At 45.6% G+C, this 72,089-nt stretch overlaps 1 protein-coding gene across 3 annotated transcripts; it reads right to left on the reverse strand.

Annotated features, from left to right (window-relative positions):
* Positions 1 to 1,614: 1,614 nt before the first annotated feature.
* Positions 1,615 to 59,154, reverse strand: LOC143984325 (polymeric immunoglobulin receptor-like). 3 transcript variants are annotated; one of them, XM_077484565.1, is made up of 6 exons: positions 58,927 to 59,154; positions 54,587 to 54,922; positions 27,453 to 27,770; positions 12,627 to 12,747; positions 2,011 to 2,111; positions 1,615 to 1,928 (listed from the first exon to the last, which is right to left on the reverse strand). In XM_077484565.1, the coding sequence occupies exons 1-6, from the start codon at positions 59,087 to 59,089 to the stop codon at positions 1,858 to 1,860; spliced, it is 1,110 nt and encodes a 369-aa protein (XP_077340691.1). In that variant the 5' UTR covers positions 59,090 to 59,154; the 3' UTR covers positions 1,615 to 1,857. The 3 variants fall into 3 exon arrangements, with proteins under 3 accessions (XP_077340691.1, XP_077340690.1, XP_077340692.1); XM_077484564.1 differs by having other exon boundaries at positions 1,615 to 1,931; XM_077484566.1 differs by lacking the exon at positions 58,927 to 59,154 and adding an exon at positions 55,396 to 55,566 and having other exon boundaries at positions 1,615 to 1,931.
* Between the last annotated feature and the right edge of the window lie 12,935 nt (positions 59,155 to 72,089).

Raw genomic sequence — 72,089 nt, forward strand, 5'->3', positions numbered from 1 at the left:
CTCAAATGATAGGAAATCTTATTCTCTACAATATGACATCAAAAAAAAAATTTTTTTTTTCAGGTTTACATCCACTACCCCTTCCCGCCGAGCTTACGCAGATGTGTGTACTCGGCTTCCGGGGGTTATACCGGGATGATGCCTGCACCTGCAGGCATCATCCCGGTACTGTTTTTCACAGCGGGCGATCGGCTATCCAGCCATAACAACCATTGCGGCTAAAAGCCGCTCGGCTGTTATGCCGGAGGAGCAGGAGGGGACGTCCCCCCCCCTCCCGCCGCTCTTACTGGGGCTCCCGTTTAATCGGGAGCACCGATCTCACATCCACCGCTTCCAGCTGCTAGGGAGGGACTGGAATGAAGCCGTAATCGGCTTCATTCCAGTCTCCTAATAGTAAACACGGAAGCAACGTCATGACGTCACTTCCCGTTTACTCGGCTGCCAATGGCGCCGGTTTTAAAAAAATATACAGTATTCGTTTTCGCCGATCTGAATACTTTGAAGTGTAAAGGAGGGATTGGAGGTCTTTTAGACGCCCGATCCCTCCATAAAGAGTAGCTGTCACCACCTATTACTGTCACAAGGGATGTTTACATTCCTTGTGACAGCAAAAAAAGTGATCAAATTTTTTTTTTTTAAAACAATTTATTATTTTAAAATAAAAAAAATCTTTAAAGCGCCCGCTGTCCCCACGAGCTCGCGAAGCAAAGAAAACGCGTACGGAAGTTGCGCCCGCATCTGTAAACTGTGTTTAAATCACACATGTGAGGTATCGCCGTGATCGTCAGAGCGAGAGCAATAATTCTAGCACTAGATCTCCTCTGTAACTCTAACCTGGTAACCGTAAAAAATAAATAAAGCGTCGCTTATTGAGATTTTTAGGTACCGTAGTTTGTCGTCATTCAACGAGTGCGTGCAATTATAAAGTGTGACATGTTTGGTATCTATTTACTCGGCGTAACATTATCTTTCACATTATGCAAAAAATGCATCATGAAAGTGTTCCTTTTCCCAAACAGTTGCGTTTAAAACACTGCTGCGCAAATATCGTGTGACATAAAATATTGCAGCAATCGCCGTTTTATTCTCTAGAGTCTCTGCTAAAAAAATATATATAATGTTTGGGGGTTCCAAGTCATTTTCTAGCAAAAAATATGGATTTTAACTTGTAAACGCCAAATGCCAAAAATAGGCTTAGTCATGAAAGGGTTAAACATGGAGTTGGGCTTTACGGTGAAGACTGTGGTTTGCCTATTATAACCATGTAAGGATGTGGTGAAAAAGATTTGATAACCACTGGTGTACTGAATGCTCGTAGAAATATATTTTTCTGTTTGGTTCACATCTTTAAAGCTTGCCCTAAGGTGCAGGTCACAGTAAAGGTGTCACTTGCTGAAGGGTTTCAGGTGCAATACATTTTTAGGAATATGTTTCAAGTTTATACAGTAAATATGTCCCCTTTGTGATGCCATATTCAAAATCCCAAATTAATGACCGGAAGTGAATAAAAATCTCTCCAATTACAAAAAAACATAAAATCGGTTTTAACATTTCTCCCCTCTATCCAAAATTTGAAAAATTTGAAAAAAAAAAAGTTTTAACCAGACTTCTAAATTCAATTATCTTAATCAAGTCTTTATCATATAGGTCCATGCTATGTCAGTTTATACACAATGGTGAAACACATTGCATAATACATAGGAAGGCAACAAAACAGCATTACATACACACTTCATATTTAGTGTGATGCTCTTTTCACATGAATAAACACTAGAAGAACAAATGTGTTCCTGTAACATTTTGATGATTGTAACAACTGTAAAATGAACAAAATCAGAAAAGTATGAAAATAGAGATTTAGACTTTGCTTATGTTCCGAATCTGGGATCTCCGTGATCGGTTGTAGATTTGCCGTACACCCGAGATGTCTTCTAGAAGAAAATAAATACAGTATAAATAGGTTTATAAATATCCATCGCTCTCCATGTATGTCTACCTTACAAAACTTACCAGATGACCTCTTATAGTGGCTAAAGAAGACAACGCACAACACCATGCTTAGAAAAAGGATCCACCGCATTATATTCCATGGTTTGTGCCTGTGACGACTCCTGCAAAAAAATAAATAGATGAAAAAAAACCTTATTGACAATTTAACCTACCAGCTAGTTCATACAAAATAGTAAAAAACAGAGATCAGAGAGTGAGGGGAAATCTCGAACACCCCTGGGCAGGGATAAAGTTGTGAAGTTAAAAGCAGGATTAGGTTTAAAAAAAAAAAAAAAATCCCACGCTTTGAACATCTCACAGAGCACTGTTTAATCCATCATCCGAAAACTGGAAAGAGTATGGCACAACCTGCCAAGAGACGGCTGCACACCAAAACTCACAGACCAGGCAAGGAGGGCATTAATCAGAGAGGCAGCACAGAGACCTAAGGTAACCCTGGATAGCTGCAGAGTTCTACATCAGAGACTGGAGTATCTGTACAAATGATGACAATAGGCCGTATGCGCCATAGAGTTGGACTTTATGGCAGAGTGGCCAGAAGAAAGCCATTACTTTCAGCAAAAAACTAAATGGCAAGTTTTAAGTTTGCAAAAAGGTATGTGGGAGACTCCCAAAATGTATGGAGGAAGGTGCTCTGGTCTGATGAGACTAAAATGTAACTTTTTGGCCATCAAAGAAAACACTATGTCTGGCGCAATCCCAACACATCACAGCACCTAAAGAACACCATCTCCACAGTGAAACATGGTGGTGGCAGCATCATGCTGTGGGGATGTTTTTCAGCAGTTGGGACTGGAAAACTGGTCGGAGTTGAGGGAAAGATGGATGGTGCTAAATACAGGGATATTCTTGAGCAAAACCTGTACCACTCTGTGTGTGATTTGAGGCTAGGACGGAGGTTCACCTTCCAGCAGGACAATGCCCCCAAACACACTGCTAAAGCAACGCTTGTGTGGTTTAAAGGGAAATATGTAAATGTGTTGGAATGGCCTAGTTAATGCCCAGACCTCAATCCAATAGAAAATCTGTGGTCAGACTTAAAGATTTCTGGCAAGCTCATAGAGACTTATTTTAGTTTGCCTCACCTGCCTGCAGCCCGTAGCCTGTGAGGAGAGTGGGGAATGCATACCCCCCCCCACACTTTACACACTGCCATTGTGGAGGGGAGGGGGTGGTGGGAGGACAGTTGGAGGGAAGTAAATGCACCTTCTCCTGAGTATACAAAAATCCTTGCACTGGCCCTTATCAGAAGTAAAGATGGACGGAGGTTCACTTTACAGCCACTTTAAGATCTGTGTAAAACATTTCCAAAGAGTAACTCAAGGGCGCTTTTAGGGCTCATGCACACTGAAGTTCAAAGGAGCTCAAAGAAGTGGCTCCTACAGGCTTTTGAGCTTTTATTTCTGCTTATAAAAGCTTGAAAAAGCTTGTTCTTATTTGTGCTCTCACGTTTTTAATGAGCTACTTCGAGCTTTTTTGAGCATAATGTTTTTTTTTTTTTCACAAACCCTCCTAGATAGGATTTTCTTAACCACTGTATAAACAAAGCAAAGGGCTGGAACAAAAGTTTTCGCACATTTTGAGCTCTATGGGGCACTATCTCCTCTTACAAAACACGATTTGGGGGGGGGGGGGGGGGTGTCTGTAGGAGGATATGCCTGAAACCGCCTGAAAAAGCCCTAGTGTGCATGGACATATCAGCTAACATGGAGGGGAGTTTCTAGGCAGAAAAAAAATAAGAGCTCAAAAAGCCTGTAAGAGCTGCTTCTTTGAGCTCTTTTGAGCTGCATTGTGCATGAGCCCTTAAGCTACTCAAAGCTTGCTGGAAGCTATACAAAAGCCTGCTGAAGTGTAGCACCCTCTACTTTAGATAGGTGCTAGTAGTAGGATTTTTTGTCAGTACAGGCAAATGTAATCAGGCCTAGCTGTAGTTTGTTTTGATCTATGTTGGCTGGGAGTGGCCTAGAGTAGCAGCAGATGACTCTCATGCTGCATCAATTCTCGGTTACCTCCCTCTGACTTCTAGATTTTAGAAGGAAGGAGGGAAAGAGGGGTGGAGCTGCCTGGGGTGTTCTAAGGTGCTCTGACTAATCCCCGACTTGGAATGGCAGGGGGCAGGCCTCGTTAAATACCTAGAATCAGCCCTGCTGGGGAGGAGTTGTCAGATGGAAGAACCGCAAGATGGAGTGCTAGCTATCATGGCCTTTGAGGAAGCTCCCTAGTCTGAGGGATGACCTTGGGCCTGGAGCTTGGGAGTGGGAGGGACCCTCCTACAAACCACAGGGGTGTTCTGACCAGGAGAGGACAGTGGAAGGTACTGCTGGGCAAAGTCTCCAGAAGGGATCCACCAGGTGTCACTGAGTGACAGGCACAGTCAGGAGAGCTGGGGAGGCATGCCAGAGTGGACTGGGAGTGTGCAGTCTGAGATGTATGTAGAGCCAGATGGAGATACTGATGTCATGGGCAGTGGAGAAGGGCAGCTGCAGCCAGAAGGTCTGGCAGAGCCTGAGGGCTGGCTGGGATCAGTAGTCCACCTAGGACAGCTAGCACCAGAACTTTCCATTCTCTTTGCTACACCAAAGGGGCCCTTGGTCCCTGCCTGCAAAGGGCTGTTGCAAGGGCCTGGCTGAAGCCAGTGTTAGGCCTAACCACATGCTAGCTGTGCCTGAAGAGTTGTGCTGGAGGAAGAGAAAGGAATAGTCTGCAGCAAGAGTTGTACTGGAGGAAGAGGAGAGTTTATAATTTGTCCCAAACAATGCAAAAAAAAATAAAAAATCTTTCTGGGCATCCCATGAATTCCTGAACCCCATCCAAGTTATAATCCCTCAATAAAAACACAAAAGAAAACAAACGGACTGTTCATTGTCTTGGAGTGTCTGGAAAGTGAACGCCGGGCTGGGTAGGGTGACAGGTGGACCACAATATCCAGCAGCCCCTACGTGGGTACCGATACAGAAGATTTCATGAAAGCTTGCTGTTCACACTGCCATTATACAAGCTGAAGCCCATGTGAAGCAGGCCAAATATTACTAACTTTGTCTTGGTCTCCATCTGGTGGCTAAACTGCACTACATTTTCTAAGTGGATAAATTTATTCAGCAGTATTTTGACCCTACTAAGTCCCTGTACATCCAATAATTCTTCACTCCCAGAAAGAAGAAGCCTCCCTCTGTGGCATGTGGTTGATGGAGCACAGAATATATATTCCCCTTTAGGCAGCATCATTGGTGAGATTTGAACTTAAACAGGGGTCAAGTCCTGGGGGAAAAAGTGTGGGAACTCCCACCCAAGATCCACTCCCGCACAAAAAAAGAAAAAAATAGGACATCGAGGCACATCAAGGCACGGGGCACATCAGGGCATGGGACACATCAGGCCACAGGGCACATTATGGCACATCAGAGCACATTATGGGGCACATCAGGGCACGGGGCACATTATGGGGCACATCAGGGCATGGGGCACATTATGTGGCACATCAGGGCACATTATGGCGCACATCAGGGCATGGGACACATCAGGCCACATGGCACATCAGGGCATGGGGAAACGTTGGCACATTATGGGTCACATAGCACATCAGGGCACATTATGGGGCACATAGCACATCAGGGCACATAGCACATCAGGGCACATAGCACATTAGGGCATGGGGCACATCAGGGCACAGTGGGGCACATAGGACATCAGGGCAGGGGCATATTACGGCATGGGGCACATCAGGGCAGGGGGCACATTTGGGCATGGGGCACATAGCACACCAGGGGGCACATTATAGGGTACATCGTCATCTTACTAGCCAGTTTGCAGGGTGGTCCCTCCTCTCTTCTCATCTATCCCCATTGGCTTGTGACATCATCTGGGATAGACCATAGATGAGAAGAGAGGAGGGGCCGCCGGGGAGCGAACAGCACTGTGTGAAGTGAGGGAGAACTTACTACAGCCAAACGCTTCCTGTGCTACTCTGCATACATCTCATTCGGGCGACTCTGGTCCTGCAAAGGGAATGGCGTTCCCGCAGGACTCGAGCCCTGAACTTAAACCAATAGCTAGTAACTGCTATACTCACTAACAACTAGGTTCACCTTTGAAAACTGAAATAAATAAAAGCACAAGTTTTGCTGGGTAAAAAAAATTTACATTTATAATTTTTTATGTTATTTATACAAACTTGCAAAGCTTTACACCCGTAATCTATGATTCATGGGTGCAATGTTGGGATCCTGCAAACTCTTCCTCCAGCTCTGCCTGTACCTATGTATGGGCTTTCAGTTGGAGAGCTGGAGGAGGATCCAATGGACTATGAGTGCCTGGGGTGGAAGACAGAACTTGTGAATGAATGATGCGGCTATGCGGACGGAGGCTTGGACAGCTGCGTTGAGTTTAAAAGTGACAGTATCTGGGGGGAGAAAAACAAAACCTCTCTTCTATCACGGGGGGGGGGGGGTGGGAGAGGCATTTACACCATGTTACACCCTAAATAGGGTGTAACGTGGTGCAAAAGATTAGTTTAGCCTTTAACACTGTTAATATGTATTTGATTGTATGCATTTCCCCCAGTTTCACCCTCCAGTTTCATCCCAGCATGTTCTTATAATAAAAAAAACTTCAAGTTTTTTTACACACAGTCAGGTTTTGTGAAGGATAGGAGGATTCAAGAAATAAAGCGGATGCGAGGGCCATTTAATTTTTCAGAAAATAAACTCTTTTATACACATTTCTCTGGTAAAGAGGCAGTTTTCAGGCCCAGGCTCTGAAGCAGTGCACCCAATCCAATTCCAATTCTATCATGGGCAGGAAGGACCTTATTAAAAGGCAGACTTGCCACTGCTTTCATCTTGAGTCTCTCCAGCTTGAATCCTGTAAAATTTTACCAATTCACCATGCTAAATTATCCCCACAGGCTAGGCCTCTCTAAGAGCCAAGCCCAATACTGTTCAAATACCACTTATCCCAGGATAGGGCAATTACCGGGAGACAGTTTTAACACTGCTCCTATACTGCTCATCCCAGGACAGGACATTACCAGGAGAAAGTCCTACCACTGCTCAATTAGCGCTCATCCCAGAACAGGGCATTGACTGGGGCAAGTCCTACCACTGCTCTAATATTGCTCATCCCAGGACAGGGCATTGGTAGAATAAAGTCCTCACAAAGCTCCTCATCTAAGTACTATTCATTACCAAGAGAAAGTCTTATCACTGCTCCAATATCGCTCACTCATGGACATGGCATTACCAAGAGAAAGTCCTACCACTGTTCCAATACCACTCACCTCAGGACAGTGCATTACAAGGAGAAACCCCTACCACTGCTCTAACACATGATTGGAGTATGTCCGATCGAACCAGTTGGTCGGGAAATATTTCCAACAAGTTGGAAAATTGGGTCCGACGGATATTCCGACGGAATCAGTCCGATGCATACCACACACAGTCGGATTATCCGACAACACGGTCCGATAGGACACATTCCGACGGATTCTCCGACCATGTGTACAAGGGCATAGAGAACCTGCATTACTTTATAGGCAATAAAGCTCACTTAAATGGCTGACAAGAGTGGCCTGAAGGGGTTAACTGATCAGTTTTACCTTTAGACAGGTACATGAGTAAAGGAGTTGCACGTATAAAAAATATAAACTTTTTTACTGACTGAATCAATTTCTTATTTAAAAGCAAATCATAACAGTTCTTTCAGATTTGTGTTCACAGTCACTGACCTTTACACTCTGATATTCAGACTCTCTCAATGTGGGTACTCTGTATCTCACCTTTCTCCATTAGGCTACTTTCACATGGAGGCGCTTTACAGGTGTTTTAGCGCTAAAAATATAGCGCCTGTAAAGTGCCTTTCCTGTCACTCCAGTGTGAAAGCCTGAGTGCTTTCACACTGGAGCAGTGCGCTTGCAGGACTTTAACGAAATTTTTTTTATGAAAGCAGCATTTTGGGGGCACTTTAGGAGCGGTGTATACACTGCTCCTAAAGCGCCCCTGCCCATTGAAATAAATGGGCAACGCCTTCAATGCGCTCCAGCAGCGGCGCTACACTGGGCGCTAGCAGGGGTCAAAAACACCCCGCTATCGGCCGAAAAAGCGCAACTAAAATGATGGTAAAGTGCCGCTAGAAATAGAGGCGCTTTACTGCCGACGCCCCCACTACCTCAGTGTGAAAGTGCCCTTAGGCTAATTATACGCAGGTGGCATTTTCTTTTTAAGCAGCAGTGGGACTTTGTTTCTAAATATTGTGCATACAAGTGTTTGGCTTACGTTTGTGGTGCAGTACCATTCACTACAGTGGGTAAATTTGGCAGTGAGACCTGTCAAATTCGACATGCCAAGTTAAAATTGTAGCTTATTTGCAGAGCTTTGCATTGTGCTCCAGCAGTGTGTAAGCACCAGAGCAGTCACCATATTAATTTGGAGGTGAGCAATCACAGGGAAGTAAAATTGCAGATCGATCCCCGATTCTTACAGCTCCTTTCCTCTCTGTGTTAAAGAGGCCTTAGGGGATAATCTTTTACCCTGGGGAAACATAGCTAACTGATACATGGTGGTACATAGCGATCTCCATCAGTTCTCGCCTCTCACAGCCACTACACATCTTCAGCTGACAAATCTCTCTCCCTCATGCTCCTTCTACCCGAATCAGGGTGTATTTGATCAAGTCAATTTAAATCACTATTTAAATCAACTCAATTTAAATCATATTTTTTAAAGAACAACTGTCACCTCTGTCTTGCAGCGGCTCCTCCTCTGACCTGCTGCTGACTCACCAACAGTCCCATTCACTTTAATGGGACAGCTGGTGATGCGGCAGTGACACTACAAGGTGAGGGACGTGACAGGAGCAGGTGAGTGGATGCCCGCTGCTATACACTGCTCAAGGGAGACAAATTCCACACCTTAAAGCGGAGGTCCACCCTAAAGTGGAGCTTCCTCTCATTGCAACCCTCCCCCCCTCCGGCGCCACAATTGGCACCTTTCAGGGGGGAGGAGGGTGCAGGTACCTGTACAGTACAGGTATCTGCACCCACTTCCGGCGTAGATTCTGCAGAAGCTACGCCCCTTTCCGCAGAATCTACGCCCCTTTCCGAAGGTCCCCTGCTGCCTGCTGGGAAACACATGGATCCTAGAGACAGCGGGGACCATCCTTATTGCGCAGCGCGACTTGCGCATGCGCAGTAGGGAACCGGGAAATGAAGCCGCAAGGCTCCACTTCCTGATTCCCATACCCAAGATGGCGGCGGCGGCAGCACCCGAGAGACGATCGAGAGATCGGCTTCGGGTGCCGACATTGCGGGCGCGCTGGGCAGGTAAGTGTCATTATTTTAAAAGTCAGCAGCTGCAGTATTTGTAGCTGCTGGCTTTAAAAAAAAAAAAAAAACGGCGGACTCCCGCTTTAAAGTAAGTGCCCTTTCACAAAAAAATTGAAAGATGCACTAACACCCTACAAACTCCCCCCGTTGACCACACAGGCGATACAGTGGTCCAGAGATTTGAAAGCCCTGCTGTTCTTCCCCTCCTTCCCTTGGGCTTCTGATATGGATCAGAGCAATTCCTAGTTAAAATGGTAACGGACCAGCATGGGACCAATCAGAATTGCTGTGATCCATCCTGGAAATATGTGAAAAGCACAATTTTTGTGTGTGGGAAAGATTAAAGTAAAATGACTGTTGAAGTGAACCTGTGCGTTTTGAGCATATAGATTACTATGTATATAGAACAGTAAACACTTAAACAAACAACCCAGCTACTACTCAGTCCAGCAGCCTAATGAAGTCAGCACAGACTCCACCCCAACATATTTAGTTTCAAAAGATGTTCTCAAGGGGCTGGCTAAAATGTTTGCTTTTTATATACAGTAAAACCTTGGATTGCAAGGATAATTAGTTACGGGAACATGTTTATAATCCAAAACACTCATATATCAAAGTGAATTTCCCCATAAGAAATAAGGGGAACTCAGATGATTAGTTCCACAACCATTTATTCATAGGTCTTTCAGTTTATAGTCCATATAAAAAAATTATAGCAATGTGACCAGGTTTTGTAACCATAAAATGTCCATTTACAAATGGCAGCCTCCACAAGGGGATTACAAGCAAAATCCAGCAGGAGCTACAGAGTGTAAAATAGAAGAGAGGCTCCTCTAAGTGTAGCAATATGGTTACATTTAATGAAGGTACAACATTTAGAAACTCACATGATAAAAACAGGAATATCTAAGCATGCGGGCACCTGGGGTAAAGCTGTCCACACCGCTGGCTCCCACCGCTGTCAGTCTGCAATCATGACCTGGAAGTACCTTACAGTAGAGAGATCTGAGAGCGAGGCTTTAAGCGCTTGTGGAGCAGAGTGTGGAAGGGATGATGTCAATGGCGGTGCAGAGGATGGTCTATGTGGACAGCTTTATCCCAGATACCTGCATACTTAGATGTGCTTGTTTTAATCATCAACCATGTGACTTGCTAAATGTTGTACTTTCATTAAATGTAACCACATTGCTACACTTAGCGGTGCCTCTCTCCTCTTTTATACTCAGTTGGGACATGACGCTACTTGTATATCAAGACATCACTTGTATATCAAGCCAAAATGTTCCATATATACGCGAGTATAAGCTGACTTTTTCAGCACATTTGTTATGCTGAAAAAGCCACACTTGGCTTATACTTGTGTGAAGATCTCGAGTGAGGGTGCAGCCTCACTGTGCCCATCCGCAGCTGTACCTTTGATAACCAAAACAGCGGGTGTTTCCCGCTGTGTCATGCAGTCTGTTCGGCGGCCGTCCACTATAACAAAGCTGATCTCCTCCTCACCTGTGATAGACGGAACACTGATTCAGTTTCCCAGCATTGTATCAGTGTTCTGTCTATCACGGACCAGGAGGAGGCGGGGCTTTGTTATAGTGGACAGCCGCTGAACAGACTGCATGACACAGCGGGAGACGCCCGCTGTTTTGGTTATCAAAGGTACAGCTGCGGATGGGCACAGTGAGGCTGCATATGTGCACTGATGATACAGGTGGGCACAGTGAGGCTGCAGATGGGCACTGATAATACAGATGGGCACTGATGATGCAGATAGGCACAGTGAAGCTGTAAATGGGCACAGGGTGGCTGCAAATAGGCATTGTTTACCCAATAGCTTCTGCATTTCCCATCCTAGGCTTATACTCAAGTCAATATGTTTTCCCAGTTTTTTTGTGGTAAAATTAGGTGCCTCGGCTTGTATTCGGGTCGACTTATACTGGAGTATATACAGTATTTAAAAATTCTGCTTGTCTTGCAAAATGTTCTCAAACCAAGATTTCACTGTATGTGTTTTGAGTGCTGCTGTACATATTTTTAGTTATCATTATTTAATGTTTTTTGCACCAAGCACAGTTTTCTCCTTTTTATATGTGTTTACCTGTTATACTGACCTGTTCTGTGCAATGATTTTGCACAAAGCAGCCCCAAACCTCCAGATTTTCAACACTCAGGTCCTCCACTTTAGTGTGTGCCCCCATATAAGCCACTTGCAATGGGGGCACATCAGCGAGATAGCTCTTGAGTTGGGCTGTGTACATCCATAGACACACACACAGCATGACTCATCGCTACTCATGGTATTTCATTTACTAATGCAAATGGCTAACAATATCTGCTTTGACATCATTGTTGGTAGGAGGAAGAGATTGGATGTTAAGCAAAAAAAAAAATGCAACAAAAAGTGCATCAAAAACAGATGTACATGTGGTTTTCATGCACTCCCATTGAAGTCTACATTGCATTGATGTGAACATGGACCTTAGAGAATAATTTGCTTTCTACTGTCATGCATTGCAGCATGACTGCAGACATACAACAAAACACACAAGGGTTAATGGAACCCTATTGCTGACTATAGACATTGAAATTGTTGGGTGGTGCCAGAATTGTTTTACCTTTCTCAAGCAGCCAAGAGAGTAACTTATCAGCTGTGAGCTGAAGTCAGAGACAGGTCATTCTCCATAGGAATTTACTATTTTACTGCCTGACAAGCTAACATTTTCTTTGATGGGATGAAAATACAGCTAAAACACAGCACACACCTATTTCTGACTGGTGAGGCAGCACTATGTGCGTGGTGGTGCATTGCGTTTTTTGAGTTGCACATTGGCATGCATTTTACATGCGTTGCAGATTTTTTTTCTGTACACTGCTTTGCCTTTATGGACGTTTGATTTGAATACCTTCCGCTGCACTGAAAAAAAAAAAAAATAGCATATGCCAAACTTTTTCTCAGCACTGGGCAAATGCAATATTATTTTGTGAACTGCATTCATGGGGAACCATTATTTTTTGATTGTCATGCATTGCGGTAATGCCCTCGCAAAGCACCTCAGCATATCTGGTGTAAATGAACCCCTAAGCCTGCTTATAATAATACGCTAGAAGTAAAAATTCTAGCCTTTGTTAAAATGCAAGATATGTGGCTTTGCTCAGTATGGTTTACACTTTCAGTCAGAGGAGTGGTAAGAAGGACACAGTAAAAACAAGAAATGGGAAGAAGAGGGTAAAATTCAATATAATGGAGAAAATGAAGAATACAAGCATAAAAAGTGTAATTAAAATGGTTATATTCACTTACGGAGGCTGTTGTGTAGCATAGCTGTTATTCAGAGTACTGGATTGGTGGAAAATCGAAGGATGATAGGTGTTCAGATCACTGGACTGGGTTATTCCATCAGTTGGACTGTGAGATTTGCTTTCTATTAAAAAATAGACCAATTACCGTAGTTAAATTTCGCACTTTGATTTATTGCTGCCTATAATCGGTATACTGTCTCTTTTTGTAGCTCACCTGAATTAACTGTTAATGATTGAGACAATAGTAGAGGAAAATACACTTCTAGGAGAAAAGGAAATGATGCTGCACACTCTGAATATTGGCAAAAAATGGGAAGTTTCCCCAGATGGGGTTTTCTTGGGCAGCAGAGTGAGACAATATCTTAGTATTTTTTCTAGAACAGTGGTCTCCAAACGGGGGCCTCGGGGGCCAGATGTGGCCCTTTGCTTGCTTCTATCTGGCCCTCGGGACACTATACCTCCAACTGACATTGAAGAGGCACCATTTCTCCCACTGATGCCATCAATGGTGCACCCTTCCTCCCACTGACACCATTGATGCGGCACAATTCCTCCTACTGAGACCAAAGTTGGGACACTATTCCTTCCACTGACACCATCAATGGGGAACTGCTGCTCCTACTAAGACCAATGATGGGGCACTATTCCTCCCACTGATACCATGTTACTTAGTTATTCAGATTGAAAAAGACACAAGTCCATCTAGTTCAACCAAAAAATAAATAAAAAATACAATCACATATACACAATTCTTCATCCACAGTTCCAGAGGAAGGCAAATAAACCCCAGCAAAGCATGCTCCAATTTGCTACAACAGGGGGAAAAATTCCTCCCTGATCCTCCTGAGAGGCAATTGGATTTTCCCTGGATCATCTTTAGCTATAAATGTTAAGGACGTTATTCTACTGCATAGCTTGGTGTCATCTGCAAAGACAGAAATTTTACTTTTAATCCCAGACCCTATATAATTTATAATGATATTAAAAAACAAGGGTCCCAACCCTGAACCTTGGGTTACACCTTAGACCATTCAGAGTAAAGCCTCATACACACGATTGGCCTTTGTACAAACTTTCCCGTGGACTTTTGTACAAAGGGCGTTGGCCATAAATTTGTATTGCATACACACGATCAGACTTTTTAGGCAACAAACACGAATGTAGTGGCGTGCCAACATACTGACAGCACGTCAAAAGAGGACGTTCAATTACTCCGGCGCCACCCTTTGGTCAACTTCTGTATTGTTGTCTGATCTTTTGCACAAAAGTAAGATGGTTTTGTGTACACACAATCGGACTTTGCTCCATCGGTCTTATGTTGTCAAAAATTTTGTCCGTTCGCACAGCCAACAAAAGTCTGATGAAAACCGAAAAAGTTTGTCCGATGGAGCGTACACATGGTAGGATGTTGCCTTAAAACAGCTAATTTGCATGTTTGTTGTCAAAAAGTCAGATTGTGTGTACGGGCCTTAAGAACCATTAAGCACTACTCTCTGAATTCGGTCTTTTAGCCAGTTTTCTATCCATTTACAAACTGATATTTCCAAGCCTGTAGACGTTACCTTATACATGAGCCATGTGTGGGGAACTGTGTCAAACACTTTTGCAAAATCCAAGTATACCACGTCCACCACCACCCCTCTGTCCAAGATTTTACTTACCTCCTCATAAAAAGAAATCAGGTTTGTTTGACAACTTCTGTCTTTCATGAGTCCATGCTGTCTGTTGCTTAACCGCTTGCCGACCAGCCGCCGTCATTATGCTGCAGCAGGTCGTGACTAGGGATGAGCTTCGTGTTCGACGAATTCCGAACGTTATGGGCCGTTCGCGCCAAATTCGTGTGGCGCTCAAGGCCCACAATGCACTGCGATGGCGCAGTGCATTGCTGGCTCATGATTGGCCAAGCATGCACTGTGACCCCGCATGCTTGGCCAATCACAGCGCAGGCAGCGAGGAGAGCCATGATTGGCCACAGGCAGGATGCCTGTGGCCAATCATAGCTCAGGCTGTGTAGTACACGCCCCATACTATATAAGGCCGCCAGCGCGGCGGCCTTGTGTAGTGTTTTGGCATCTGAAGCAGTTAGTGGGTGTTCTGTGTACCTTCAACACAGTATACACCGATCGTTATCGGACGATTTTTCGTTCTTGCTCTTCTGTAGTGGTTGTTGGCTGCATGCCCTGACCGCAGTATACACCGCTATATTCACCTATATAGCTAGCAATATATCTATCTTTTATAATAGAGCTTGCAGTCAGTGTTAGGAGCTTGTGCGTGCTGTCTGCGTGCTCTGAACCCAGTATACACCGCTATATCCACCTATATAGCAAACTATCTTGCTCGTTTTAAATAGAGCTTGCAGTCAGCGGTAGGAGCTTGCGCGTGCTGTCTGCGTGCTCTGAACCCAGTATACACCGCTATATCCACCTATTTAGAAAACAATCTTGCTCGTTTTAAATAGAGCTTGCAGTCAGCGGTAGGAGCTTGTGCGTGCTGTCTGCATGCTCTGAACCCAGTATACACCGCTATATCCACCTATATAGCAAACTATCTTGCTCGTTTTAAATAGAGCTTGCAGTCAGCGGTAGGAGCTTGTGCGTGCTGTCTGCGTGCTCTGAACCCAGTATACACCGCTATATCCACCTATATAGCAAACTATCTTGCTCGTTTTAAATAGAGCTTGCAGTCAGCGGTAGGAGCTTGTGCGTGCTGTCTGCGTGCTCTGAACCCAGTATACACCGCTATATCCACCTACATAGCTCTTTTCTATTTGAGCCATCTGCCATCTGCAGGAGTTAGTGGAATATACACTACCCAATTGCTGTTTTTCCCAACTCCCTTCAGGCCATTACCATGTCTGGAAGGCCAGCAAGGAGAGGCAGACAGGCACGAGCCTATAAAAGAGGGCAAGCAGGCTCTGTGTCTAGAGACAACAGTGCTGATCATGGACGCGGTGCATCGTCATCATCAGCACGTGGTCATGGGACACGCTTGTCCTTCTTTTTGGCAGCTGGACATGTTGAGTCGCAACATGCCAACGACTTGGTAGAGTGGATGACCAAGCCCTCTTCATCCTCCTCATCCTCTCTCACCCAGTCTCAGGGTACTAGCAAAGCAGCTGCCAACGCATCGCCTTCCCTCCTCTCAATGTCATCATCAGTGACTCCTTCCCTAGACCCACCACGTCCTCCTGAGGAGTCTCCTGAACTCTTTGAGCACAGTGTTGGGTACATGCTCCAGGAGGCTGCCCAGTGTTTTGTAGGCTCTGATGATGATACTCAGCTAGAGAAAGGCAGTAGCGTGAATGCAGAGAGAGGGGATGCTCAAGAAGGACAGCAATCTGGCAGTCATGTTCCACAAGCTGCAGCATACTGCCAGGTTTGCTCCAGCGATGAAGAGGGAGGGGATGATGAGGGCACTGACTCCACGTGGGTGCCTGGTAGGAGAGAGGAGGAGGAGGAGGAGGAGGAGGAGGCACATGTCCAACGAGGCAGGATGCCCTTCAGGAGCCAGCTTAGGGGCAGCACACCGACTGAATCACACCGCAGAGCTCTGCCTGTGCAGGGCGCTGCCTCTGCGCGTTATTCTAAAAGTTCTTTGGTGTGGGCCTTTTTTGAGACGAGTGCATCAGATCGCACCGCTGCTATTTGCAACATATGTCTCAAGCGTATCTCGCGTGGCCAAAACATCAGCCGCTTGGGCACCACATGCTTGACCAGACATATGTTGACCTGCCATGCAGCTAGTTGGCAAGCGTACCTCAAAGACCCACACCAAAGAACAAAGCGGACCTCTCCTTGCTCCTCATCAGCTGGGATCTCCAGCCCCACTAGACCTTCAGTCCTCTCTGAAACCTGCTCTGAGAGGAATGAAGGTGTAGAATTAGGTGTGTCACAGCCAAGTGCTTCCGGGCACTCTGCTAGCAGTACACCCACGTCCGATTATAGCAGGCAAATATCCTTTCCCCAGCTGCTGGACCGGCGAAAGAAGTTCCCTCCCAGCCATCCACATGCCCAGCGGTTGAATGCTAGCTTGGCTAAATTGCTAGCACTTCAACTGCTGCCTTTTCAGTTGGTAGACTCGGCCCCCTTCCGTGAGTTTGTACAATGTGCGGTTCCTCAGTGGCAGGTCCCCAAACGCCACTTTTTCTCATGGAAGCGATTCCGGGTCTCCACCGGCATGTGGAAGGCAATGTCCTTGCCTCGCTGGACAGGGTGGTCAGCGGTAAGGTGCATATTACCGCTGACTCATGGTCCAGCAGGCATGGACAGGGACGTTACCTGTCTTTCACGGCCCATTGGGTCACTCTTCTGGCAGCTGGGAAGGATGCAGGACAAGGTGCAGTAGTGTTGGAGGTTGTTCCGCCACCACGCCTCCAAAATGCTACTATTGGTTGTGACACACCTCTCTCCTCCACCCCCTCCTCTTCTTCTTCCTTCATGGCCTCTTCCAGTGCTCTGTCCTCAGAACCAGCGGTGCTCCGTAGGCGTTCCAGGGGCTACGCAAGTACGCAGGCAAAACGATGCCATGCCGTGCTTGCGCTGGTTTGTTTGGGGGACAGGAGCCACACTGGGGCGGATGTTTTGTCAGCTCTGCAGGGGCAGGCCGAGAGGTGTTTGACGCCACGCCAGCTTAAGCCAGGAATGGTATTTTGCGACAATGGCACCAACCTCCTCTCCGCCCTCCGACAGGGACAACTGACCCATGTGCCCTGTGTAGCTCACGTCCTTAACCTGGTGGTGCAGCAGTTCTTGGGCAGGTACCCGGGCTTACAGGATGTCCTGAAGCAGGCCAGGAAAGTCTGTGTGCATTTCCGCCGATCATTTAATGCCTGTGCTCGGCTGGCTGAGCTCCAAAAGGAGTTGAACCTGCCCAAGAACCGCCTTATATGTGACATGCCCACCAGGTGGAACTCAACGTTGACCATGCTGCAGCGGCTGCACACGCAGCAGAGGGCCATCAATGAGTACCTGTGCGACTACGGCACCAGGACAGGGTCAGGGGAGCTCGGGTTTTTTCTCACCACCCCTGTGAGGCATGATCAGGGATGCATGCACTGTCCTGTCACCGTTTGAGGAGGCCACAAGGATGGTGAGCAGTGACAGTGCATGCATCAGTGACACTGTACCTCTTGTCCACCTCTTGGAGCATACGCTGCGTGGAATAATGGACAGGGCACTTGAGGCAGAACAGAGGCAGGAAGAGGAGGACTTCCTTGCCTCTCAAGGCCCCCTTTATCCAGACAGTGTTCCTGCTGTGCCACCCATCACACAGGAAGAGGATGAGGAGGAGGAAGAGGAAGAGGAGGATGATTGTGTCAGCATGGAGGTGGAGGCTGGCACTCAGCATCAGCAGCAGCAGCAGTCTTGTAGGGATGATTTACAGTCCCAAGAAACCCGTGGACTTGTACGTGGCTGGGAGGAGGTAGCTGCGGATCATGTTGTCCTTAGTGACCCAGAGGACTCCGGACCGAATGCCTCAGCTAACCTACGCTGCATGGCCTCCCTGATCCTGCAAATCCTGCGGAAGGATCCTCGTATTCTTCGGATCAAGGAGAGGGACCATTACTGGCTGGCCACTCTCCTTGATCCACGGTACAAGGGTAAGGTTGCCGACCTTATCTTGCCATCGCAGAGGGAGCAGAGGATGAGACATCTCTGGGAGGCCTTGCAGAAAGGTCTGTGCAACGCGTTCCCAGAGACTGGGAGGTTACAAACTCCTGGTCCTGGACAACATGTTGCTGAGGCATCGGTCAGAAGGAGCGGTGGAGAAGGTGGCCGTCTGACTGATGCTTTCAGACAATTTTTTAGTCCGCAGCCCCAAGGTATGATCAGTTCCAGCAACCAGCGTCTGATTTACATGGCGCAGGAATAACTAGGGGTAAGGTCAGACTTGGACACCTTTCCCACCGAAAATCCTCTGGCTTACTAAGTCTTGAGGATGGATCACTGGCCAGAGCTTGCACAGTATGCAATTGAGCTACTGGCCTGTCCTGCATCCAGCGTTCTTTCGGAACGCACCTTCAGTGCTGCTGGTGGCTTTGTTACCGATCACAGGGTGCGCCTGTCCACCGAATCAGTTGATCGACTGACCTTCATCAAGATGAATCAGTCTTGGATCACCCACAGCTACCAAGCACCTGAAGCTGATGTAACCGAATAATTTTTTTTGAAATATCACATCCCTTCAAGACTGCCTATGCTGATGCTGAGTGGCTGTCCTGTTATGTTGATTGTCTATCCTCTTCCTCCTCCACTGATATGTTGGAAGAACATTTATGGTTCTGGGTGATGCCATCAGCCCAATTTTTCTGCCCCTGTTTAACAGGGGCGTTTAATTACAATTTTTGATGCAATGCTTTGCAGCAGGGCTAATTCCTGCACTACAACTAGAGTATATGGGAGAGGTTGCAGTGTGGTGGCACCAGCACCAGTGCCTAAGGCCCAATTTTTCTGCCCCTGTTTAACAGGGGCGTTAAATTACAATTTTTGATGCAATGCTTTGCAGCAGGGCTAATTCCTGTACTGAAACTAGAGTATATGGGAGAGGTTGCAGTGTCGTGGCACCAGCACCAGTGCCTAAGACCAAATTTTTCTGCCCCTGTTTAACAGGGACATGTAATTACAATTCTTGATATAATATTTCATAGGAGGGCCCGTTCCTGTGCCCACCCAGAGTAACTGTGAGGACTTATAGTGTTGTGGCACCAGCACCACAACCACCAAAGGTCAATTTTTCTACCACTGTTCAACAATGGCATGTAATTACAATTCTTGATATATTCGTTCACAGCAGGGCGCTCCAGCGCCCACCAAGAGTCACTTTGAGGGCTTACAATTTTGTGGCAAAACCAACACCTTGTTCCGCCATTTCTGCAGAGCATATAGGGCAGGCCTCTACTTTCAAACATCCAACTTACAAACATCTCCTACTTGCAAACGGAAGGAGATAACAGCAAGTGAGATGAAAAAAGATGGACGACAAAACAAATTATACAGGGGTGATAACCCTTTTCCAAAAGCTTAAAAATCATTTTTTTGACTGGAGCTACACTTTAAAAATGTACCAGTTGAAAATTACAAACAGATTCAACCTAACACAACAAACCTACACAGTCCCTGTCTTGTTTGCACCGCCTGTATACTGCTGATCTGAGTATATAGGGCCTGGGGGCCACACGCATTTCCTTTTTTTTAATATGGGTACGGGTTTCCCTTAATATGCGTACAAGACCCACAGGGGCTGGTAATGGGCAGGGAGGGCTACCCATGCCATTTTTCTCAATGATTTTCAACCATATTGCAGGAACCAGATATAACATTAAAACCGCAAGCAATTTTAAATGATGTTATTTCCGTTAAATGTCATTATGTGCAGGGACTGTTCTAAACACAGGAAACATGTGGCACTTCACAGGCATACTACAGACACCCCCCAGGCACGATATTTAAAGGAATATTTCACTTTTTTTTTCACTTTAATCGTCATCAAAATCAGTGCTCCCGCACAAAACGGCCAATTTTAAAAACATTTTAGGCATTGACCCATGTCCCCTGGGGCAGGAGCTAGGTCCCCAAACCCTTTTTAGGACAGCATCTTGCATATTAGCCGTTAAAATTAGCACTTTTAATTTCGAACGTTCGAGTCCCATAGACTTCAATGGGGTTCTAACGTTCGTACGAATTTGGGGTCCCTTCGAAAGTTCTGGTGCGAACCGAATCGGGGGGTGTTCGGCTCATCCCTAGTCGTGACATTCCTGCGAACTGTTGTAGCTGTACGTCGGCTCTTTACCACCAAAAGACGGCAATTTTGCTTGGGTACAGTTTCAGACAACAGAGGTGATCAAATACCACCAAAAGAAAGCTCTATTTGTGGGAAAAAAACACATCAATTTTGTTTGGGAGCCATGCCGCATGACCACACAATTGTCAGTTAAAGCGACGCAGTGCCGTATCACAAAAAATGGCCTTGTCATTGAGCAGCCAAATCTTCTGGGGCTGAAGAAGTTAAAATATTTTTTTCCAGCAAGAACTCATCTATGTGGTCTTTTATTAAATTCTCCAGCATCTTCCAGACTATGGAAGTTAAAAGAGAAGTAAGGTTTTTTGTTTTTTTCAGTTTTTTCAGTCCGATGCTGCATCTGTCCTCTGTCGCCTCTGCGCTGAGAACTGAGTGATCGAACACCACCGACGGCTCGGTTCTCACAGCTCCCCGAGCAAAGAGCTGCTGACTCTCAATCAGCAGCTCTCCGCTCTGCCCCCTGTGCACACTGGAGCGCTGAGCTGTGGAGGGGCAAGGAGCGGTGGTCTCAGGCTCTCAGCGGCTCACTTAGAAACTGAGACGGGTATCAGTCCAGGCACCTGGTGATCCAGACTGTCATGATGATGCTGTGCCTGGACTTATTCCTGTGATGTCCTCACAGGAGTGCAAAACAAATTGCATTTCTGTGACCCATAGGAGAAGCCCAGCCAAACGAGCTCAGACTGGGTTTCTCCTTTAAACTAACAGATCTATAGTTACTTAGTAAAAGACTTTTATCCCTTTTTTAAATATGGGCACTACATTCGCTCCTGCACCAGTCCAGTGGTACCCATTCAAGTCATTAACGAGTCCCTAAATATTAGAAACAATGGCCTTGTTTCCATGGGGGCCCTACCGCCATTTTTGCCATTTCTGCATACCAAGATCTTCTGGGCCACGCTGGGGCTACCAGAAACACTGACTTCTTTTCCTGCCTGATCCTGCGAAGAAGCTGTGGTAGTAGCAGAATAGGAGGGAATGCATAAATCAGTGAGAACTTATCCCACAGGGTCACCAACACATCTGTCTCGCATGCAAGTGAATCCCTTGTTCTTGACACAAAGTTGTCGATCTTGTCATTGAACGTGGACGCAAACAGATCTATGTCCGGGATCCCCCATCTTGGGCATATAGCCAGGAAGATGTCGGGGAGAAGAGACCATTTCCCTGGGAACAACTGCTGGCGACTTAAGTAGTGTGCCTGCCAGTTCTCTACCCCTGGAATGAAGATTGGCAAAATGCACGGCACATGCTTTTATGCCCAGGATAGGATCTTATTTACCTCTCCCTGGGCTGCACGACTTCTGGTGCCCCCTTTGGTGATTGATATAAGCCACTGCTATGGCATTTGCCGGATTGGACCCTGACAGGAAAACCCTGCAACCTGAATGTCCAGGCCTTTAGGGCTAGGTACGCTGCCCGAATGTCTAGAATGTTGATGGGTAAGGTCCTCTTGGTTCTGGACCATTTCCCTTGGACAGTCATCTCTTTCAGAACTGCTCCCCAACTGAAAGGCCGGCATCTGTTACTACTTTCCAGATAACTGGTAAGAAGGATTTCCCTTTCCACAGATTCTCAGGTATCAATCACCAACTGAGGCTCTGGCACACTATTGTGATAAACGCACTGGAAAATCTAGCGCCTGGACTTTCTTGTTCCGGGCAGACAGGATACTGTTTTGCAGCAGTCTCGAATGAAACTGAGCATAGGGAACTGCTTCAAATGAAGCCACCACCTTTCCGAACAACCTCATACAAAGGCTAATAGAAGGACCCTTCTTTGCCCTAACTACCTGAACCAGCTCATTTATGGCGCTTATTTTTGCCTGGGGTAAAAACACCCTCTTCTGGGCTATATCTATAACCAGACCAACGTACTCTAGTCTTCTTACTCATTTTAAAGAAGACTTCTCTATGTTGAGGACCCAACCTAGGTATTCCAGGTAGTTGACTGTGGTCACCAAGCTTTGGTCTAAGCAGGCTACCAACCAGTCTATTAAAAGCAGGCCTAGGTCGTCTAGGTAAGCTATAATCGTTATACTCTGGGCCCTTAATATGGCCAGAGGAGGGGCCAGTACCTTTCTAAACACCAGAGGTGCAGTAGTTAGACCGAAAGGTAGAGATACAAACTGAAGATTACGTTTTTCCACTTTGAAATGCAGATATTTCTGATGAGCGGGGAAAGTAGGTACATGCAGGTATGCATCCTTGATGTTGACTGATGCCAGAAGTTCTCCTCCTTGTAGGATGGAAACTACTGATCGCATTGATTCCATGCGAAAAGATTGAATTTTTAGGAACCGGTTTAGATCTTTGAGATCTAGACTAGGTCTGGCATCTCCATTTGGTTTTGGCACCGTGTAAAGGTTTGCATAAAACCCCAATTCCTGCTCTTCCATGGGAACCACCATTATTAATTTTTGTGACAAAAGTCACTCCAATGCTTGAAGGAGAGACTTCTTTTTCTCTGGGTCTTTGGAAACATTTGATCTAAGGAAACGAGGAGATGGGAATTCTCAGAACTCAAGTTTGTAACCTAGAGTTATTGTGCAGACCACCCATCTTGTTGTGAAAATCCTCCTGCCAGACCTGTGAGAACTGTAGTAGTCTTCCCCCCACCCAATCGAATGAGCATAAAGAGGCTTTAGCGTTATGTTTTATAGGTTCCCTCCCCCATTCTTTTTTCCCTGCGGTTGACTCTGAGTTTTACCTCTTGAACTCTCCAAATCATCCCCAAACAGCCTCAGACCACAAAAGGGAAAACCAGTCAGGAGCTTTTTGCATGGCGCTTCGGCTGACCAATTTATCAACCATAAGATTTTACGCATATGCACCAACCCAAGCGTAAGGCGAGAGGTCTGAAGGATAGAATCTCAGACTGCGTCAACTGCAAAACACAAAGCCGCTGGCAAGTTGGCTAACGCCTGGGCCTGCTGTTCAGGGAAAACCTTGAACACCTGTTTTAAGTGGTCTCTCAAGGATTGACATACCCCAATTGCTGCCACTGCAGGTTGAGCTCCTGAACCTGACAAGGAAAAAATGTTTTAATTACAGAGAATATAGCAGCGTCAATTGCTGGTATACCCCACATCTTTGTAAATCTTTCCTCCATAGGATAAAGTGTTGAAAACTTTTTAGGAGGGAAAAAATGTTTATCTAGGTGATCCCACTCAGAATAAATAAGCCTTTTTTCCAGCAAAGAACGAACAGGAAAAGCATGCACAGCTTGAGGAGGCTTCAGTGAACCCAAGAAGAAGTGGGATTTTCAACTGACTCAGTTATGGGTAACCGGTTCCCGACCGGCGCACGCCGATGTACGTCGGCAGAATGGCACGGCTGCGCAAATGGGCGTACCTGTATGTCACTTTGAATTTACTGCTGTGCCATCACGTGCGCGCTGGCTGGGAGCTCCATGAGTAGGATCGTGGGTCCCGCTGACTGAATGTCCACGGGAATAACCACGACTGTCTCACGGAGAGGAAGAATGGGGAGATGCTAATGTAAACAAGCATCTCCCCGTTCTGCCTAGTGACAGTGTCAGCTTTCTGTGATCGGGAGCTAGGATTAGTGATGTGTCACAGCTAGCCCATCCCCCCTACAGTTAGAACACATCCCTAGGACACACTTAACCCCTACAGTGCCACCTAGTGTTAACCCCTTCACTGCCAGTCACATTTTACACAGTAACCAATGCAATTTTAATCGCACTGATCGCTGTATAAATGTGAATTGTCCCAAAATCGCGCCAAAATTGTCTGACGTGTCTGCCATAATGTCGTAGTCATGATAAAAATCGCTGATCGCTGCCATTATTAGTAAAAAAAAAAAAAAATAATAAAAATGCCATAAAACTATCCCCTATTTTGTAGACGGTATAACTTTTGTGCAAATCAATCAATAAACGCTTATTGCGTTTTTTTTTTTTTTTTACCAAAAATTTATAGAAGAATATGTATCGGCCTAAACTGAGGGAAAAAAATGTTTCATATATTTTTGGGGGATATTTATTATAGCAAAAAATAATGCGTTTTTTTTCAAAATTGTCGCTTTTTTTGTTTAAAGTGCAAAAAATAAAAACCGCAGAGGTGATCAAATACCACCAAAAGAAAGCTCTATTTGTGGGAAAAAACACGTCAATTTTGTTTGGGAGCCACGTCGCATGACCACGCAATTGTCAGTTAAAGCGGCGCAGTGCCGAATCGCAAAAAGTGCTCTGGTCTTTGGCCAGCAAAATGGTCCGGGGCTTAAGTGGTTAAATGTGTAGCGGACCATTTCAGTAAGAGAATGCACCAGCAATTTCTCAGCCTGTGAAGCTGAAGAGGGGTCACTCCCCACTTGATTCTTCAGAAGAGGAGTCATCAGGGCTCTACCCAGTCCCCTGAGGGGGATTCGTCTCCCCTTCCCCAGAGTTCCTCTGTTTGAGGGTCTTGGGTGGTAGAAGGGGCCCTAATGCGTTTTCTTCCACTTTGTAAAGATGCGATTAAGGCCACTAATCTTTTCTCCAATCCACTCATGGCTGAGGAAAAAACCTCCCAAGTAATATATACAGGGGCTGAAATGCCAGAAGCAGTTGGAACCCCCTAAACCCAATCGCTCACTCTAACCAGCCTCTCTAGGTCTTTCACGGGGAGATGGCGTTGCAGAGGGGGGGCCCTCAGAGCCTGAGGGAGATCCCTTTGAGCCCCTATTTTTTCAGGGTATTTGTACCTCTCCTTCTTCCCATAGTGCCAAGCACAAATGCCGAGGTACTACCAGAAATGCACCCACTGCTGAGCAAAATAGTTCAGCAATTGCCACTGCTATCAAGGCTCAGTCTGATGCTAAGTAAATGTACCTGGGAATGCCTGTGTCACCCACACTCACATGCCATCCATCTGCTCTGTGTCCCTCCTTTAGCTGTGTGCACCTGAAAAAAGTGCACCTTTATAGCTAGGCATAGCCCGCGTTGTGGGTGATGAACCACTCTGACACTGTGTTGCTGCTCTGCCCCCTCCTCCGACCACCCCTTCCACCCCCCCTTTTTCCCCCCAACAAAGACCGTTTTCCCATGTGAGCGGGGGCTCCGATCCTACCGGATCGCACGTGGTGGGGGGGGGGGGGGGGTGCTGGGTCAGAGGAGAGAGGAGGCAGGTAGATGGAGAGCCACTGTAATAACGGCAGAGCGGTGCTGCTTACCGCCGACTGATCTGGAAAGAAGCTGTGGAGGGACATTCCTGAAAAGAATAAAAACCCTTCCCACATCCTATCTGGAGCTTGGGGGGGGGGGGGGGGGGGGGAGGAAGCGTGCAGCTTGTGACACTGAGCAAGACTGACAAGCATGGAACAGGTACGTGCTCTTGACAGCCCCCGGTGGCACCTTTAGGCATAGCAACATTTACTTAAAGGAGAAAACCCACAAGAATTAGAAAAAATCGTTAGGAATCTCCCTTACTTTATTCGGCTGCAGGGTTCTGTAGTAAACCAAACAGACCTAATCTTCACCACTCACAGTGGGCTCCATTAAAAAACCTTCAGGAACCCCTTCAGGAGCCCCCTTATATGGGGGGATCCACACTCCTGTGCCTGTAAAGGACCCCACCAGGAAAATATGGCTGACACAAGGCCCAGGTACTATTCAATTTGGCCTGGAAAAGACACTTTGAATGGATCCGGTTGCATGGCTTACCCTAGCAAAGATTTCTCCAGTGGAGCTCAGCACAGCAGGTCTTTCCTCGTGACTAACACTTTAGACACTGGAGAAAAAACTGAGGTACTCCCAGTAATGAGGAGTGAACTTCCTGTCTTGGTGTACCAGTGTCCATCACCTAAAGGTGGCCTATATAACCCACATAGTAACTACTATGGCTCTGTGTCCCGTTATGTACGATAAAGAACTTTTTTTTTTAATCCTGGTATAGAACCATCTTAAAGCAGAAGTTTAATTTAAAAAAATCCCCTTCATCTTTAGTTACACTACTTATTGGTAATGAAGTACTGTACTGTATGTCTCACAATATGCAGGATGCTGGATTCTATAGACTCTCCAGTTCACTGCTGGACTGCCTTGAACTTTTCCATCTGCTAAGCTTCTGGCCAACAGCTTTGCATCTCCGGGTGCAGCTGCACTAAAGATGATCTGATGGGAACATGCCCCTCCTCTCCTTCCATTGAGAAAAGTTCTTTCACTGATTGCACTGCCTGCAATATGCTCTGTGAATGGAGGAGAAAATCCTGTGACCGATCAGACTTTCTCCCTTTCGCAAATCATGTTACTGGCAGTGTAATCAAATTCTCAGTGGAGAAGAGGGCAGGAGGGATTGTGTCCCCTATCGAATGCTCTTTAATTCAGCTGAGCCCAGAAGTCGTTTGCCCCTGTAGTGCCAGGAGCTCAGCAGCAGGAAGAGGCAGGCAGCCCAGCAGTCAAGATTTATACAGAACACTGCAGCCTGAACATCATTGGCCATACTTCGTCACAGTAAGTTATGTAACTAAAGCTGTAAAGAAAAACAGGAAATTGTATCAAATACTTACCGTAATTTTCCTTACCTGAGACCAACCCATGGCAGCATTCATATGATATAGCTCCACCCCTATATCAACCCACAGGACCTGTCCAAATCTATAAAAGTTTGACTGAGAGCACCCTCCCCCATTCTCCATAAAAATATCAAGATCAAAAATCAAGATCAAAAAAAAGGGAGGGTTCCTATGCTGCCATAGATTGGCATCAGGAAAGAAAAATTACAGTAAGTATTTGATACAATTTTCCATTTTCCTGAAGCCAACATACATATGATATATCATATGTATGTTGCCATGTTGGCATCAGGAAAATTGCTAGCTAAACATGGAGGGGTAAAATGTATAATCAAACTTTACGGAGAATGGGGGAGGTTGTTCTCAGTAAAACTTTTATAGATTTGGACAGGTACTGTGGATGGATATAGGGGCGGAGCTATATCATATGTATGCTGCCACGTATTGGCTTCAGGAAAACATGTTTATCTAAACTTCAGCTTCAAACAATATCAGTATGCTGTTTAACTTACCATTATCCATGGTCACAATCAGTAAGATTTCAGTCAGTATGGTGTTACTAGTTAAGCACTGGTAGATACCACTATCCCAGAGTTCCACCTGTTGGAATTGAACTGTCAGTCTCTTCTTCTGTTCATCATTGATGACTATAACTCTTGATTTATAATCAGTGCCTTTGTTTCCACTTGAATGGGCCACCCATGTAGATCTCTTTTCATTAATCTTCTTATACCAGACTGTGGACTTCTTGATGTTCAACCCATATTCACAATGTAATTCTGTCATTTCATGAAGTCTAAATCTGACAACAGGAATATTGGGTGGCAAACCTGTACACACAAGCAGTCATATAAAATGTAACTATTAATGCACACATAACACAAATACATCAATATACTTGATAATCATAAAAGGAAAAAAAAAAGGGGTTTTGGGACTTTGAATGAGGTTAACACCAAAGGGATGCCTACCTCCATCCTTATCAATAATATGTAAAAGGAGAGAACAGAATTGGGACTTTGAATGAAGCAAACATCGGTAAGAGAGTAAGTCAAGTGACTATAATATTTATTTTGTATAGTACATGATATGTTATAAAAACATTTTGGGACACACAATAAATCATGGACTAATATTTCATAATAGTTTACAATCCAATAAACATTCACATAAAGCACAAAAAAACAGTAAAAGCATGTATATACGTTTCTTGCTGTGGTTGAACCCAAAATGGCCAAGATAACCATGGTAACTAAATGATAAATTAAAAAAATTGATTAAAAATGTCCTAAGTAATAAATTATCAATCAACGAGGATCATATGAATCTTGATATTCTATGATTGAGATAAAAGATAATGGCTAAAGGCTCTACGCGTTTTGCGGTATTCCAACCGCTCATCAGGAGCATACATCATGGAATAATTCTAAAAAATATATAGAAAGAAAAGGGATTTAAATAATTATTAAATAAAAATTGGCAGAGTAGTTTGATTATTATGGTTGATTTGAAGAGCATTTTAGAGGTTGATGACCAAAATGTTTTTATAACATATCATGGACTATACAAAATAAATATTATAGTCACTTGACTTACTCTCTTACTGATGTGTGCTTCATTCAAAGTTCCAATTCTGTTCTCTCCTTTTACACATCAATATACTTTTTTCACGCTTATTTTGAATGGCAACACATTAAGATGTCCACCCTAGATTTCTAAATAGACACAACCGCCAGCTTGTTTACCCCTGCAGCAGTCTTTCAATCTGCAGTGGATCTATTTTCAGATAGTGGTACAAGACCACCTAACAGGCCTTCAGGGGGCGATACTGCTGCCTCCTCAATGCCTGTTTTTTTGACGGCTGAATGGGGTCTTTGAATGGGAATACCACAGTGCAACTGCAAGGCTATCAATTGGCTTGTAATTATGGCTCTGCCCTATTAAATTGAATGGGTTTAATTCGGCAGAGATACTGCCTGCTAAATGTGTCAGATGGTATACTTTTTTATACTATACTTCACTGCATATTTTACTTTCAAAATATTTTATTTTATAGTAAAGGCACTTACATACGTATAACAGTACATAAACTAACTGCAGCAGGGAGGGCCTGCTGTCACAATGTAAGTAATAAAAACAGGAGACATTAGTGAAAGACAGACAATATCAAAAGGGTACAGTCGGCATGCCCTTCCTCAACGAGGGGCTACATGAAAAAGAGGTAAACGGAGGGTGACCCCCCCGGGAGAGCCCACCAAATAGAACTATTAGGGGTAGCTCCCAGGAGCCCCCATCCCGACACCCCTAATAGGGAGCTTGCTGTGCCAGGATGAGGGATTATCCTCCCAGGCCCCTCCCTCTCAGAGGGATAAAGCAGTTGGAGGACCGTCCGCAGTGGGTACCGCAACATTAAATTGGACTGTATGGTGAACCTGTCAATTACAGCTCTGTTGAGCAAACCAAAAACTTAGAACGACTAGAAGGACAGAGAAAAGAAAAGAGGAGGAGAAGAGGAGAACAGAGGGGTAAGGGGAGGTAAGCTATGTCCTGAAAGGGTGGAAGGTTATAGCGGGGGAATGTTTCGCATTCAATGAAAGAGAGGGCGCTTTAGGGGTGAGGTCTGGTCACTAGGGGAGAGCCTGGGGGTACCCCAGGCAGCAGAGAGATTCCCATGTAACGGGCCCAAGGGTCCCACACCTTTCGGAATTTAGGTGTGGTGTCTGACAGAATACCTGACAGTTTTTCTTGGGACATTATCCACGATATCTTCCTCTTAACTGCGAGGAAGGAGGGTTTGGGTTGCTTCCATGCGGAGGCAATCGCAATTTTGGCTCCTAATAGGATAAAATAAGTTAGTTTCTGAATGTTACCAGACATCAAAGGAACCGGGGTATTGAGTAACGCAACCTCTGGAGTTCTCGGAACCCGGCAGCCTGTGACTAAGTAAATCAAGTTGAAGATTTTAGTCCAGAACGAACGAAGTCTAGGGCATTCCCACCAGATGTGGATCATGGAGCCACGAAGTTGGCACCCCCTGAAACATAAGGGGTTAGCCGTGGGATACATTTTGGCTAGCCTGACTGGAGTGAGGTACCACCTTTCACTGCATATTTTTACTGTCCCCTAACCACAAGTGTAAATGATGCCTTCATTTTTTCTGTGCTTTCAGGACAGCACCTTGGAGAGTGGGCAGCTCCACCCCTTCGCAGGAAAAACAGTGCTGTGGCAATGCCCCTTTAAATGCCTAAATGCAGCTGCTTCTACAATGCCATCAGTCTTAGCGTTTCCTCTGCCATGGTGGAAGTGCTGCTGGGGAACTAGTGAGGGGACTGCGCTTTCTCTCCAAGGGAGAGGGGTTGGCAGTACCTTCAGGTTTGTCTTTTTTTCTGTTGCGACCAGCCCAGCACCCTCCCCCTTCAGAGGTGGGTTGGTCCAATGTCCTCTTCCCCCTCTGGCTCAAGGGAGTGATGGTCAGATGGAAGGATCCCACTCCAGGTGCTCAGAGGCTGCGGGTGTGCATGCAGGGAGGGAGCCTGAAGCTGGAGCTCTTGGCATGTCGGCTCTGAGTCCCGGACGGCACGTGACATCACTTCCAGGGGGACGGGACTTCTAGCAGGGCATAGCGGCGAGTAGATCTGGCAACTGGAATGCAGGGGAAGGGGTGGTTCTTCTGGCTGGGACTTCCTTCTGGCCCTCAAGTGTGGGGACGCTGGAAGTATTATTGCCTTAAAAAGGACCCACTTGTCGGCAGCCGCTGTGCTCGGCTATGGAGGAGACAGAGCTGTCAGCAGGGATGGCAGATACAGGCGCCTAAAACCCTAGCCAGACTCAGGTAAGAGAGGTACAGAGATGCCGCTTTTCTTACACTCTTTGGGGGTTATTTATGAAAGGAAAATCCACTTTGCACTACAAGTGCACTGCAAGTGAAGTCACTGTAAACCCGAGGGGGACATGCAAGGAAAATATAAAACAGCATTTTAGCTTGCACATAATTGGATGATAAAATCAGCTTCCCCTCATTTCAGATCTACCCCTTAGATTTACAGAGACTGCACTTCCAAGTGCATTTGCAGTGCACTTGGAGTGCAAGGTTGCTTTTCCTTTCATAAATAACCCCCCTTGTCTGATGGTTCATTCCCTGGGGAAGTCTGCAGCTGACTATTGAAAGTGGATGCCTTTTTTACAGTTCAGCAGGGAATGGCGGCTTCATTGGTATATGTAATGATGGGGGTTGCTCTCTCTGTCTTTTTCTCTGTCCCTCTTCAGGGTGTTTGTGGCGGCGGCAAGTGTCAAGGTCCTAAAGAACTCTTCTCCTCAGTAAGGAAGGAACTGGCAGAGACTTTGGGGATAGTTTTCTCAGTTTTGAAGAAGCAGGGCCAGGGGTCCGGCCAGAGCTCCAATTCCAATCTTCTGCCCTCTACTTCTAAACTGGTGGAAAGTGAGTCAGAGGAAGAGAGAGAGAGTATTCCCCCACAATATTGGATTCAGTTGGGGAGGAGGCGATAAGGGCCTCCCGTTACAAACTGACTTTGGAGGACGTGGATAACCTACTAAAATCGGTTTATACCACCTTTGACATACAAGGATAAAAAACGCAATTATCATTTCACTATAAGATGTACCAGGGGCTAGAGGAGACCAAACATAGGGTGTTCCCGGTCCATAAGGTACTACTGACTAAGACAGTGAAAGACTGGAAAGACCCGGATACGTGACAGTTTTTCTCCAAGTCTCTAAAAGGAGATTTTCTTTACAAGAAGATGAGGCTTTCGTTCGCAGAATCACTCCTGAGGAAGGCCTCCAATTGGAAAACGACAATGGCATCTACCATAGTAGCTAGAAACCTTGAATGCTGGGTAGAGCAGTTTAAGGGACAAGTGGTAGCAAGTACCTTTAGAAAGGATTTACTAGAATTCTTCCCTACAATCCTGAAGGCGGTCAAGTACATACCCGACAGTTATAACCTTCTGTACCACCTACCCCACCCTTTTAGATTGTAAGCTCTTCTGAGCAGGGCCCTCTTAATCCTCTTGTATTTAATTGTATTGTAACTGTATTGTCTCCCTTTTATATTGTAAAGCTCTGCGTAAATTGCTGGCGCTATATAAATCCTGAATAATAATAATAATAATAAAGTACATGGCTGACACTTCAGTGGAATACATTAGGATGTTGGCGAGGTCTTTAGCCCTTATTAATTCAGCCAGAGGGGCCCTATGGCTCAAGACCTGGTCAGGGGACTTGGCTTCAAAAGTGAAACTTTGCAGAATCCCTTTTACAGGGGATTTACTATTTGGGCCCGGAATTAGAAACCGTGTTGGACAGAACGGCGGACAAGATGGCCTTGCCGCCTAAGAAGGGAGTACCACCAAGGAAAGAAATGTCCTTTTCAGTAGCCCCAAAAAGAGGGAGAGCAGGGTCAGAAGAGATACAGGAAAACCCAGAGGGGGTGAGGTAGAGGGGGAGTGCTCTTCAGGCCCCCACAACAGGTTGCAAAAAAGCAATGATGATCACCTTCGGGTGGGTGGAAGGCTACAGACTTTCTTTCCTGTGTGGAAGAAAGCAACAAGTCCCTTTGTGTTGAACATCATCAGGCAAGGTTACGATCAGACTCCTCCAATTCGTTTTTATATAGCAGATCTCCCAAAGGATCAAGAAAAAGCCCCGGCCATGAGATCCCTTCTGAGGGAATTGATACAACAGGGAGTTGTCATCCAGGTTTCAAGGGAGCAGCAGGAGGAGGGTTTATATACCCTCATATTTTTGGTCAAGAAACCATCTGGAAAACCCCCCCTGATCTAGAGCTGCACGATTAATTGTTAAAAGATCATGATCTCAATTCAACCCTCCACACAATCTTAATCCAGCATTTCCATGATTTACGTAACAAGTGCAGAGCAGTTCCCCTGCTCACATCTGTAAAAAAAAAAAAACAAGCAGCTGGCAATGTTTGCTCAGCTCAACAACATTGCTCAGCTCAGCCCTGAAAGAGGGATAAAGAAACATTGTATCTTTCTGTTCATTTGTGGATCAAAGGGATGAACTTCGGTCTGTAAGGCTCCTTTCACACTGCCGCGACTTAAATGTTGTCACGATTTCAGGGAATGCCTGTGTAAACTTCACGTCTGTGGACCTCAACTCGCATGAAAGTTGGACCAAAGCAGTACTGAAGTCACACATCTATGAATGATTTTCATTGGAATTTATGGGGAACCACTTGTCATGCGACTTTGCAGTCACAAGTCGCAGGACAAGTCACACAAGTGTGAAAGGGACCTAAATTAAGTCAGTTTAACATCTTGCCAACTAGTGATGGCCGAACGGTTCGCCCGGCGGTCGTTTCGCGGCGAATTTCGGCTGTTCGCGGTCCGCCCGTTCGGCGGACTATTGGTGCCGTTCGCCCGGCGGACTTCCGTGTTTACTGTGTAAAAGAACTTTTACCTATGATGACACATCCATCATGGGGTAGAGGACAGCACATGGACACTTGGACATTCCCCCTAACTTATAAATACACCCGATCCGGCGGCCATTTTACATTCTTTCTTCTGCCACTATAGGGAGAGGTTGCTGTGTGGAGCAGGGAGAGATTGCAGTGACCCAAATCGCTAGCTATTTGGTACACAAAAGGTCTTTTCAGAACTGGTATAGGTGTTAGGTGTATATAGGTTTGCTGTGCTACTGATTGTTGCAGCAGCCTGAGTGTCTTTTGTCAGTTTAGAGAAAGGGACAGGACGGTGTGTGCTGCAGGGAAAGTCAGTTTAATCATTAACTGTTACTATCAGGTCCACAAAAGTGCTATTCCAGTAACCAGTTATTGTTCCAGCAGCCTCTGTTTTGTCATTTTATATAGGGACAGGCAGGAAGCAGTGTGTGAGGAAGTGAGGGTCAGTTTAATCAGTAGCTGTTACTATCAGGTCCACAAAAGTGCTATTCCAGTAACCAGTTATTGTTCCAGCAGCCTCTGTTTTGTCAGTTTATATAGGGACAGGCAGGAAGCAGTGTGTGAGGCAGTGAGGGTCAGTTTAATCAGTAGCTGTTACTATATTAGGTCCACAAAGGTTCTTTTCAGGACTGGTATCAGTGGTATAGTAATAGGCTTGTACACGTATAATATTCTTTCTTCCAAGTATAGAAAGAATATTATACTTGACTGCTGCCCTTCTGCTGCAGTCTGCTAATCATTCACAACCTACTTGTTCCACAAAGGTCCTTTATAAGGACTGGTAATAACCTGGTGTAGGGTGCTATAGTACATAGGGTTGAGTGAGGCACAGTCTGCTATTCTATAAGGACTGGTATAGGTCCACAATACATAGGGTTGAGGTACACTACTGCTGACCGCTGCCCTATACTGCAGCAGTCCTTCATCAGTATAGGGACTGACGTACAGTCTGCTAATCAGTCACACACAACCTACTTGTTCCACAAAGGTCCTTATAAGGACTGGTAAGGTATAGGGTACTACAGTACATAGGGTTGAGTGAAGTACAGTCTGCCATTCTATAAGGACTGGTGTAGGTCCACAATACATAGGGTTGAGGTGCACTACTGCTGACCGCTGCCCTATACTGCAGCAGTCCTTCATCGGTATAGGGACTGACGTACAGTCTGCTAATCAGTCACACACAACCTACTTGTTCCACAAAGGTCCTTATAAGGACTGGTAAGGTATAGGGTACTACAGTACATAGGGTTGAGTGAAGTACAGTCTGCCATTCTATAAGGACTGGTAACTTGGTCTGTCTAGGGTGCTACAGTACATAGGGTTGAGTGAGGTACAGTCTGCTATTCTATAAGGACTGGTATAGGTCCACAATACATAGGGTTGAGGTGCACTACTGCTGACCGCTGCCCTATACTGCAACAGTCCTTCATCAGTATAGGGACTGACGTACAGTCTGCTAATCAGTCACACACAACCTACTTGTTCCACAAAGGTCCTTATAAGGACTGGTAAGGTATAGGGTACTACAGTACATAGGGTTGAGTGAAGTACAGTCTGCCATTCTATAAGGACTGGTAACTTGGTCTGTCTAGGGTGCTACAGTACATAGGGTTGAGTGAGGTACAGTCTGCTATTCTATAAGGACTGGTATAGGTCCACAATACATAGGGTTGAGGTGCACTACTGCTGACCGCTGCCCTATACTGCAACAGTCCTTCATCAGTATAGGGACTGACGTACAGTCTGCTAATCAGTCACACACAACCTACTTGTTCCACAAAGGTCCTTATAAGGACTGGTAAGGTATAGGGTACTACAGTACATAGGGTTGAGTGAAGTACAGTCTGCCATTCTATAAGGACTGGTATAGGTCCACAATACATAGGGTTGAGGTGCACTACTGCTGACCGCTGCCCTATACTGCAGCAGTCCTTCATCGGTATAGGGACTGACGTACAGTCTGCTAATCAGTCACACACAACCTACTTGTTCCACAAAGGTCCTTATAAGGACTGGTAAGGTATAGGGTACTACAGTACATAGGGTTGAGTGAAGTACAGTCTGCCATTCTATAAGGACTGGTATAGGTCTACAATACATAGGGTTGAGGTGCACTACTGCTGACCGCTGCCCTATACTGCAGCAGTCCTTCATTGGTATAGGGACTGACGTACAGTCTGCTAATCAGTCACACACAACCTACTTGTTCCACAAAGGTCCTTATAAGGACTGGAAAGGTATAGGGTACTACAGTACATAGGGTTGAGTGAGGTACAGTCTGCCATTCTATAAGGACTGGTATAGGTCCACAATACATAGGGTTGAGGTGCACTACTGCTGACTGACCGCTGCCCTATACTGCAGCAGTCCTTCATCGGTATAGGGACTGAGTCTTGTCACAGGGTCATTTAAAAAATGACAGGCAGAGGAAGAGGCAGTCCCTTCCGCAGGGGTGGTAGGGGTAGGGCAGGAGCAACAGGCTTGAGCCAAAGTAGGAAGTTGCAGAAGGAGCGTTCAATTACTTTAAAGGACGCACCAGACTTGGTTGAGTGGCTCGCTCAGCCTTACTTTTCTGCACCCTCCTCATCCTCTCGATCTGCACCCTTTTCTTCACTCTCTGCTATGTGCACCCCCAAAGACACTACCACCAACAACACCACCACCACCACCACCACATACCTTCCGCTTGAGTCACAGGAATTATTTTACGATCAATATCGAGAGGACATTTCTGATGCGCAGCCACTCTTGGCATTGGATCAGGAAGAGGAGGTAGCAACAACCGCTACTCAGCAGTCTGACGACAGGTCCCCGGTGTTGCTGCCTACTCCGAGATCTCTACTTATAGCGGTGGGGAAGGTGTCATTGATGATGACGTGTCTAGTGATGTCACGTGGGTGCCCACAAGAGAGGAAGAGGAGGGGAGTTCAGAGGGAGATATGGACCAGCAGATAGGGAGGAGAAGCAGGAATAACTTACATTGCACAGGAAGGACAAAGCAGACTGCAAATGTATCAGGAGCGAGTCATCGACCATGTACGGTCACATCTGGCGCTCCCAGGACACCGGCACATGGCTCCGCAGTGTGGGCTTTTTTTTAACATGTCCGCTGCTGACAATAGTGTTGCCATCTGCAATCTTTGCAGTCAACGCATTAGTCGCGGTAAGCCCAAAACTCACCTAGGGACGACCGCCTTAAGAAGGCACATGAGCAGCCATCACCGAGCCGAGTGGGAGCAACGGAAAACACAGAGCCACACTGCAGGCTCTCACCGTCCAGCCTCGTCTTCTACTTCTCCTTCTCCTCTCTCCTCACAATTGTCCTCACAATTGTCCTTCACTCCACCTTCCATCACGCAAAGCTCACGTTTTTCTGCAAAAAGGCAGGCTTCCGTGGGCCTAATGTTCGAGCGTAAAAAAATGATGACGCCGGATAACCCTCTTGCCCAACGGTTGACGGCTGGCTTGAACTGATAGCCCACCAACTACTGCCATATAAACTGGTGGACTCGGAGGCCTTTCGCAAATTTGTGGCCATTGGAACACCACAATGGAATGTCCCAGGAAGGAAGTATTTCTCAGAGAAGGGCATCCCAGAGCTATATGGCCATGTTCAGCGGCAAGTGAATGTATCTCTGGCACACAGTGTCGGTGCCAAGATACATCTGACCACAGACACGTGGTCTAGCAAACACGGGCAGGGAAGGTATATCACTTTTACTGGCCACTGGGTGAACCTTCTGACGGCCGTCAAGCATGTAACCCGTGGCACCCGTGTAGATTTGGTTTTACCGCCACGGATTGCATGCAGGCCTGACTCTTCTTCTTCTCCTCCTCCTCCTACTCCATCCTCCTTCCTCTCCTCCTCGGCTGACTCCTCCTTTTCCGCTGCTAGCGTCTCTTCCGCTGCGCCGCCCAAGCTCCCCATAACCTATTCGACATGCCAGGTGAGACGTTGCCATGCCGTGCTGCGTCTGTTTTGCCTGGAAGCCAAGAGCCACACTGGCCCGGCACTCCTTTCAGCTTTGCGTTCACAGGCAGATCAGTGGCTAACACCGCTCAATTTGACAGTTGGTCAAGTGGTGTGTGACAACGGTGCCAATCTGCTTAGCGCATTGAAACAGGGCAAAATCACGCATGTGCCATGCATGGCACACGTCTTAAACTTGGTCGTGCAGCGATTCCTTGTCAAATACCCTGGGGTCCAGGACATCTTGCAGCAGGCAAGGAAAATCTTGGCCCATTTCAGAAGATCTTACACGGCCATGGCTCGCCTTGCTGACATTCAGCGGCGACACAATCTGCCGGTCAGACGTCTTATTTGCGATTGCCAGACGCGATGGAACTCAACCTTCTAAATGCTTGATAGGCTGCTCCAGCAGAAACGTGCAGTTAACGTCTACCTGTATGAACTCTGCGGCAGAACCGGTTCTGGTGAGCTGGGGTTTTTTTCACCACGCCAGTAGCTGCTCATGCGCGAAGCATGCAGACTTCTGCGCCCATTTGAGGAGATCACCAAAATGGTCAGTCGCAGCCATGGCGCCATCAGTGACATGGTACCTTATGCCTTCTTTATGGAGCGTGCATTGCGTCGTGTCATTGATCAAGCTGTGGAGGAGCAGGAGCGGGGAAATGAGGAAGTCGCAATGCTGGATGAATTCCCAGGGGGGGCTACTCTATCTGAGACAAGTCAACAACAGGAGTCTGAAGAGGAGTCAGAGGAGGATGGTGCCGGGGCGGATGAGGAGGAGCAAGAAGAGCATGTTTTAAACCTTTCTGGGATCCCTGTTGTGCGTGGATGGGGAGAGGAGAATGAAGAGGACGACATTATCCTGGATGATGAGCAGGAGCCAGGCCACCACACCGCTTCCACTTTAGTGCAAATGGGGGCCTTCATGCTCCAGTGTTTTAATAGGAACCCCCGTATAAAAAGCATAAGGGTCAAGGACCAGTACTGGGTGGCAACGTACTTAGACCCCCGGTACAAACACAAAATGGCGGAAATGTTACCGCCGTCACAGAGGGCTGGCAGAATGGAGCACTTCCAGGCCTTGCTTCGAGAAATGCTGCATTCTGCTTTTGCGTGCGCTGGCAGAGGAGCAATTCCCACTCCCAGAGAAGGAGTTGCGGGTACCAATCCAACAGCGCCTGCAAGAAGAGGCCGGTTTGAAGATGTGTTGGTGACTTCGCATATGAGGTCATTCTTTCAGCCGACCCATCGACAGGTGTCATCCGGATCCAGCATCAGGGAACGCCTAGACCGTCAGGTGTCAGACTACATCGGGGTAACGGCCGATGTGGACGCTCTAAGGAGTGATGAACCCCTGGACTACTGGGTGGGCAGGCTTGACCTCTGGCCAGAGCTTGCCCAATTTGCAATCGAACTGTTGGATTGCCCCTCATCCAGTGTCCTGTCCGAAAGGACGTTCAGCGCAGCAGGGGGGATCGTGACCGATAAGCGTACTCGCCTAGCTCACAACAGTGTTAACTACCTCACATTTCTAAAAATGAATGAGGCATGGATCTCGGAGGAATTCAACACATGTGACCAGTAGACCATGTATATGTCTATAAACAATTTTTTTAATCGAGCACAGAGACCTTCTTTCTTCATTTGGCTCACTTCCTTGTACAAAAAAAAGCACACCGTACTATATGCCCGTACCCTCCTGTTTGAAGAGGTTGAGCGGTGTCATATTTCTACTGGGGCTGCTTATTATGAGGGGCTCCCATCATCCCTGTGCTATGCTGACATCCTCCTGGGGCTGCTTATTATGAGGGGCTCCCACCATCCCTGTGCTATGCTCATTATGAGGGGCTCCCACCATCCCTATGCTATGCTCATTATGAGGGGCTCCCACGATCCCTGTGCTGTGCTCATTATGAGGGGCTCCCACCATCCCTGTGCTATGCTGACTTCCTCCTGGGGCTGCTTACGGTGCAGGTGCCAGTGCTGTATATCACGGTGCTGATGTCAGTACTCTTTATCACGGTGCTGCTGTCAGTGCTGTATATCACGGTGCTGGTGTTAGTGCTTTATGTCACGCTGCTGATGTCATCATCTCCTGCACCCTCTTCTTTGCCTACCCTGGTCCCTGACCTTCCCTCTCCTCCATTGCCTTCATGCGCTCCACAGTCCTGAATTGTCACAACAATTTCCCATATAAAAAAAGAATGCTTGTAGTTGTTGATCCCAGATTCACCTCATACATGTGTTATGTCATTGGCCATGTGGTGGGACTATGTTTGCACAGCTATTAATTATTTTGTGGCTGCAAATTTGACCTGTAGGTTTGGGAAGTTCGCCTCCCATTGAAGTCAATGGGGCACGCCGCGAACGTTCCGGTTCGCGAACTATCGACCGCGATAGTGTGTGATGTCCCATTCAAAGTTGTGACCAGAAGGCTGCCTAGTGTTGAGGTGAAATATCCAGTGTACCTCTCTCTTGCAGAGAAGAAAAGGAAAAGGTCTGGTGTCCCAAGTGACACATTTCCATCCCTGTAACATATAAAAACGAAGGATTCGCCCTGGGACTTTAAATGAAGCGTTCGCGAAACGTCCCGTCGGAAGTTCATCCATCACTATTGCCAACCAGCCGCCGACGTTTTACTGCGGCAGAATGGCACGGCTGGGTAAAATTATGTTACCTTAAGTCACCACAGTGTGTGCCAGGAGCCGATGCGAGTGCCGGCGGGCGCGTTGACCACGGGGCTCGTGACAGAGTGAGAACTGACACAGATTTGTTCTCTTAGGGGAGTAGAGACAGATGTATGAACACTGATCTGTCTCTCCTCCTAGACAGTCCCATCCCCCCTACAGTTAGAACACACCTAGGGAACACAGTTAACCCCTTGATCGCCCCCTAGTGTTAACTCCTTCCCTAACAGTGAGATTTATACAGTTATCAGTGCATTTTTATAACACTAATGGCTGTATAATTGTCAATGGTCCCAAAAATATGTAAAAAAGTTCCGATCTGTCCGCCGCAATATCGCAATCCTGATAAAAAAATGCATATCGCCGACATTACTAGTAAAAAACTACAGTTAGACTTACCGGTAACTCTGTTTCTAGGAGTCGTCCAGGACAGCACTAGAGAGATAGGCTCCACCTCCAGAGGCAGGAAACACAATCCAGATCTTTAAAGGGTGGCCTCCGTCCCTTCCCCTTCAGTCTTGTAACCGAGAACTTCCTCGGAATGGCTTCTGTAACAACAAAAACACTTGTCCAACATTATAACAGCATATAGGGAGGGAATCCCTACTGTCCTGGACGACTCCTAGAAACAGAGTTACCGGTAAGTCTAACTCTAGTTTTCTTTAGTCGTCTGTCCAGGACAGAACTAGAGAGAATTTAATGAGAACTTACCAAATTAGGGGGGGGGCTACCGCTTGAAGGACCTTTCTCCCAAATGCCTGGTCTTGCGCTGAGATAAGGTCCAATCTATAATGCTTCATGAAAGTCGAGTAGTTTGACCAAGTTGCTGCTCGACAAATTTGTTATGGTGTTGCTCCAGCTCGCTCTGCCCAAGAGGTCGATAGTGCCCGTGTAGAGTGAGCCATGGGGAAAAAAGGACATTCCATTCTGATCACTTTGTAAGCTTCCACAATAGCTTGTTTGATCCACCTTGCAATTGTGTTCTTTGAAGCTTGTGACCCCAATTATTTACCCGCAAATAATGCATTTGATTTTCAAATGCTTCGACATCTCCAGATACTGTAAGACACAGGCTCTCACATCCAGTTGGTGAAATTCTACCTCCCTAGGATTAGTGGGGGACCCACAGAACAAAGGTAAAACAATTTCCTGTGTTCTGTGCAATTTTGTCACTACTTTGGACAAAAACCCAGGGTCCATGCGCAGCTCCAGCCTGTCTTCAAAAATTTGCAAAAATGGCTCTTTCACAGAAAGTTTCTGAAGCTCGCTAATGCGTCTAGCCACTAGGAACACTCCATTCCAAGGAGGGTTCTTCTTCCTGTGACCTTTTTACCCATCCCTGTAGTACAATTGACAGGTCCCATTTGGGTAAAATTTTGAAAGTAACAGGCTTAATGCTGGTTAACCCCTTAAAGAACCTGCTAACTAGTGGATCTAACGCCAGGGATTGCTCTAAAAAAACAGACAGGACCGTACTAATGGCCAGTCCCTTATCCGCGCCGTCTTGTAATAACTCCAAGACTGCCGGGATACTTACAGACACCTTTTTAGTGTCTAAGCATGAGCAAAAAACCTTCCAAAGCTTAACATAAATTGCTTGGGTTACCTTCTTTCTACTAGAAAGGAGTGTTTTAATCACCCTATCTGAGAACCCTTTAGACTTCAAGAGGCTCTCTTCAGATGCCAGGCCGATAACTTCAGGGTCTGTATCTCTGGCAACAGAACTGTGCCCTGGGACAGCAGATCCTCCCTCTTGGGCAGCATGAGGGGAGGCTCGTCTGTCAGGCCTAACAGCATTGAGAACCACGGTCTCTTTGGCCAATACGGAACCATCAATATTATTGTGGTCCATTCCTGCAGAAATTTCCTCAGGACTAGAGGAATTAGTTTTAATGGGGGGGAAGGTGTAGCAAGTGCGAAACGCCCAGCTTTGTGCAAAAGCACCTATCCCTTTTGCCCCGCCTCCCTCTCTAGTGGGAAGTACACTGGGACCTGGGTGTTCGTTTTCCTGGTGAACAAGTCCACCTCAGGGAGACCCCATTTCTGCACTCTCAGCTGGAAGATTTCCCTGTTCAGGGACCATTCTGATTCGCACACTTGGTGTCGACTCAGAAAATCCACCAGGTGGTTGTCCACCCCCTTCAGATGGACTGCCGAGACCAACTCTAGGTTTTCCTCGGCCCAGTACAGGATCGTACTTGTTAGCCTGATCAAGGACGGGCATCTCGTTCCTCCCTGTTTGTTTAGATAGGAGACTGCCACCACGCTGTCAGAGAGGATCTGTACGTGGTGGCCCCTCAGATCCCTGGCAAACGCTCTTAATGCTTCCCAGATTGCCTGCAACTCTCTCCAATTGGCTGACCTCTGGGACTGTGCCTTCCCCCAGCGCCCTTGGGCTAATTTCAACCCCAAATGGGCCCCCCAGTCCCAAGCACTGGCATCCGTAGTGATGAGGACAGACACTGAAGGAGACCACCATAGACCCCTTACTAGGTTCTCCTCTTTCCTCCACCACCACAGACCTTCTGGTCTTTGAGGATAGTTGGATAATCCTGTCCAGGGATTCTTGTGCTCCATCCCAGCTGTTCATGATGTTAGCCTGAAGGCACCTGAAATGGGCCCTTGCCCAAGGAACTGCAGGGATTGTTGCCACTAACAGGTCCAATCCCGACATAGCTGACCAGAGGGAAATTGCCCGATTGTTCTGCAAAAAGGTTACCATAGCCTTCACCTTTTCTACTTTTTCCTCTGTGAAGAAGACTTTCTGTGTCACGAGTCTACCAGGAAACCCAGATACTGTATGGCCTGTCCCGGTGTCAAGTGTGACTTTTCTTCGTTTATTAACCACTCCGGTCTTTTTAGACAGGAGATGGCTACCCTCAGGTCTCCCTGCAGTCGGAGTTTTGAGGGGGCGAAGAATAAAAGGTCATCCAAGTATGGTATGACCGCAACCCCTTTCAGTCTCAGGGGAGCCAATGCTTCTGCCAGGACCTTGGTAAATATCATGGGGAAGGAAGATAGACCGAATGGCAGGGCCCTGAACTGGAAGTATCGGGTCTGCCTTCCCCATTGAATCGCTATTCTTAAATATTTTTGAGAGTTCTCATGAATGGGGATGTGTAGGTAGGTGTCCCTCAGATCGAGGGAGGCCATGAAACAATTTGGAGGAAGTATTGACCTTACTGTAAAAATTGTTTCCATCTGGAATTTTTTGTACGTTACCCAATTGTTTAGTAACTTTAGATTCAAAATTAAGCGGAATTTGCCTTCTTCACTACAAACACATGCGAGTAGAAACCATGGTTTATCTCCTGTGTTGGGACTGGCACTAGAACCCTCTGGTTTATTAGATCGCCAATTTGTGACAGCAAGGCCGTTACTTTCTGAGGATCCTTGGGAGGCTTGGTCAGACACATCCTTGTAGGTGGGGTGTGTTTGAACTGTATTTTGTAATCCTCCCTGATGATCTTCAGAATAAAAGTATTTGGGGTAGTTTTTTCCCATTGTGGGATGAACTGTCCCAATCTTCCCCCCACGGGAACCAAGTCACTGGGACTTAGTGTTTTTTTTAGAAGAGGAAAAAAGATTGCATTTCTGTTTTCCCCCCGCCCACTGTTTTTTAGGAGCTGACTCCTTAGAGGTCTGCCCTTGTGACTGTCCCTGCCTTTGTGAACGAAAAAAGTGTTTACCTGGTGCCTTTTTGGTTTTAATGGGAAAGGCCTTCTTCTTGTCCGCAGTGCAGTTCAGGACCTTCTCAAGATCCTGCCCGAACAAGAGGTTTCCTTCAAAGGGAATGCCACATAACCTCACTTTTGAAGCTGGGTCCCCTGACCAAGACTTCAACCAAAGTGCCCTGTGAGATGTGTTTACGAGGGCAGTGGTTTTAGCTGACAATTTGACCGACTCCGCAGAGGCGTCTGCCATGTAGCCTGCTGCTTTATGCAGCATAGGAAGGGAATCCAGGATTTGCTTCCTGGAGGTTCCTCCTTGCAACTGTTCCAGCCAGACCTCCAAATTGCGAGCCACTATTGTTGTGGCCATTGCAGGTTTTAAATTGGTCATGGTTACTTCCCATGATCTTTTCAGCAGTACCTCCATACTTTTATCAATGGGTTCCTTGAGGACAACCATGTCCACAAAGGTGAGATCCGTTGATTTTGCACACTGAGAAAAGGCTGCGTCTACCTTAGGGACCTTGTTCCAGATGCAAGTGGAGTCCTCACTGAAGGGGAATCTCTGCTTCATACTTTTAGGGAAAAGGAGCTTTTTCTCTGGTTCCACCCACTCTTTTTTAATATAATCTACCATTATGCCATGTACCGGAAAAACCCTGGCTGAATCTTTCTTTAAGGTTTGATACATCCGGTCATGTAAGGACAGGGAGACCTGCTCCTCTTTAATTTCGAGCATCTCATAAATCACCCCCAGTAAGGCATCAACCTCCTCGAGTGAGAGACTATCTGGGAGAGCTTGTCCCTTGAGTCGGAATATCTCTGGATGATGCCATCTCACTAAGGCCATACAGAGAATCTAACTCCTCTTCCCCTGATTCGTCACCCTCCTCAGGGGTGGAAGCAGGGGGGACTGCGGCTGGTTTTGGGGTCTCAAGGTTCGCTAGCATTGCCTTGATGGACTGCATTTTTTTGTACCCCAGAAATCAGATCCTTACAAGCCCCCGTAGCCTCCTTATAGACCAATTTGTCTATGCAGGGTTTACAAATGAGTTTAACCCATCCTTCTTTTAATTTGTTCATACACGATGGACACCTCTTCTTCCCCCCTGACCTCTCTGGTTCTTTGGGCAAAGCCTTAGCCCTTGTACACACGGTTGGAGAATCTGTCGGAATGAGTCTTATCGGACCGTGTCGTCAGATAATCCGACTGTGTGTGGTATGCATTGGACTTATTCCGTCCGAATCACCATCCGACCCAATTTTCCAACATGTTGGAAATATTTCCCGACCAACTGGGCCGGACGGACCTAATCCGATCATGTGTAGAGCATTTTGATCGGACCAAGTGCCACGCATGCTCAGATCTAATTCCTACATCAAAGCTATTGGCTACTAGCCTGAATGTAGTCCCATCGTAACGAAATTACGTCATCACGTATGCAACAGTTTCGGACACAATCCGTCGGACTAAATCCGACGGGCAAAATCCGACGGATTTGGTTGGCAAAATCTCCGACCGTGTGTACGTGGGCTAAGACAAGAGAAGGAGAGAAGAAAGGAAAGGAAACATAGACAAGCTAACATCAGCGAAACCTTTAGCAAAAATAAGATTCCTTCACTTATGGAGAACCACACCTGGACCATTTCATAATGCCTTTTCATTGTTTAGTCCATCACTCCCCCCTCTCTTCCAGCCCCGTAGGTAAAAGACACCTTTGTGTTTGCCTACCTGAGCTGGTTCGGCTCCACTGCATCCATGTCCGTTCGGAAGCTTGCCTGACCGCCTGGAGGCTTTTCGCTTCACTTGTGATGAAGAACATTCTATATGTGGCTGGGGCTTTTTAAAATAGCCGCAAAAGTTCCGTTCGTCTACGCTCGCCGCTCGACCTGGAACCGTAAGTGGATTGCCAGAAGTCCTCTGTCCCCCTTCTGTATTCCACAGGCCGGAACTCGATGCATGTGCCCGCCCCCCACCCGACTCATGCCAAATCCGAAACTAATCACCAGGCGGGGAAACGCCAGCCCTCCCCGGGCTTTCAGAAGGAGAACGCTGCTCTGACCTCTTTCGAAGCGGTCGGACGAACATTGGATGCTTAGTCCAGAGCTTTCAAGAGCCGATCAGGACATTTCATCTGATATTGTTTGATCGCACATTTTTTTTCGTACGATGCCAGATCGTACAATTTTCATTTAATACAGCTGTCGTTTGAAAATGCAATACAAATGTATTACAACACATTGCAATTTTAAATTTGATTGAAAGTGGTGGTAAACCCACTTGAAAAAAAAAAACACCCTGCAATTTAGAGGCATAATGAGCTAATGATTGCATGGGAGCTGCCAGGAAAGGCATAGTACACGCCGTTGCTTCAGTTGGCTTAACCGGTTCCCGACCGGCACATGCCGATGTATGTCGGCAGAATGGCACGGCTGCGCAAATGGGCGTACCTACATAGTTAAATAGCTACATAGTAGGTGAGGTTGAAAAAAGACACAAGTCCATCAAGTCCAACCTATGTGTTTGATTATATGTCAGTATAACATTGTATATCCCTGTATGTTGTGGTCGTTCAGGTGCTTATCTAATAGTTTCTTGAAACTATCAATGCCGCTCGTTTTGACCTCTGTCTGTGGAAAGGAATTCCACATCCTTGCCGCTCTTACAGTAAAGAACCCTTTACGCAGTTTAAGGTTAAACCTCTTTTCTTCTAATGTTAATGAGTGGCCACCAGTCTTGTTAAACTTTTATCCCTATTGTAGGGTCACCAGTATGGTATTTGTATATTGAAATCATATCCCCTCTCAAGCGTCTCTTCTCCAAAGAGAATAAGTTCAGTGTTCGCAACCTTTCCTCATAACTAATATCCTCCAGACCCTTTATCAGCTTTGCTCCATTTCCAGCACATCCTTCCTGAGGACTGGTGCCCAGAACTGGACAGCATATTCCAGGTGCGGCCGGACCAGAGTCTTGTAGAGTGGGAGAATTATTGTTTTATCTCTGGAGTTAATCCCCTTTTTAATGCATGTCAATATTCTGTTTGCTTTGTTAGCAGCAACTTGCCATTGCATGCTATTGCTGAGCCTATCATCTACTAGGACCCCCAGGTCCTTTTTCATCCTAGATTCCCCCCAGAGGTTCTCACCCCAGTGTATAGATTGCATTCATATTTTTGACACCCAAATGCATTATTTTACATTTTTCTACATTGAACGTCATTTGCCATGTAGTTGCCCACCCCATTCATTTGTTCAGATCTTTTTTCAAGGTTTCCACATCCTGTGGAGAGGTTATTGCCCTGCTTTGCTTAGTTTCATCCACAAATACAGAGATTGAACTGTTTACCCCATCCTCCAGGTCGTTTGTGAACAAATTAAATAGGATTGGTCCCAGCACAGAACCCTGGGGAACCCCACTACCCACCCCCAGGGCCGCTGATAGAAATCATGGGGCCCCGAACAGCCTACCTGATGGGGCCCCCTTCTGCTCCACCCTGTCCCCGCCCCTGGTCCCTCCTTCAGCCCCACCCCTGGCCCCGCCCATTGCCCCTCCCCAGACCCCGCCTTGAAACAAAGTGTAGGTTTGTCTACAAGTGATATTTGTTTTTCTCCAGCCAGTTATAGGTTTGATTATCCAAAAGAAATACTGTTTTCAGATGAGAACAGACCTCTTTAATATCTATATGTAATACAAACTATTAATGAATAAATAAAATGTTATTTTGAAAAAAATTAGGGAGATTAAACAAATGACAAAGGTTGAAGAAAACAATAAGCCAGGTCTCGTTAAAGATAGTTTACTGTAGATAGTTTTCAAATGTTTTTAAAGTAGGCAACAACTGGGTAAACATAAGTGTGCTAACAGGCCCAAAAACAACAGGAGTCAAACGACCCAAGTTAAGAGTGCTGCTGCAATACTCTTGAACCAAAAGCTGCATCAGCAAAAAATTGAACATCCACATGTTAAAACTGAAAGAAAGTTTGACCAATCACTTCAATGCAAAGGTGGTAATGTCGTCCTCTCATTCGTCCTGCCAGTATTGGGAGGGTAAGTATTGCAGAGTATTGGCAGGGTACTTATTGCAGAGTATTGGCAGGGTACTTATTGCAGAGTATTGGCAGGGTACTTATTGCAGAGTATTGGCAGGGTATTTATTGCAGAGTATTGGCAGGGTATTTATTGCAGAGTATTGGCAGGGTATTTATTGCAGAGTATTGGCAGGGTAAGTATTGCAGAGTATTGGCAGGGTAAGTATTGCAGAGTATTGGCAGGGTAAGTATTGCAGAGTATTGGCAGGGTAGGTATTGCAGAGTATTGGCAGGGTATTTGTTGCAGGAGTATTGGCAGGGTAAGTATTGCAGAGTATTGGCAGGATATGTATTGCAGAGTATTGGCAGGGTATGTATTGCAGAGTATTGGCAGGGTATGTATTGCAGAGTATTGGCAGGGTAAGTATTGCAGAGTATTGGCAGGGTACGTATTGCAGAGTATTGGCAGGGTAAGTATTGCAGAGTATTGGCCGGGTATGTATTGCAGAGTATTGGCAGGGTATGTATTGCAGTGTATTAGCAGGGTATTTATTGCAGAGTATTGGCAGGGTATTTATTGCAGAGTATTGGCAGGATAAGTATTGCAGAGTATTGGCAGGATAAGTATTGCAGAGTATTGGCAGGGTACGTATTGCAGAGTATTGGCAGGGTACGTATTGCAGAGTATTGGCAGGGTACGTATTGCAGAGTATTGGCAGGGTATTTATTGCAGAGTATTGGCAGGGTATTTATTGTAGAGTATTGGCAGGGTACTTATTGCAGAGTATTGGCAGGGTACTTATTGCAGAGTATTGGCAGGGTACGTATTGCAGAGTATTGGCAGGGTACGTATTGCAGAGTATTGGCAGGGTATTTATTGTAGCGTATTGGCAGGGTACTTATTGCAGAGTATTGGCAGGGTACTTATTGCAGAGTATTGGCAGGGTATTTATTGCAGAGTATTGGAAGGGTACGTATTGCAGAGTATTGGCAGGGTAAGTATTGCAGAGTATTAGCCGGGTAGGTATTGCAGAGTATTGGCCGGGTATTTATTGCAGGAGTATTGGCAGGGTATTTATTGCAGGAGTATTGGCAGGGTATTTATTGCAGAGTATTGGCAGGGTATTTATTGCAGAGTATTGGCAGGGTATTTATTGCAGAGTATTGGCAGGGTATTTATTGCAGAGTATTGGCAGGATAAGTATTGCAGAGTATTGGCAGGTATTTATTGTAGAGTATTGGCAGGGTATTTATTGTAGAGTATTGGCAGGGTACTTATTGCAGAGTATTGGCAGGGTATTTATTGCAGTGTATTGGCAGGGTATTTATTGCAGAATATTGGCAGGGTATGTATTGCAGAGTAGTAGTAGATGTTGAACTTCAAGCCCCCCGCCCCCCCCCCCCAAGCAAGCATACACCTCACCTGTGTAATTGTTAGCTCTGCTGCCTTGGCCCCCGCAGAGATCACTTTCTCCCTCTTCTTGAGTGTCCACAATATCTCGATTGCCCGGCCCCTGCTCTCTCTGCTCGCCTCTCACTCTGCTACTTCTTCTCACGTGGAGAGAGAGAGAGAGAGAGAGAGAGAGAGAGAGGAATATTACTCCGCAACACCATAATAGGATGTGCTGGACGGGACTTGTGCGGTGTGCGGAGCATGAGGAGCGGGCGCAGAGGATGTATTCTTCCGCGCCCGAAATACATAAAATAGTCCCTCCCCTGCAGCCGCATATTGAAACTATTCAAACACATATTCTAAAAAAAACAAAAAAAAAAAAAAAGGGCGGATATACGATGATCGGTGGAGAATAATTTTTTTTTTTACATGAAAATTTACTTTGCAGTTCAGGTTGCCCGGGCCCCCCTGCTGGTCAGGCCCGGTACAGCAGGGCCAGTTGTACTGGCCTATCAGCAGCTCTGCCCACCCCTGACCATTCCAAGTACTCCCCATTTATCACCACCCTCTGAACTTGCCCTTGTAGCCAGTTTTCAATCCATGTACTCACCTGTACGTCCATTTAAATTTGCCACTGTGCCACGCGCTGGCCGGGATCTCCGTGAGTAGGATCACGAGTCCCGCAGACTCGATGTCCACGGGGATACCCGCAATCGTCTCACGGAGAGCAAGTTCTGCCTAGTGACACTGTCATTGATCATAGCTCCCTGTGATCGGGAACTATGATCAGTGATGTGTCACACATAGCCCTTCCTCCCTACAGTTAGAACACATCCCTAGGACACACTTAACCCCTACAGCTCCACCTAGTGTTAACCCCTTCACTGCCAGTCACAGTTACACAGTAATCAATGCATTTTTAATTGCACTGAACGCTGTATAAATGTGAATAGTCCCAAAATCGCACCAAAAGTGTCCAATGTGTCTGCCATAATGTCGCAGTCCCGATAAAAAATCGCTGTTCACCGCCACTAGCAAAAAAAAAAATTTATAATAAAAATGCCATAAAACTATCCTGAGGAAAAAATTTTTTTATATATATATTTTTTGGGGGATATTATAGCAAAAAGTAAAAAAAAAAAAAGTTTTTCAAAATTGTTGCTATTTTTTTGTTTATAGCGCAAAAAATAAAATCCACAGAGGTAATCAAATACCACCAAAAGAAAGCTCTATTTGTGGGGAAAAAAGGACATAAACTTTGTTTGGAAGCCACATCACATGACTGTGCAGTTGTCAGTTAAACAGATGCAGTCCCAAATCGCAAAAAGTGCTCTGGTCTTTGGCCAGCCAAATGGTCCAGGGCTTAAGTGGTTACATTTTACAATGAGGACTATACTGTATATGTAATTTGTGGCAAGTGTAGCAGTATGTTCTTAAGTGTCCTTTGATTGTCCTTTCTTTTCCTTTTGGGATTCTGTGGCCATTTGTCACCATAAATTACGTAAATCTGCATTATTGGACAAGGTTATTGATGGGTCGGGACTATCTTTCTCAAGCTTGAAAAAATCATGTCCAAAGAAATTCGAGCCTATTGGGAATGTAGCTCTCTGTCTGAGTACCTGTCTAAAAAACAGATACCACAGGGATTGAGGGTTAAAAAATTCCCGACCTTTGAATTGTTTGATGAGCCCTTGAAACAACTATGGACAGAGACTTTATTTACCTGTTCTTTTGCATTGATTGACATGATAATCACATCTAAGAAAAAAATAAATGAATATGCTACAACAGGAGATAACAGAACTAAAACAAGTACTAAAACCGTTAAAGTGTTACACAGGTTGCTGATTTTGATTTATGTTTAAATGAAAAATGTAATCGCCTTGAGAATGAAATTATTACAGGGAAAAAAAGAAAAAAATGTTACGAGACAAAATAGACTATGAAACTAACAATTTAAATGTGTGGAGAGTCAGCTGATGGTGCCTTCAAACCTGTCAGTTTTTCGGATATAGACTCTGAACCATGAGATGACGCCCTAGCTGCATCAGATTCAGATCCATCACCACCTCGTTCAGCCATGAGGGGTGCAAAAGCCTGATCCATCCCCTCTACGAGGCAAGGAAACACAAGGCCCACAAAAGGAACAGAAACCGAAATACAAAAGGACACGCCGGAGCCGTAGAGGGTGGAGGAACAGAGGAGCAGAAACGATATCCATCTCGCAGACAACCACTCAGGTCCTAAATGATTATTCTAATGTCTTAAATGTATCTAAGAGAACTCTCACAAATGGTGAAAAACCTTTATTATCCAAGGGCTTACATTTCTACCCAAAGAGGCCTTTGAATTTAGTTGACACTATACTTGATGTGAATAAATTTATTAGAAACCTACGGTAACTATCATTATTTTTCAGCAGGAGATACTGAGGGGTCTGAGCTATCCATGCTGTACCACCATTCTGGTGGTATTACACCACAGGACACTGATATCTCTTTTAGGGAATATTGTGCCATCAGGGACTTGGAGGATTTATCCAATGAAAGCCCTCCTATTGCCTTAGATACAAATACTGAAGCTGATACTGTCAAACCTGTACTTTTTAGTATTAGATCTGATTTATATCCTGTAAATTCTCGCTGTCCGGAAATGATTACATTTCAGAGAGCGGTGGAACGGGATTTGAAAACACTAGCTTCTCAGGCAATGGGAGGTGATACAAAATGGTGTGACAACCTGACAAAGGAGGAGAAAATATCTTTAGAAAAGCTTGAGGAGGATGATGCTATTGTAATTCGTAATTCAGATAAAGGCGAGCTTATAGTAGTAATAGATACAGAAACATATGTTGCAAAAGCAACCTGGCAATTATCTGACACCTGTACCTATTCATGATTAAGAGGGGATCCCACCAAACAGTATAGGTCAGTTTTAGCAGGAATTGTTAATAGGGGTACAAGAGTGGGCATTTTCAATCAAAAAGGAGCCAGTAAAATAATACCAGAGAGCCCAGTAGTCCCCACATTTTACCACCTACCTAAAACCCATAAGGGACTAGATCCCCTATTATATTTGGTATCAATTCCCTCAATGAGAGACTGGGACAGTGGCTGGACAGGCAATTGCAGCCTTTAGTCCAGCAAGTTCCCAGATATCTCAAAGATGTAAATCATCTTCTAAAAATCGCTGAGAGTATTGAATGGAGAAGCAATTATTCATGGGTCACATGCAATGTTGCGAGTTTATACTTGTCCATCCCTCACAGCATACCTATTGTATCAGTAGCTTTCTTCCTTGAAACACTCAGACTTACCCATTGAACAAAGAGAATTTTATTGTGGAAGTTCTAGATTATTTGTTATCTCACAATTATTTTTCATTTGATGCGGAGTTCTACCTCCAGAGATGCAGGATCGCGATGGGGGGAGGGGGGTGGGGGTTGGAAATTTGCATCTTTAAAACCACTTCGCACTCAGGCCAGTTCTGACTTTTCTCTCCTACATGTAAAATTCATCATTTTTTTGCTAGAAAATTACATAGAACCCTCAAACATTATATAAGTTTTTTTTTAGCAAAGACCCTAGAGAATACAATGGTGGTCATTGCAATGCTTTTATCTTGCACGGTATTTGCACAGCAATTTTTCGAACAATTTTTTTGGGGATATTGGGCTTATTGGGTATCAATTATCTCAATGAGAGATGGAAACGGTGAGTCAATAGAAGCACCGGAGAGAGGTGGGAGAGGGGGCGTCCCCTCCCACCGCCCGTAAGAACAATCATGCAGCAGAACAGCCGCTATAATCAATCTTATGGTGTAGGGAGTCGCCGGCTGAAAAAGCCGATATCTGAATGATGTCTGTAGCTGCAGGCATCATTAAGATATCCCCCTGCAAAGTCAAGGACGTCCCTGGACACCCTCCCAGCGTGAAGTGGTTAAAGTTTCACTTTAAACATAATTAAAATGGTTGCTCCCTGCCACACAGAATTAAAATGCCCTGGTACTAGGTCTCCAAGGCAGTGGCCAGCCCCCATGCCATCTGTTTGACAATCTCTTGCTTTTCAGCCTAAAAAAATGGCAATTACTGGTTCTTAATATTTTGCTCCTAATGACTTTAATAGGGTTTCGATTTGGCACCTCATCTTCAGTACAGTTCAGTGAACCTGCCTCGAACCAAACTGCGTTATTTGGCTCATCCCTAGTCTGTGAGACTGTTGCTTAAAGTGGAAGTAAACCCTTCTATCCTTTTCAGTCCCGCCATCTTGGCCTCTAATGATTCTTCAACTGCCATAATGCTGCACATGTGATCAGTTATGACACCAGCCATTGGATGGTTTGAAAGTTTGGTTGAGAGCACAACCAATGTGAACATTTAGCATTTCTGGCATGTCAGGAACGTAAGTGTTTTTTTTAAACTCGGTTTATTCCCACTTTAAGTAATTGAAGATGTTTATTTTTTTTCAGTTGAAGAACATCAGCTACTACAAATACTGTAGCTGCTGGCTTTTATTTTATTTTTTTGTAATTCCTTTATTTACCAAAGAAAGTTACAGGTAACACTCAAGAAAAATTGTATTTACAGTATCTCAAATAGAAAACAGATGGGTAAGTAATCGGAGGCCGAGTCCAAGAACAATAAGTAAGTGGTCATAACAGCGTATACTTATTGATAGATAGTGCTCAGTGCATCACACTGGGTGTCTAACATATATTTATGTAGATGGTCAAGGCATATGTGCTGCAGTGAATGAAACAGTAAGATAGACTCTAATACAATATCTAATATTCGGTAGAATGAGGTAACTTAGCTTGGAATTTTCCAGGTAGCGTAGGGGGGTTATAGTACTTCCCTTAACAAGTCCAGGGATGGAGCAATATGAAAGCAAGATATTGACCAGGATATACATCATATCTGAAAGGTGTATCCCATCACTGGGTTTCCAAAGGGTATCTAAAAAGGGGGGGAGGGGGAGTAGCTGCCAACATGAATAAAAAATTCACTTACCTGTCCAGGGATACACCAGTGCTGCATCTTCACTGGTCTTCGGGTCCCGGGCACTACCTTGTTTACTGTAGAAAGCAAGCTGTGACTTCTTGTGTCTTCACAGCTACCTTCCACTGCGCATGCACAAGTCGTGCTGCACTTTGTGAATGGACCCTCAGCCTCCTGGGACCCGTGACACATCCCAGGAGGTTGCGGATGTGGGGGGTGAACTTCTGCTGGGATCACCTAGGTACCTGCTCCCTCAAATAAAAAAATAAAAAACCTCCAAAAGGTGGGGAAAGGGAGACAAAGCGTTCCCCTCCCCTTTTTTTAAGGTAAAGTTCCGCTTTAAGGTGTTGACTGCAAAAAGGTTAAACTTAAATAGCAAAGACTTTAGCTATAGGGGTCCCAGAAATAGAACAAAACAACTTTTTTCTTTCTCTGAGCACATTTTTACTTACCATGAATTACTTGGAGAAGTACAGTCTGTATAATCTCATAGTCACTTCCATTCCAGACTCTCCAATTGTATAAACCAGAGTCCCATGGTTGCAGGTTAGATATTGTTACATTAACACTTCCGAAATGATCCATAGTTTGTGAGACATTGACTCGTTCCTTATAAATGTTTGGTTTGAATCCCATTGTGTGAACAATGTTTTCACATTCTATTGCTGATATCTGTCGGCACCAGCTACTTCCCAAGTTCTTGTATCGATATGTGTCATAGATGCAGGTGATGGTTATAAAGCCTTTAACTGTTGCCTTGACCTTATACACATCTGATCTGGAGGAACCTGAAGGCAAGGGGTAACAGTTAATACATTAGACATTCAAAGTTTTCACTTTGAAACTGAACATGCCCGTGAGTAAATCAACTCCCCCCACCCCCAAATGTATATTATAAAAAAAAGGACTACAAAACAGTTGTTACAATAAAACACACAAGTAATATAAATGAAATCAGGATGGGTTGCATTAGTATGATCAGTACCACCAAACACTATTCTTTTCATGTTCATATTTTTTTAGCCTAAATACAGCTATGTTCTATTTCAATAAACGGATGTTTACAGATGCAGATGATCATCTGTTTACATCCATTTGTCCATAGGAATGCATTGCTGTTGGTTTATCTTCCGTCAACGCCAGACAGAATGCCATGTGAAAAGGACCCTATTTTGCATGTTTCCAAATTGATATTTATGTGCAATATTAGACTACTGGTTATGTGATAAGCAATATTTAGGTAATAATCTGTAAAACTCACATTGCGTCCATGTGTGGAAAATAATTAGTAGAACCACAAGACCCCGCGCCGTTTTATACAGGATGGTTCTGACCATGATCATTTTTTAGCTGCTGCCTTCTAGATTTTTCAAAGGAGAATGTGTTTTCCTGGAGATAATCATGCCTATTTCGTGAGCAACGTATCTTGATCATTCTTCCCAAGCCACTGAAATAGGAAGTTTTGGAAGTAGCTGATAACCACAGTAAGGAAATATTTTGTAATAGCAGCCACAATGCAGACTATACATTTAATACGCTAAGCCAATAAGTAAAGTAGCACTGTGTGTCAAACAGGTCTGTAGTAAATGTTTTTTTTTTAAAGTCTTAGGGTACATTCACATCAGAAACTGCACATACAGTGGGGAAAATTATTATTTGATCCCCTGCAGATTTTGTAAGTTTGCCCACTTACAAAGAATTTAAAGGTCTATCATTTTTATCATATTTTAAATTATAGAGGCAAAATATCAATCAAAAATCCAGAAAAAACACATAATACAAATGTTATAAATTGAGTTGCAGTTCAGTGAGTAAAATAAGCATTTGATCCCCAAGCAAAAGACTTAGAACTTGGTGAGAAACTCTTGGCAAGCACAGTGGTAAGACATCTCTTGTAGTTGGTTACCAGGTTTGCACACAGGAGGGATTTTGGTCCACTCTTCTTTAACCACTTGAGACCCGCGCTATAGCCGAATGACGGCTACAGCGCGAATCTCCTTTGCCGGGACTATGTCTATTGACGTCGTCCCGTGCACGAGCGGCCTGCGTGCCCCCTGAGGGGCGTGCGCGGCGCGCTCTGTGATCGGCGAGTCTATGAGACTCGCCTGATCACTGATCCGAGCAAGGGGTCGATCCCGACCCCTTATCACATGATCAGCTGTCAGCCAATGACAGCTGATCATGTGATATAACGGAGCCGGTAATCGGCTATTATTCCTCCTCGCGCTGACAGCGCGAGGAGAAAAAAAAAGAGCCGATCACCGGCTGCCGTGATCGGGACATCAGTCCCGATCACGGCCAGCCCTGCCAGTGCCCACCTGCCCCCTGCCAGTGCCCACCTGCCCCCTCATCACTAAATATCATTAAAAAATAAGTGCCCCCGTCAGTGCCACCCACCAGTGCCCACAGTGCCACCCAGCAGTGCCCACAATCTGCCTCAACAAAGGTGCTGCACCCCAGTGCCACATATCCATGCCCATCAGTGTCATCTACCAGTGCCCATCAGTGCCGCCCATCAGTGCCCAGCAGTGCCACCTATCAGAGCCACCTATCAGTGCCCATCAGTCCCATCTATCAGTGGTACCTATCAGTGCCCCTTAGTGCCACCCATCCGTGCCACCCATCCGTGCCATCTTATCTGTGCCCATCTTTGCCCATCAGTGCCGCCTTATCTGTGCCCATCGGTGCCGCCTTATCTGTACCTATTAGTGCCGCCTTAACTATGCCTATCAGTGCCCACCAGTGCAGCCTATCAGTGCCCACCAATGCAGCCTATCAGTGCCCACCAGTGCAGCCTATCAGTGCCGCCTCATCAGCGCACTTCAATGAAGGAGAAAAATTACCTGTTTGCAAAATTTTATAACAAACTATTAAACATGATTTTTTTTTTTTTGCATCTTTTTTTGTTTGTTTAGCAAAAAATAAAACTCCCAGCTGTAATTAAATACCACCAAAAGAAAGCTCTATTTGTGGGGAAAAAATGATAAAAATTTCATTTGGGTACAGTGCTGTATGCCCGCGCAATTGTCATTCAAAGTGCATCAGCGCTGAAAGCTGAAAATTGGTCTGGGCATGAGGGGGGTTTAAGTGCCCAGTAAGCAAGTGGTTAAAGATCTTTTCTAAATCCTTAAGGTTTCTTAGCTGTTGCTTAGCAAGTTTCAGCTCCCGCCATACATTTTCTATAGGTTTAAGGCCGCTCTATGACTTTAAATGTGCTTTTTCTTAAGCCACTCCTTTGTTGCCATGGCGGTATTTTTTGTTTCATTGTCATGCTGGAAGACTCATCCAGTGTTCTGGCTGAGGGAAGAAGGTTCTCATCCAAGATTTTACAATACATTGGCCTTTCAATGCCGCAAAGTCAACCTGTACCTTTAGCAGATAAACAGCCCCAAAGTATTATGTTTCCACCTCCATGCTTGACTGTAGGGATGGTGTTCTTAGGGTCATAGTCTGCATTTTTTGTCCTCTTGTCAGTTTTTCAGGCGGACATGAACGGGTGCTCCATAGAGCTCTATGGAGCGTCGGATGTCAGCGGTGACATGTCCGCTGACATCCGACCCGCTCCGATCCAAAAAAGTGTAACGGAGGAAAAAGCTATTTTTCCATCCGTCTGCGGATTGGATCGGGTGACGACGGGCACTGCGGTCCGTCGTCATCCGATCTCCCATAGGGGAGAGCGGCGCTGTGACAGGTCTGTCCCTGCGCAGTGTGCAGAGACGGACCTGTCATCTCCTTGCTCAGCGGGGATCGACAGAGTGATCCCCGCTGAGCAAACGGATATCCAGGGGGCGGATCAGAACTGATCCGCCCCGTGTGAAAGGACCCTAATCTGTGAGAGACAGAATTATTGTTGGTTTTTTAAACTGTGCTGAACTACACTGCAATGATGTGAACTATGCCCATAGGGTTACCTTGATTTTAGGCTGTCAATGCAGTTGAAGTGCAGTTCAAAATGCAACCAATTGCATTTGGTGTCAAAAGGGCTCTAAGGGCCTATTCACACTAGAAGCTGCACAGCTATTGCACATTTTTTTTCTTGCATATATGCATGCATTTGCTGTGTGTTTTACATGCAGTTGATGCACATTTGTGTGTGTTTTTGTGGTGCAAATAATGCAGCATGCCCTACTTTTTTTGACTGCACTGCAATATTGTGAGCTATGTCCGTAGGATTACCTTGATTTTGCCTGTCTTTGCAGTTGGAGTGCAGTCAAAAATGCAGCCAACTGCATTAGGTGTGAATGGGCCCTTAGGCTAGCAAATGAAAGGACAAGTTCACTTTAAAAAATAAATTTTAAAAAATGGAAATTTTTTTGCAGGTAAAAAAATGTGCATTAGTCTATTTCTTTTTTTGAAGCCTATAAAGCATTGCACCCAGCAGATCGCTGGTGTCATGCAGGTCTCCTGCAGATCTGCCAGGGTATCTGTGTGCCCGTACAGGCAAGCAGATACACTGGCAGGAAGAATCAATGAACTACTACAGCGCCATGGTTCATTGCGAATTACAAGCCGACAGCCACAATGGATGTCAGCGTTTTTAATTCATTCACACATGATGCATTGGGGCCAGGGGAGGATTGACAACTCATTGATATGAGATCATAAGGTTCCCTGTGTCCCTGTCTAAACCCAAGTCACACCCACACAAAGCCCCACCTACATATTGCACTGCCCACATAATACGCATTCAGGTATCCCCGCTCTCCCCTAACCCTACTGACAACTCCCCAGCCCCCATCCCCCCACCTCGGGTATCCCCTCCCACCAGTGGTGTTTCTAGTGTCTCTCTCACCTGATCCTTCACCCTCCAGCTCTTGGCCAGGGATTTGTAGCCCTCGATCTTCTCGATGTGTCTCTTTTTTCATAAAGGCAACTGGTAGGTTCAAGTCACTTAGCTTGGTGTCCTCCTTCTCCTCCCCGGAGAATCCCACGAGTACCAGGCTCTGTACCTCCATCCCTCCCCTGATTGTCTGCCGCCTCTCTGGGTGCAGTAATATTAGCGGCTCCTGGCATGCACTGCATGGACAGATCCTCTGGAGGATCAAAACTCAATAGGCTGAAGAGGGAGGAGTAGAGTGTCCAGAGAAGCAGAGACTTAAAGCTGGTGACCCAATAAATGTACCAGGAGTCAGGGCCAGTGCGAGGATTTTTGTCTACACAGGTGAAGGTGCATTTTGCTTCTCCCCCGGACTCCCACCACCCCCCTCCCCTGCACAGTGCAACCCCCACCAGTTGTTCCACCACAAATACTGCAGCATGGTCCACAGATATTACAGTTGCTCCACAATTAGCACAGCACACCTCCATGCCCACCAGCACACTTCCGTATCCCCCAGCACATCTCTGTGCCTCCAGAACACGCCATACCCCCAGCATAACTCCGAACCCCTAGCACATCTTTGTACCCCTAGCACGCCTCTGTAGCCCCTCAGCACATCTTTGAAGTCCCAGATCACCTCCATACCTCCCAGCACCTGGACCCCCAACACACAGAATGCATCCAAACCCCTTAGCTTTGCTCTGTGCCCCCAGCACATCTCCACATCCCCTAAAAATTCCCAGTACCCCCAGGACACATCTGTGCCCCCTTACATACACCACTGCACAACCCAGCACACATCTATATCCCCCACACAACTCTACACCCCTCAGAATACTCTGTATCCCCATGTACCCCAGCACACCTCTGCAGCCCCACACACACACATACTTCTGTATCCCTAGCACACCTCTGCCATCTCTTCACACATTTCTGCATTCCCCAGCAAGTCTCTGAACCCCCTAGCACACACATCTATGTGCTCCACTACAAATGTCTGCAATCCTTAAACCACTAACACCCCTCGTACCCACTTGTATATCTATGCAGTGTGCATCCCCTTTCCTGTACACCTCTGCACCCCTAGCACATCTTTGTACCCACCCCACTTTTAAACTCACAAAACTCTGCACTTTTGATTGGCAGCTCACCCACTTGTGTAGTGTGTATTAAAGCTGGTGCCTTCCCGGGGCAGACGCCCCTCCCCCTCCACTGTATAGTGTGAACTGCTGGGTGGATCTGGAGATGCTGGGCATCAGAGAGCTGTATAGCAGGCTCAATCTTCTTCCTGCTGTCTGCCTCACTCCCCCCCCCCCCCCTGCACATTGCTTGGCCACATTGAGAGAAGCGGAGCTGCTTGCCAGTCTGCTCCATGGGGGGGCTACAGCTGGAAAAAAATCCCCATGGATGGAGTCCCGCACAGCTGCGCTAATTTAAAAAGTGACAGCTAGTATGAGGAACGTCTCTAAATCTTGGCCTTAAATGTATTCTGCTACATTTCTTTGGTGAAAATAACCCAAATCAGTGTATATTATTTAGTCTCTAGGAAAGGTATAAGGTCCACAAACTATAGTATATATCTGAATTTATCCTGATGTACTGACAGCCTATCATTTCTTGAGGCCTACAAATGTCAGGACAGTACAAATATCCCCAAAATGTCCCCTTTTTGGCATGTTGAGTTTTTTGAAGTTGTAATTTTTTGGCATATTTTTGTCATCTTATAACTGGTGTGGCGGTGATCAGGGACATTGACTGGTGACAGTACGAAAAAAACATTACATTACATTTTTTACAATTTTTTTAACACACTGTGACCAGAGCAACGTAATGTTACAATAGTAATATTGTACTACTCTGGGGAAGTAATCTGGATTTGATTTTATTTTTTTTACATATTATGATTTCTTGTAGCAGTAGTTTTCATTGCTATAAGCAAGCATTTTACTGAATAAGACTAATTTGTTTAGTTTGTTGTAATTAGCTATGATTGGCCAGAGCTAATCACATGGTGCAGATGGGCTGTAATTGGCCCTGTCTGTACCATGTGATTGACCAATCACAGCTAGCAACACAATTGTAAACAATGGATGACATCCATTTTTTACAACTCTCACATGATCTGCTGTGATTGGTCACATGGTACCGGCAGTGAGCCAGTACACTGATCAATCATTGGCTGTGTCCGATGGACATATACCAGTTTTTAATCTGCAGGGTCTCCGTAGGGTCCAATGTCCTCTTCCATCCTAGCTGTTCAGTGGACAAAGCACCAATTGAGAACCCTCAAATCATACTTCCTGAAGATTTGAGACCAAAACTTGACATCCCTAGTCAAAAAGATTGTCTTTCCGCCAAGGGTAAGGAGGTCACTCTGGTGGTAGAGGAATAGATCAAGTCTCTTGGAAAGCCTTCTGTGGGCCTTCCCAATTTTCGGGAGACTAATAACAATTTCAAGTGCCTGAGGTTGGAGTGAACCAGAATTGTTCTGAGAAGACATGAACAATTTTATCTAGTAGATGTCAAAAATTGTGTGTTATGATACTGAGAACACACAGAGATTTAGAAAGCAGAAAACTTTCTTTATCCTGCATTCTGGCAAAAGGAAAGGTGAAATATCCAAAATTCCATTGGATTAAACAGGCTCCCCAAGAGGATTACAGAGCCATGGGTAAAAATTGCCCAATTTTTCCTATGTTCGTTTGACTAGTTACCTCGTAGATCAAGTGGGCTGGTGCTAATTCTGACCAAATTTGCTGAGCAGCTACAGTGGTGTGAAAAAGTGTTTGCCCCCTTCCTCATTTCCTGTTCCTTTGCATGTTTGTCACACTTAAGTGTTTCGGAACATCAAACCAATTTAAACAATAGTCAAGGACAACACAAGTAAACACAAAATGCAATTTGTAAATGAAGGTGTTTATTATTAAAGGTGAAAAAAAATCCAAACCATCATGGCCCTGTGTGAAAAAGTGATTGCCCCCTAAACCTAAAAACTGGTTGGGCCACCCTTAGCAGCAACAACTGCAACCAAGCGTTTGCGATAACGTGCAATGAGGCTTTTACAGCGTCCTGGAGGAATTTTGGCCCACTCATCTTTGCAGCATTGTCCTAATTCAGTTACATTAGAGGGTTTTCGAGCATGAACGGCCTTTTTAAGGTCATACCACAACATCTCAATAGGATTCAGGTCAGGACTTTGGCTAGGCCACTCCAAAGTCTTCATTTTGTTTTTCTTCAGCCATTCGGTGGTGGACTTGCTGGTGTGTTTAGGATCATTGTCCTGCTGCAGAACCCAAGTTCGTTTCAGCTTGAGTACACGAACAGATGGTCGGACATTCTCCTTCAGGATCTCTTGGTAGACAGCAGAATTCATAGTTCCTTTTATCACGGCAAGTCTTCCAGGTCCTGAAGCAGCAAAACAGCCCCAGACCATCACACTACCACCACCATATTTTACTGTTGGTATAATGTTCTTTTTATGAAATGCAGTGTTCCTTCTACGCCAGATATACTTGGACACACACCTTCCAAAGAGTTCCACTTTTGTCTCATCGGTCCACAGAATGTTGTCCCAAAAGTCTTGGGGATCATCAAGATGTGTTGTGGAGAAATTGAGACGAGCTTTGATGTTCTTTTTGCTCAGCAGTGGTTTTCTCCTTGGAACTCTGCCATGCAGGCCATTTTTGCCCAGTCTTTTCCTGATGGTGGAGGCATGAACGCTGACCTTAACTGAGGCAAGTGAGGCCTGCAGTTCCTTGGACGTTGTTGTGGGGTCTTTTGTGACCTCTTGGATGAGTCGTCGCTGCGCTCTTGGGGTAATTTTGGGCGGCCGGCCACTCCTGGCAAAGTTCACCACTGTTCCATGTCTTCGCCATTTGTGGATAATGGCTCTCACTGTGGTTCGCTGGATTCCCAAAGCTTTGGAAATGGCTTTATAACCCTTTCCAGACTGATAGATCTCAATTACTTTCTTTCTCAATTGTTCCTGAATTTCTTTGGGTCTCGGCATGATGTGTAGCTTTTAAGGATCTTCTGGTGGACCTTACTGTGTCAAGCAGCTCCTATTTAAGTGATGCCTTAATTGTGAACAGGTGTGGCAATAATCAGGCCTGGGTGTGGCTAGAAAAATTGAACTCAGGTGTGGACAACCACAGTTATAGTATGTTTTAACAAGGGGGGCAATCACTTTTTCACACAGGGCCATGATGGTTTGGATTTTTTTTCACCTTTAATAATAAACACCTTCATTTACAAATTGCATTTTGTGTTTACTTGTGTTGTCCTTGACTATTGTTTAAATTGGTTTGATGTTCCGAAACACTTAAGTGTGACAAACATGCAAAGGAACAGGAAATGAGGAAGGGGGCAAACACTTTTTCACACCACTGTACATGGTCAAATTTCTCTGTTCTTCTGACACTATCGGCTTGATCTCTTTTGTGCTTAAGATCAGTCCTTTTGGAGAAAAGTTCTTTAGGCTATTGATCCTCTCTAGCCTTGTTCTTGCGAATCCAAGTCTTGTGTGTCCTTTCAGGTGCTTGCCTGGAAAAATCAGAGGTAGACTAATGCCGCGTACACCTGATCGGAATTCCGGCCAGCAAAAGACCGATGAGAGCTTTTCATCGGAAATCCGACCGCGTGTATGCTTCATCGGAATTTAGCTGGCCGAATTCCCTCCAGCAAAAATTTGAGAGCATGTTCTCAATTTTTCAGACGGAAAAACTTTTGATCGGAAATTACGAACGTGTGTATACAATTCCGATGCGCAAAAGCTCACGCATGCTCAGATTCAACTACGAGATGGAAGTTATTGGCTACTGGGTATTGAACTTATTTTTTCTGGGCCCGTCATACATGTTGTACGTCACTATGTTCTTGACGGTCGGAATTTGGTGTGACCGTGTGTATGCATGAATTTTGCGGGAAATTCGAGCGCCCGCGGAACGCCCCATAATGCACTGCGAGATCGCAGTGCATTGCTGTATGATGATTGGCAAAAGCATGCACCTGACCTGCATACTTTGGCCAATCCCAGCACCCTCTGCTAAGAGAGCCGTGAATGGGCTCAGTGGGACTAAGTTCACGCCCCTCACTATATAAGGCTGCCTGCACGGCGGCCCTGTGTAGTGTTGTTGGTGTGGACGGAGACATAGCTTGATTTAGATTTCAGCAGGCAGGTTATTCAATTAGTGGCAGTGTATTTAATATATATATATTATATTAATATATTACACATTTTGAAAAATCCAAGTATACCACGTCCACAGCCACTCCTCTGTCCAAGGTTTTACGTGCCCCTTCATAAAAAGAAATCAGGTTTGTCTGTCAACTTCTGTTTTTCATGAATCCATGCTGTCCATTGCTTAAAATGTTTTTTTCCAGCAAGAACTCGTCTATGTGGTCTTTTATTAAACGCTCCAGTATCTTCCCGACTATAGAAGTTAAACTAACAGGTCTATAGTTACTTGGTAAAGACTTTGATCCCTTTTTAAATATAGGCACCACGTTCACCCTGCGTCAGTCCAGTGGTACTATTCCCATCATTAATGAGTCCCTAAAAATTAGATACAATGGCTCTGAAATTACAGAGCTCGATTATTTTAGGATCCGTGGGTGAATGCCATCAGGTACAGGTGCTTTATCCATCTTTATTCTGTCTAAATATTTCTGGGCCATATCGCTTTTGAGTCATTGTGGATCATTCAGGGCTGTGTCAATACCACCCCCATTATGGACACGAGCTCCCCCATGTTCTTTTGTATACACAGAGCTGAAGAAAATATTTTTGCATCCTTGATTTCCTTTTTACATATTCTGTTAAATTCTTTGTAACATATATATACAGTCAGTGAATGAATGAATGAATGAAATACTTGTATAGTGCACAATGCGCTATATATTTCCTGGACCTCCCCATGTCAGCCTACTATGGGTCAGCTCCGCCCTTCTGACCCCTCTAGGACCACCTTTTTTCTAGCCCATAAAGGGGTGGCTGTCTGCCCACTCCAGTGTTCTTTTTTCGTCCTCGCTCCGGACGCCTTTTAAAGTTTATTTATTATTATTTTATTTATTTTTTTCTCCATCCACCATCCATCCTGTTCAGGTTCAGCCTCTCCCGTATCAGAAGACCCCCCCATAGAGGCAGTAAATCTCCTGAGGAGTGTTGGTTCCCTTGGTGCTGGGATAAAAAGGTGCAGTATAAATGACTGTGTTTTACTGGCAAAGGTCACTGGTAGTATAAATGACTGTATATACCTTTGTTAGGCAGGTGTTGGCACTCTCTCCTTCCATGTTTTGTGTGTTCAGGCAGTGATTTGGCTCGCTTGACTTGTAGTTCACCACCTCCACACGTATTCCTTTCAGGAAGCTCAGTTGAGCAGGTTAGGTCAGAGGTAGCTTCCTCTTGGATTGCCTAGCAAACACCAGAATGCTCACTGCTGATTTGCAGCAGGCTCTGTCCTCTAGGACTAATCTCAGTCTCCAGTTGAACAATCTGCTACTCTGCTCTGGTAAGCCTGGTTTCCAGGACTCTCATTTCTTACTGCTGTGTTACTTGTCTGTCAGAGTGTTTTTATTATCCTGTGCCTTTATAGATCTGGGGAGTTTTGCCTGCCTGCCTAGCTGCCTTAGCACTGAAGATTCAGATGGAGTGGTTTATTTTATTTATTTGTTTGTTTATTTAAAAGAGAGCACATCCTCTGTTTTACAGAGAGAAGGGCCCAGTGTGAGCTAAAAGCCCGCAAAGAGGTTCCTAGTCAGCATTCCAGCCTCAAAGGAGTAAAAAGGCTAGACATGACAAGTCGCAGAGTCGCATGCAGCTGGATAGACGCCTGTTGTCACAGCATTCCAGATCTCCCTCACCTCACTTTAGTTGCTCGGACCTGAGCCAGGAGAAGTCAAGACATCAGAAAGCCTCTAGAAAGAGGAAATCTGGGCGCAGACAGAGAAGATCCTCTTCTTCAGATAGGTCTTCATCGCTGGCCCAGGCAGAAGAATGATCCTGTTGAGCTTGCTCAGTTGAGGTCATCAGAGGAAAGCGGGTGTGCATCTTGCTTCAAGGAGGCGGCTCAGAACAATGCTGAGAATGCACGCCAGGTTAAATCCTACATTAATCACGCAGTCAAGGAAGGGTTGAACAGTGTTTCAAGGAATCCTGCTCATCCTGCTGTATCTTCAGCATCTGCCGATTCAGATCATGTGTTTTCAGTGCGTTTTAACTTTGACGTCGATAGCAATTCAGATCCATCTGAGGCTGAGATGGTCTCGGAATTGCATACGTTTGATTTTTGCACTGATTCCCCTTTGGTGGAGGCCTCAAAGAAACAGCAGATATACTACCCGTATTTAAAGAAATCTTTACCTTCCTTCCCATTCATTTCTGAAATTAAAGTGACTGTGCGGGGCCTGAGAAGCTCAATGTGCATAATAGAGTATCGAAGCTGTAACCCTTGGGACACTATGCCTAAGGTGGATGCTTCATTACCTAGATTTGCCTGCCACATTCCGCTTCCACTGGAGGATTCGGTCTCCTTTAGGGATTCTATGGATCGCAGAATAAACGCAGACCTAAATAGGTTGTATAGTTTGGCCGAAGCAGCCTGCAGGCTGGCGGTAGTGCTCACTTCTGTGGCAGCAGCACTTGGGTTGGCTTCGCACCTGTGCATTTTTGGTGCCTTTTTGCGGTTTTGCGCTACCGTTCATTTACCATGGTCTCCTATGGGGCATGTTCGGTGGTGCGGATCTGCGGAATGCAGGGAGAGTGCATGAGTCTGACTCCAGCCTTAGGCTGTGGGTAGCAGAGCTGGTGGATGGATGTTCAGATGAAAGTCTGGGAAGTGGCAGTTCTTTTCTTTTTCAGTTTTCAGGACTGCTGTAGAGTTTGTGGCTGAAGTGGCTGTTGACCAGGTCAGGGAGCCGGTTCAAGAGATGACAGCGATTGATGAGGCGATTCAGTTCGCGTTGTGCGCTATACAAATTATTCATTCATTCATTCATAGCAAAGATAATGGCTCATTCCATCACAGCCGCAGAGCCTTATGGTTGAAGCATTGATTGGCCGACAAGGCTTCCAAGCACAGTCTATGTTCGATTCCATTCAACGGGAAGATACTCTTCAGGAAGATTTAGAATCAGCAATTCAGAGGCTTTCTGGCAGCAGATCTAGCCTAATCCTGCAGAAGAGAAAAAGACAACAGCAGCCCTTTCCCTTTAACAAGAGATCCAAAGTAGGGTCCAGCAAGGCCAGTACTTTAAGACAGTTTTTCATGGAAGGGAGCCGGTTCAACCTTCCAGAAACCTTCCAAGCCCAGGGCCAACGAAGCTTCTAAGGCTTCAAATAAGTCTCCACTTAACCCTCTCAAGTAGGAGCAAGACTAGCCTAATTCGGGCGGGTTTGGGTAGTCAAATTACAGGATGCCTGTATTGAATTATTGTCTCGAGTTCAGAACAAGGCCCCATCAGACCTTGTTCGTAGAAACTGGGCTTCCTACAGATGTTTGAAAGAATATATAGGGGAGCTGTTGGCAGCAAGAGCCATCCTTCCGGTTCCAAGGCACGAATTCAGTCAAAGAGTATGTTCCCCTCTGTTTTTGGTCCCAAAGGATTTAGGGGGCTTCGGACCAGTTTTTTGGCCTCAAAGTCCTGGATTCTTTCATGAAGGTTCCACTATTCAAAATAGAGTCAGGGGAAACAATCATTTCTGTTGTGGACTTAGGAGACTGGATGGTTTCCATCGATTTGGCGGATGCGTATCTTCTTGTTTCCATGAACGCATCTCAGCATCGCTTTCTCAGGTTTTCCGTGGAAGGCTCTCATTTTCACTTTTAATGTCTCCCATTCAGTCTCTGCACGGCTCTGAGAATGTTCTCAAAGCTACTGTCTGCTGTCGTTGCGACTTTCAGGGTCAAGGGAGTGCAAATATTCCATTATCTAGTCGACGTGCTACTTCTGGGTCCGTCAAATGAGCTCCTTCTACTTCATGTGACTTTCACCTGCAAACACTAGCTCGTTTCGCTTGGTTGTTCAACTATCGGAAGAGCCAGATGCATCCGACCCAAATGTTGGAGTATTTAGGAGTACATGCATGCAGTATCTGGGGGTTCTATCAGCCACAGTTCCAGTAGTCCCATGGGTCAGGTGGCGCAGAAGGAGGTTTCAATGCAACTTTCTTCTTCAGTGGGATCGTCACTCCTTCTACCAGAAATTCTATCTGCCAATTCAGATAATCTGGTCCCTGGTTTGGCGGTCAGTAGCTTGCAATCTTTCCCATGGAGTTCCGTTGAAGGCCTCAGAACCAATAGTGATGACGATCAAAGCAGGTTTAAGGCCAATGGAACTTTTGTGAATTTCCTAGGATTGGATACTGTCAGACTCACTCTCTTAGCGTTCCAACCTATGTTGCAAGGTCGAGCTGTCTAGATTCTTGGGCAACAATTACGGCTGCTTATGTGTCTCAAGGGGGCACAAGAAGTCACCCTCTCCTTCAGGTGACATGTCAATCTTCCTATGCGCAGAGAAGAATCTCGGCTCTTACAGCATTTTATCTCTCAGGGCCTGGGAATGGTTTTAACAGATCACTTGAATCGAGGCTTTGAGGATCACAACGGATGGGGTCTTAATCGATAGATCTTATGGCATTGGAGGAGCATTGTCAACTGCCTTGCTTATTCTCCCGGACCTGGCATCCACAGGCATTGGGTCAGGGTGCTCTGTCCAGGTCTTGGAACTTCTCTTTTGGTTTATGTGTTCCTGTTGCTTCCATTTGGCTCTCAAAATCCTGCTGAAGATTCAGCGAGAAGGATCACAGCAATAGTAGTCTTACCTTACTGGCTCAGGGAGCTGTGGTTTCCTCTGGCTTGGAGGATAAAGTTGAGCTCGGCAATCCCACTGCCTCTTTGTCAAAATCTCCTTCTGCGGAGTGGGGCCTGACACCCGAACTGCCGGAGGATGAAGTTAATAACTTGAAAGTGAGAGGGAGGCTTTAACTGACTTGGGTCTCTCAGGTGGTGTAGTGGAGTCATTCTTACAGGCTCGTAAGAGGTCCACAAATGTAACCTATCACCAGATCTGGAATACTACAGAAAGGGGTTGGGACCTTGGATCTCATTCAGTGTCTGCAGAGTGATCTCTAAGGGTTAGCCTATAATTCCCTGAAGGATCAAATCCCCACTTTGTTGGCTATGTCGTGTGCAAGATATTCTCTACATCCGTTGGTGATCTGATTTTTAGGGGCAGCCATAGAAATCAGACCTCCATTGAAATCGTTTTTTCAAAACGAGGACTTAACACTAGTCTTGGGAACATCGCTGGTTCCTCCATTTGATCAAGCTTTCTCTTGTTTATTATTTCTTTTAACAGTTTTTTATTTTTTACAAGCTGTGGCCTCAGCCAGAAGGGTCTCCGAGTTGTGTGCCTTCTCATCTAAAGAACCAAATTGTTTGGTGCTCTCAGACATGATAGTCCTTAGGCCGATTCCAAGCTTACTACCTAATGTTGCCATATGATTTCATATGAACTGGGAGGTCATTCTCCCAGCCTTTCTGGTGGATACAGCTGATGAGTGGAGTAGGTTAGACCTGGGCTCTGCGGTTTCAGCCTACCTTAAATTGTCTAAAAGCAGATCAGCTGTAGTTTTTTTTTTTTATTTGATTTTTTTCCCAATGGGGCCTAAAAGGGTATGCAGGCAACATCCAGAGTTTTTTCTTCCAGATTTGTCAAAGACCATGCATATTGCATACAAAACTCTGTGCCTTCCTCCTCCTTCAGAGATCAAAGCACATTCAATGAATGGTATGGCAGCATCCTGGGCAGCATATGCAAAGGTCGCCCCTGAGGTAGTTTGCAGAGCAGCAAACTGGAGCGTGCTCAACACCTTTTGTTAGGCATTACAGGCTTAATTGGCTTGCCCGCCTGAGGAGACATTTGGCTCTATGGTTATTATGGCGGCTGTCGCCCATTAAAAATTTGAGTAGCATTAAGGGTTCGGCTTATTTTTTGTATTCCCTCCCTTTTTAGAAAGCTTGCTACATCACATAGTAGGCTGACATGGGGAGATCTAGGAATAAGGAAAATTGTTGCCCATACATACTTACCGTAATTTTCCTTTCCTGGATCCTCCCCATGTCAGCCGGAGGATTCCCACCCAGTTTATCCGTCGCAAGGCGGGTATTTTTTGAACACTGGTGCGGGTAGACAGCCGCCCATTATGGGCTAGAAAAAAGGTGGTCTTGCAGGGGTCAGAGGGGGCAGAGCTGACCCATAGTAGGCTGACATGGAGAGGATCCAGGAAAGGAAAATTACGGTAAGTATGGGCAACAATTTTCCTTAATATATACTCTGCATCCAGTCAGTGTAGCCTAGAGATCTACTGTTATGTACCTGCCGGATGAGCCTGATGTGCAGTGGGAAGGCTTTCTCGTACAACCCCAGCTCAAGGGCCACCAGTGTTGCAACAGTGACTGCAAGAGCATGGCAGTGTATGGGTGCCTGGTTCGTCTTTGGTCTTGTCAGTTCAGCTGGTGCAGCAGGAAACAGGAAGCAGGCTGGTAGGTGCAGAGCTGGGGAGACACTGAATATGTAGTCAGACAAGCCGGGTTTGGTAACAGATGATCAGATGTAGATATGGACGACAGGCAAAGAATGGTCAGGATACAGGCAAAATTTGGCAACAGGATATCAGGCAGTGTAGAGCTGAGTGTGGTTACAAGGCAGGCCAGGGTCAGGATAACAGAGATCAATCGTAGTCAAACAAGCCAGGAAACGGATCAGATCACAAAAACAGGAAGTATATATATAAATAATCTATCTCACACACACTCTACATCTACATCAGGCAGTGTATTTGTTCAAGAAGAATGAATAATATTTAGAGGTTGCACACTTTGATCTGTTTTGTAAAAGTAGACAAAAAATACGATTTTCCAATGTTAATTACTTTTATTGGGAAAACTAGAAATCACAAAATTAAAATACTATTAAAACTATACAATAAGATTAATAGGTAATATCAGGGCTCAAGTCTTGCGGGAACTCACGGGAATGGAGTTCCTGTACTTTTTCCACAACAGGAACTCAGTTCCCATTAGCAGCCATGTCCTGCAAGACTTTGAAGTATGCGAGCTGTATGGCAGGTGCTACACCAGCAGACACCGACACAGCTCGCAATAGTGCCGCACACCTGACCATTCAGGCATTGCCAGTAGGGGGCCCATGACAGCTTCCGCTTCGATCTACCTGTCAATCACAGCTAGCTGACGGGTAGATCAGGTCCCTGCTGCTAAGAGATTGTATTTAGTCAGACCTCTCGTGATGCGCTCCTCCCCGCCCGCCCCTCCTGATTTTCTGTCTCCTCATCCTCCCCCCTTGTCCTGCATACTTGCTTTGTGTGTCCCGCTGAATCTCCCCCTCCTCTATCTTCAGTGCCATATGATGAGAGAACCCAGAGGAGGAGCACAGCTATTCTGCTCACAGGACATGTAGGGAGAGAGGTGAGCTGAGGGAGGAACATCAGTTTGGGGTGGTAAGCTGAGCACAATACCTGGCAAAGTTTAATGCCAGAAGGGAAGTTTATGTGGAAATAGCTTAGGTTGGAATAGCAGCGAGTGTGTGTTGGAGCCCTGCAGAGTTTGCAGCCCCCCAAGGTAACATACATCGACTAAGCAGGAACACATCACTATCTCCCCAAGCATTCTGTCAATATAATGTGCAGTTAATTTATGACCTTTCCGTTTAACCCTGAGTTATCCAAACTCTGTTCAATGAAAAGTGTAAACTCACCACATAAACACACTATATACAAAATAAAATTCCCCAATAATGATCAGAACACGATGTTCACATTTGCATGGAAGCACAATTGAATGAATGCTGATTATTCAGAGAATTGCCGTATTTATGTTTATTGAGAATTGTTTTTTTTATGTACTAACAGTTAAGCTTCATACACACACTACGAAAATTGGATGAAAAATACCACTTTTGAAGCGTTTGTGCATATGAGCGTATCATTTTTATTTATTTTTTGGTGGGGGGAGTGGATCTTGGTTGGGAGTTCCCACACTTTTTTCCCCAGGACTTGACCCCTGGGTAATATGATAGGCAAAATGTTATATTAATCAACTTTGAATGATGCAATCCCT

The sequence above is a fragment of the Lithobates pipiens genome, unplaced genomic scaffold, assembly GCF_037356315.1.
Source record: "Lithobates pipiens isolate NorthernLeopardFrog02 unplaced genomic scaffold, aLitPip1_a1.2 Scaffold_16, whole genome shotgun sequence".
In the NCBI taxonomy this organism is placed as follows: Eukaryota; Metazoa; Chordata; class Amphibia; order Anura; family Ranidae; genus Lithobates; species Lithobates pipiens.

Coding starts and splice junctions, on each gene's coding strand:
- LOC143984325 (XM_077484564.1), bottom strand. CDS start 59,089: ATGGAGGTACAGAGCCTGGTACTCGTGGGATTCTCCGGGGAGGAGAAG. Junction 2,112..12,626: donor TATGCTACACAACAGCCTCC/GTAAGTGAATAT, acceptor ATTTTTTTGCAG/GAGTCGTCACAGGCACAAAC. Junction 1,932..2,010: donor CCACTATAAGAGGTCATCTG/GTAAGTTTTGTA, acceptor ATTTTCTTCTAG/AAGACATCTCGGGTGTACGG.